The 71,339-nt window shown below is 50.3% G+C and overlaps 4 protein-coding genes across 6 annotated transcripts in view; 3 read left to right on the forward strand and 1 right to left on the reverse strand.

The window, feature by feature from the left end:
* tmem238a (transmembrane protein 238a) overlaps window positions 1-8,692 on the reverse strand; it is a 17,480-nt gene extending 8,788 nt beyond the window's left edge. Inside the window, exons 1-2 of the mRNA XM_079749582.1 lie at window positions 8,542-8,692; window positions 2,789-2,939 (exon numbers count right to left, since the gene is read on the reverse strand). Of these exons, the coding sequence (XP_079605708.1) occupies window positions 2,789-2,936 (148 nt within the window). The 5' untranslated portion in view covers window positions 2,937-2,939; window positions 8,542-8,692. The remainder of the gene's footprint in view (window positions 1-2,788; window positions 2,940-8,541) is intronic.
* Window positions 8,693-9,116: 424 nt separating this feature from the next.
* LOC307084795 (coiled-coil domain-containing protein 106-like) lies at window positions 9,117-15,358 on the forward strand (the record flags this gene model as incomplete). The annotated part of the gene is made up of 6 exons (XM_079749298.1): window positions 9,117-9,156; window positions 11,355-11,543; window positions 12,714-12,863; window positions 13,279-13,476; window positions 13,950-14,110; window positions 15,203-15,358. The coding sequence occupies 6 exons, from the start codon at window positions 9,117-9,119 to the stop codon at window positions 15,356-15,358; spliced, it is 894 nt and encodes a 297-aa protein (XP_079605424.1).
* A 2,998-nt stretch (window positions 15,359-18,356) lies between these two features.
* LOC307085325 (CCR4-NOT transcription complex subunit 3-like) lies at window positions 18,357-51,086 on the forward strand. Of its 3 annotated transcripts, none has more exons than XM_079750093.1 (19): window positions 18,357-18,502; window positions 19,787-19,849; window positions 20,385-20,473; window positions 22,862-22,936; window positions 23,079-23,168; window positions 23,470-23,598; window positions 23,864-23,959; window positions 27,119-27,247; window positions 28,570-28,660; window positions 32,314-32,444; window positions 32,806-32,862; window positions 33,251-34,082; window positions 41,910-42,015; window positions 42,268-42,415; window positions 42,924-43,020; window positions 45,685-45,883; window positions 46,397-46,529; window positions 47,900-48,025; window positions 49,850-51,086. In XM_079750093.1, exons 2-19 carry the CDS (start codon window positions 19,825-19,827, stop codon window positions 49,946-49,948), a joined length of 2,652 nt encoding a protein of 883 aa, XP_079606219.1. In that variant the 5' UTR covers window positions 18,357-18,502; window positions 19,787-19,824; the 3' UTR covers window positions 49,949-51,086. The 3 variants fall into 3 exon arrangements, with proteins under 3 accessions (XP_079606219.1, XP_079606220.1, XP_079606221.1); XM_079750094.1 differs by having other exon boundaries at window positions 32,806-32,853; XM_079750095.1 differs by having other exon boundaries at window positions 20,385-20,452.
* Window positions 51,087-64,469: 13,383 nt separating this feature from the next.
* Window positions 64,470-71,339, forward strand: part of LOC307084796 (uncharacterized protein) — a gene marked incomplete at both ends in the record, with an annotated part of 13,228 nt that continues 6,358 nt past the window's right edge. The window contains 3 exons of the mRNA XM_079749299.1: window positions 64,470-64,599; window positions 68,144-68,282; window positions 71,240-71,339. The exon at window positions 71,240-71,339 is cut by the window's right edge and continues 251 nt beyond it. Coding sequence (XP_079605425.1) covers window positions 64,470-64,599; window positions 68,144-68,282; window positions 71,240-71,339 — 369 coding nt within the window. The remainder of the gene's footprint in view (window positions 64,600-68,143; window positions 68,283-71,239) is intronic.

Genomic DNA, 71,339 nt, shown 5'->3' on the forward strand with positions numbered 1-71,339 from the left:
TTCCTTTCTTTGGAACCCGACATTGGTGGAACAAAAGACATCCTTGTCATCACAGATCACTTTACGAAGTTCGCGGTTGCCATACCAACGCCCAACCAAAAGGCCCGAACTGTGGCGAAGTGTCTGTGGGACAATTTCATTGTACATTACGGGTTCCCGGAAAGACTCCACAGTGATCAGGGACCTGATTTCGAGTCCCACATGATCAAGGAACTTTGCCGAGTAGCTGGCATACATAAGGTGAGGACAACTCCGTACCACCCCCGGGGGAACCCTGTTGAGCGGTTTAATCGCACCTTATTGAACATGCTAGGTACCCTGGGGAATCAAGAGAAGTTTCGGTGGCGTGAGTTTGTAAAACCGCTAGTTCACGCGTACAATTGTACGAGGAACGAGGTGACGGGGTTCACGCCATACAAACTCATGTTCGGCCGCCAGCCTCGCTTACCAGTCGATCTCGCTTTTGGTTTGCCTGTGCAGGGTGGTCAGCACACGTCACACTCTCAGTATGTTCAGACTCTCAAGTCTCGTCTTCAGGAAAGCTACAAAATGGCAACAACAAATGCTGCAAAAACAGCAAGTCGAAACAAAACAAGATATGACAAGCGTGTAACGGCTTCGGACTTGGATGTTGGAGACCGAGTTCTCATCAGAAATGTCCGCTTACGGGGAAAGCACAAAATTTCTGATAAATGGGAAGCAACTGTCCATGTTGTGGTAAGCAGAGCTGGAACACTCCCAGTGTACACAGTGAAGCCTGAGAACCGTGAAGGTCCTTTAAGGACATTACATAGGGACTTACTACTTCCGTGTGGCTACTTACCAACGGAGGACAGCCATCCTGTCCCACAGTCCGGGAAGCGTAGGCCGTCGACTCGTGCAAATCCTTCCCCAGATGAAACAATCCCCTCGGACGAGGAGGAAGATGAGATCATTCCTATTTACTGGTTCAGGGATCCTTCAAGTGTTCAGGTCCCAACTTTTCAGAACACAGCTCAGTTTAATCCAGGAATATCCTCTGAGCAAGATGCACAATGTCAGATACTTCCACTTGATCATCTTGTTGAGAGTACTCCAAGTGTTCAGCGTGTTGATTATTTACCTGAGATTGACAAACAACCTTTTAGGCTTGACTGTACTACAGACGCCTCTCTGGTACTTGACCAGGCTGATAGTCAGCCAAGTGACATTGCACATTCGACTACTGACATAGCCGCAACGGCTGAACCAATGGGTTTTACTGAAAATGACTGTACTAACACGCAATGCGACAAATCTCCAGACGTTCCGTGTGACACTGGTGACAATCAGACAGTAGGTACATGTACATCTGATACACAAGAGCAAGAACAGGTTAGTTCTGGTCGACATTCAACTCGGACTAAGAGCCAACCTAACCGACTCACATACACAGAACTAGGTAGCCCGTTGTTAGCTATGATTCAGTCATTTCTTCGTGGCTTATCAACAGTTGTTGACACTACTTTGAATGAGAACTTTGTAGGCTCCTCTTCCTCAACTTCCCAGGTAGTAACTACGCAACCCTTGCCATGTCCCGGGACGGGCATGAGCTCAGGGGGGGAGAGTGTAGCCCAGGCTTCATAAGCTGTGGAAAAGTTAAAAGAAGAAAGAGTAAAAGTCTGTTATTATTTTGTATGAATGTGTGAGAGAGCGATAGCTGGCATTTATGGGGTTAACTGCGTCGGACAGAGCAGAGAGACGTGCGTCATGACGTCACGGTGAAGCGGCGTTGCAAGTGCGCATAACTGCTTGATAAGTAGTGGGAAAGGAGAGAACGCACCGTTCGGTTGCACGATTGAAAAATATCTAGAAATAGTTGGAAAACACCGTGAGCTGACTCAACAGTCCACAGTTGATGTTGCCCGCTCGGCGGTCAGGTTTTTGTGAACGATTTGAATTGGTGACGCTCGATGTCGAGGGGACATCACCGGTAGTCAACGATAGATAGAAGACCAGCACTGGATAGCCACCAGGCGGCTTCCAGACATCCGCTGGAGATAACCAGATGGCGAGCCGGAACCAAGGAACAGAGTCAACTGACCTACCTCCCAAACCTGCGGTGTGGTAGGAAACACAAAGATCAAAGGGCCCCAACGATATAAACTGAGCTCATATCAAGGAAGAGAAGACCATAAAGACATTTCTTTATATTTCTATTGTATTTTGCGCGCATTTTATTATTTTCCATGTTGTTCCATGTGTTATTATTTTCCATGTTGTTCCATGTTTTATTATCTTCCATGTTGAAAAATTGTTGTTAACAATACAGTTCTGAAACTACGTTTTGTGTGAGTGTGGTCAGTGTTGATGTTCCATCCTGGGCTCCATGAGCGTTAACCTAGTATCCTGGTAACTGGTCCAACTTCGAATTGAAACCCAAACCCAAAATTACCTGTAACCTCATAAGGCAAAGAGGGGTTACATTTGCATCAAGGTGTATTGTGCGTGTACACTACACAGTATGTGTGGTGTTGGAAATTAACTTAGAGTCTTGGAATGTGTATTGGCCAATCAGAATGGAGTGCTCACGGTGGAGCTACTCCGTCAGTACTGTACCTGGTGGTGTTAGGGTGGAGCTACTCCGTCAGTACTGTACCTGGTGGTGTTAGGGTGGAGCTACTCCGTCAGTACTGTACCTGGTGGTGTTAGGGTGGAGCTACTCCGTCAGTACTGTACCTGGTGGTGTTAGGGTGGAGCTACTCCGTCAGTACTGTTCCTGGTGGTGTTAGGGTGGTGTTAGGGTGGAGCTACTCCGTCAGTACTGTACCTGTGTACACCAGCAGGTCTCCGAAGTCCTGGCCGTTGAGCTCCAGTGGGGCGAAGACCCCAAGCAGCAGGGAGGCTCCTCCCAGGAGGTCCATGAGGAGGGCGAAGGCCAGCGCCCCCTTACAGTGGGACAGCCCCTTCAGCTGCATGGCCTGGAGACAGGACAGGGTCTGAGGCCAGGGTCTGAGGCCAGGGTCTGAGGCCAGGGTAGAGGCCAGGGTAGAGGCCAGGGTAGAGGCCAGGGTCTGAGGCCAGGGTCTGAGGCCAGGGTAGAGGCCAGGGTCTGAGGCCAGGGTCTGAGGCCAGGGTCTGAGGCCAGGGTCTGAGGCCAGGGTAGAGGCCAGGGTCTCACCCTGAGCACAGTCTCACTCTAAGTAAATAAAGCAAGCGCGATAGAACGCTACACTGAGTGATAGAACGCTGCGCTGAGTGATAGAACGCTATGCTGAGTGATAGAACGCTGCGCTGAGTTATAGAACGCTATGCTAAGTGATAGAACGCTGCGCTGAGTGATAGAACGCTATGCTAAGTGATAGAACGCTGCGCTGAGCGATAGAACGCTGCGCTGAGCTGCACTGAGCGATAGAACGCTGCGCTGAGCGGTATAACGCTGCGCTGAGCGGTAGAACGCTGCGCTGAGCGGTAGAACGCTACGCTGACCGATAGAACGCTACGCTGAGCGATAGAACGCTGCGCTGAGCAGCACTGAGCGATACAACGCTGCGCTGAGCGGTATAACGCTGCGCTGAGCGGTAGAACGCTACGCTGAGCGATAGAACGCTGAGCTGCACTGAGCGATAGAACGCTGTGCTGAGCGGTATAACGCTGCGCTGAGCGGTAGAACGCTACGCTGAGCGGTAGAACGCTGCGCTGCTCTGCAATAGCACACCGCCACCTCCCTCCCCCCCAACCTCCCCCACCAATCATTCTAAAGCATCGCTGGCAACATTCCTGACATACCAATGGTTGGCAGAGTGCCAAATGATTGACAGGTCGAAAACATCAGGAAGCAAGTCGGCTTACAAGCACGCGTCAAGGACATACAAGAAGAGGCAATGTACGTGCATTTTAATGCCCACAACATGAACCGTTTCAAAAGTGAACATATGCCGAGATGCGATTGAGACAGTCAAAGAGCTGATAAATCCAATCAGGCCTGGCCTGGTTGGACCTTTCCATGAGCATCGTCAGGTGCCTTGCCCCAGCCGCCTGACGATGCGATTGAGCAGTGTGAAGTCAGTCTGGCGAGTTACTTCCGTGATTTCTACTTTTCTAATAAGTGACTGAAATGTAATTAAGCTAGGCCTACTCCCATTTATTCAGGCATGTTTATGGAAAATCTGACTTAGAAAGACTCCGGTTCCTTCACTCAATCTTCACTTAATGCACATCACATAACTCAGCTCTCTCTCTTGCTACGATGAATAACCCTAACTAACCCTAACTGCTCAACATTGTCGTGGGAAATCTGCATGATTAACCTACCTAGTTATAATGGGCATCCCATCTTCCTCCACATGATGCGACATCGCAAGCCTAACACAGTCAGCAAACACTGATCTGCAGTCTCGGGCCATTTTAAGATCTAAGCCTCAGATAACTTTATTTATCCCAGTAGTACACAATTCAGTTTGCAGTTCCCAGTCATGAATGAATAAACACAATAAATAGCAATATAGTATTATACAGTGGGGCAAAAAAGTATTTAGTCAGCCACCAATTGTGCAAGTTCTCCCACTTAAAAAGACGAGAGGCCTGTAATTTTCATCATAGGTAAACCTCAGCTATAAGAGACAAAATGAAAAAAAAAAATCCAGAAAATCACATTGTATGATTTTTTAAGAATTTATTTGCAAATTATGGTGGAAAATAAGTATTTGGTCACCTACAAACCAGCAAGATTTCTGGCTGTCACAGACCTGTAACTTCTTCTTTAAGATGCTCCTCTGTCCTCCACTCGTTACCTGTATTAATGGCACCTGTTTGAACTCCATATCAGTATAAAAGACACCTGTCCACAACCTCAAACAGTCACACTCCAAACTCCACTATGGCCAAGACCAAAGAGCTGTCAAAGGACACCAGAAACACAATTGTAGACCTGCACCAGGCTGGGAAGTCTGAATCTGCAATAGGTAAGCACCTCGGTGTGAAGAAATCAACTGTGGGAGCAATTATTAGGAAATGGAATACATACAAGACCACTGATAATCTCCCTCGATCTGGGGCTCCACGCAAGATCTCACCCTGTGGGCTCAAAATGATCACAAGAACGATGAACAAAAATCCCAGAACCACACGGGGGGACCTAGTGAATGACCTCCAGAGAGCTGGGACCAAAGTAACAAAGGCTACCATCACTAACACACTACGCCGCCAGGGACTCAAATCCTGCAGTGCCAGACGTGTCCCCCTGCTAAAGCCAGTGCATGTCCGGGCCTGTTGGAAGTTTGCTAGAGAGCATTTGGATGATCCAGAACAGGATTGGGAGAATGTCATATGGTCAGATGAAACCAAAATAGAACTTTTTGGTAAAAACTCAACTCGTCGTGTTTGGAGGAGAAAGAATGCTGAGTTGCATCCAAAGAACACCATAGCTACAGTGAAGTATGGGGGTGGAAACATCATGCTTTGGGGCTGTTTTTCTGCCAAGGGACCAGGACGTCTGATCCGTGTGACGGAAAGAATGAATGGGGCCATGTATCGTGAGATTTTGAGTGAAAACCTCCTTCCATCAGCAAGGGCACTGAAGATGAAACGTGGCTGGGTCTTTCAGCATGACAATGACCCCAAACACACCGCCCGGGCAATGAAGGAGTGGCTTCGTAAGAAGCATTTCAAGGTCCTGGAGTGGCCTAGCCAGTCTCCAGATCTCAACCCCATAGAAAATCTTTGGAGGGATATGAAAGTCTGTGTTGCCCAGCGAAGGCCCAAAAACATCACTGCTCTAGAGGAGATCTGCATGGAGGAATGGGCCAAAATACCAGCAGCAGTGTGTGAAAACCTTGTAAAGACTTACAGAAAACGTTTGACCTCTGTCATTGCCAACAAAGGGCATGAAACAAAGTATTGAGATGACGTTTTGTTATTGACCAAATACTTATTTTCCACCATAATTTGCAAATAAATTCTTTAAAAATCAGACAATGTGATTTTCTAGATTTTTTTTTTTCATTTTGTCTCTCATAGCTAAGGTATACCTATGATGAAAATTACAGGCCTCTCTCATCTTTTTTAATGGGAGAACTTGCACAATTGGTGGCTGACTAAATACTTTTTTGCCCCACTGTATATCCACCAAGCCCACACTGCAAAATGTCAAATGTAGGCTTTGCAACACATTAATTGCTGGCTGGCAGTTGGCATTGCAGCAAATCATCCATGCGTCATTTTTTACTTCTGACAGAAGTAGGGTTAGGGTTAGGTAAGAACACAGGTAAGAATATGACGTCTGTAAGCCCAGGTGTCTGTTCTTTACTCCTGGAGAATTAATATATCTACACGTTGAGGCGTTATTTTGACAGACGTTTTGGCCCAATTGGCGTTCCTTACTATACACTATAGATGTCACTATGCACTATAGACGTTATTATACACTATAGACGTCACTATGCACTATAGACGTCATTATGCACTATAGACGTCACTATACACTATAGACGGCATTACGCACTATAGACGTCATTACGCACTATAGACGTCACTATACACTATAGACGTCATTATGCACGATAGACGTCATTGTGCACTATAGACGTCACTATGCACTATAGACGTCACTACATTATAGAGTCACTATAGACGTCACGAGACACTATAGACGCCACTATGCACTATAGACGTCACTACATTATAGAGTCACTATACACTATAGACGTCACGAGACACTATAGACGTCACTATGCACTATAGACGTCACTATCGACGTCACTATACACCAGGGGCGTAGGAATGAGTTTAACATTGGGGGGGACACATACATTTACATTTAGGGCATTTAGCAGACTCTTTTATCCAAAGCGACTTACAATAAGTGCATTTGTTACAATAAGTACATTTGTCATAAGAAGTGAAACAATATATCGCTGTCCGTACAGTAAAGATGTTCATAGAACCAAGTGCAAGTATTACAATCGCTAGGCTAACCCATTCCCCGTGTAAAGCAACGATAGCAGCTACTGTAGATGCTACACAATTAAGTACCTTGAATAAGTGCAATGTACAAGTGCCAGGACGTACAACATTCAATGGTGGCTGTGCATTGGTTTCTATGCAGAGTCGAGGTGAACTCTGAACAGGTGAGTTTTGAGTCTTTTGCGGAAGCTGGAGAGCGACTCTGCGATCCTGACATCGGTAGGGAGCTCGTTCCACCACTGAGGTCCCAAAACAGAGAAAAGTTGTGACTTCGCTGATCGACCTTTGCTTGCTCTTAGCGATGGCGGTACCAGACGTCCAGCTGAGGTAGTTGAGCGGAGGGATCGAGCTGGGGTGTGTGGCTTTACTAATGCTTGGAGGTAGGCAGGGGCAGTTCCATCGACTGCCTTGTATGCCAGTACCATCATCTTGAATCTGATGCGAGCTATTACAGGGAGCCAGTGGAGGTCTCGGAAGAGGGGGGTTACATGTGAGAACTTTGGTAGGTTGAACATATCGGGAACCTGACAGATCCGTTAATGGTTTGAACAGAAATATGTCATAAATTAACTACACTGAAAAAAATCACAAATATATTTTATTCTACTAAAAAAATACATTTGTAAATGTAAAGGAAAACACATTTTGAATGGCAGTAATGAACTGATTAATATCAAATCAATTCTTTAATTGCATGCTCAATCATCCAGTTTTTTAGAATAAGAAGCAGTGACAAGACGCTGTGTTGCGCTTTCAAAATAAAATAAAATATTTTTCTCCCCCGGTATAATTTTTAGGTGGGACAGATGGCCTGTCTCCAATATTGGAGGCCTCCGTCCCCCCGGTTCCTACGCCCTTGCTTTACACTATAGACGTCATGATGTGATCCAGATGCCTAGGAGACCAGCCTTCCGAGTAGGAAGTGGGGAAATCTCCCAGCTTTCTTGCGGCATTTCACGGAGGCACGCCCCTTTTTGTCTTCATCTCTCGGAATTCTGAAAGTAGACCGAGTGCAGTGAGGTTCATCGGATGACGCAATAAACAAAGATGGCCTCGCCCATGTCACTATACACTATAAACGTCACAGATGTCACTATACACTATAGACGTCACTATACACTATTACCTGCGCCCTAAACTCGCAGCCCTACGTTCTGGTAGCCAGATAGACGACCCCCCAATGCGTCGAGCTGGACGGAACCACAGAGAGCAGTCTGGTATTGAGGTACTGGGCATTAGATCCACACAATTATGAGAGAAACACAACGAAACAAGGAAGGGCCGCGGAGAACCAAGGACAATGGGAGGAATCGCGTTTACGATACCGGGTGACTTTTTGCTTTTAAAAAGTTTGAATGCGTGCTTCGTTTGTCCGAGGTAACTTTACTCCTCGATCCTGGAACCGACACCCCCACACACACACTATATACGCACAAACCACGTCCCACACAAACACACCCACGAAATCATCGCTGATAGAGCATACTTAAATATAGTTCGCCACAGCCAGGACCGAGACTCTGCAGGTCAGAACAGCAGACCCCAGATCTGCGTTAGAACAAAATAGGCCTGGGATCCAACTTCTTATTACCAAGTTATACGACCTGAGGTTGGACTTACTGTTCGGTTTGGTTACGGTGCCTGAGGCTAGCTCCGATCAGAGGGGATCCGGTCTGCTGTGCTCCACGCCCGGTGACAACGACGACGTCCTTCCGTAGGGTACCTGGCTACATACACACACGTACATATACATACATACACACACATTACACACACACCTGAGCCCCGCCCAAGTTTCGTATTACCAGTAGTCCTTTTTGACTGGGACCCCACATATTCCCAGTACACGCATCTTTTATTCACTTATACATACAACCGAGGGCATGAATAGGAAGTTGACGGCAAAAATATAATTATTCATGAATAAATAAAAACATGACATTAGGGCGTGTGCGCAGGCGCAGAACGCTCCTCGCCAGCCACTTATAATCAGGTAATTAGTGCGAGTTTCGCCTTGTGACTGAACTCTGCAAACCTTCAGCCGATATTACTGCACTATAACTCAACACGGTGAACCGACTTCTGTATTTATAGAAAGGAGGAAAAGCTTGGAGAAAGTAATTGATCGTCCCTATTCGTCACTATTAACAAGTTAATCGCTTGTTTCTCAGAGTTTAAGCGAAATTGGCGCAGAGATGAATCCGAGCCCTAGCACGAACGAAACGGAGAGCACAGGTAAAATAAAGTGCTGATTCACACATTAATATTAATGTTAATAGTATAAAGTCTATAGCAGGGTCAGTTCCATGGCTTTAGTTAGTGGTAAGACTACAGCCTTTAAAGGTAAGGGATTAAAACACGTTTTGAACACTAGCCCTTACTAGTTACAGCACGATATGTTTCAATATCCTTTACACCAGTTATTTAATTTCCTATAGAATAAAAAAATCTACGCCAATGTAAATATACCATATTAATCTGACAAAGTTCCTCTTTATATACTGTCTCTGTAGTGTCTAACCCCTACCTGCTCCTTAATGACCTGTCTCTGTACTGTCTAACCCCTACCTGCTCCTTAATGACCTGTCTCTGTACTTTCTAACCCCTACCTGCTCCTTAATGACCTGTCTCTGTACTGTCTAACTCCTACCTGCTCCTTAATCACCTGTCTTACTGTCTAACCCTTACTTGCTCCATAACGACCCGTCTCTGTACTGTCTAACCCCTACCTGCTCCTTAATGACCTGTCTCTGTACTGTCTAACCCCTACCTGCTCCTTAATGACCTGTCTCTTATTTACCTGTCTCTGTACTGTCTAACCCCTGCCTGCTCCTTAATGACCTGTCTCTGTACTGTCTAACCCCTACCTGCTCCTTAATGACCTGTCTCTGTACTGTCTAACTCCTACCTGCTCCTTAATCACCTGTCTTACTGTCTAACCCCTACCTGCTCCATAACGACCTGTCTCTGTACTGTCTAACCCCTACCTGCTCCTTAATGACCTGTCTCTGTACTGTCTAACCCCTACCTGCTCCTTAATGACCTGTCTCTGTACTGTCTAACCCCTACCTGCTCCTTAATGACCTGTCTCTGTACTGTCTAACCCCTACCTGCTCCTTAATGACCTGTCTCTGTACTGTCTAACCCCTACCTGCTCCTTAATGACCTGTCTCTTTACTGTCTAACCCCTACCTGCTCCTTAATGACCTGTCTCTGTACTGTCTAACCCCTACCTGCTCCTTAAGGACCTCTCTTTATACCACCAGAGGTAATACTTGTGTTGAGTTGAACAGTAGATGTGTTTGTGGTCAGTAGTACAACTCCTCCATATTGGATCTCACTTTACCCTCCTCAGGTGGAGGAGGTGGAGGAGGAGCAGGAGGCGGAGGAGGAGGCGGAGGAGGGAGTCTGTACCTTGACGCCTATGAGGTTCCCTTCAGCTTGGAGGAGAACATGCAGCGGGCTCCATACCACGTCCCGACACACCTCATAGACGGTGAGCTGACAGCACAACCGACTAACTACTAACTAAACTAAACTAAACAGTAACTAAAGCTTAAGTTACTCTGAGCGAATCAGGAGCTGACAGTACAGCCTACTAAACTTAACTAAACTAAACTAAACTAAACCAAAGCTTTAGTTACTCTAAGCGCATCAGGAGCTGACAGTACAGCCTACTAAACTTAACTAAACTAAACTAAACTAAACCAAAGCTTTAGTTACTCTGAGCGCATCAGGAGCTGACAGTACAGCCTACTAAACTTAACTAAACTAAACTAAACCAAACCAAAGCTTTAGTTACTCTGAGCGCATCAGGAGACAGTACAGCTTACAGCTTTAGTTACTTTAGTTACTTTAGTTACTATAGCTTTACGGTATCTCATAAAGCTTTAGTTACACATTATTATTGTATGTGTTATATAACATGTATTATGTTATGTGACTAAGTCAGGTTAGGTTATAGTGGTGAGTTTAGAAGTCAGAATAACCATAGTGAAGCAGGGCTGAAGTCTAACCAGTGGTGTGAAGACAGGTTAGGGTTAGTTAACCCTAACCTCTAGAACCAGGGGGGTTAGGGTTAGGGTTAGTCCTCCACAGCCTCTATGGAGCCAGCTATGAGCGCAGTCCACACTGATAACACTGGACCCTGCGCCTCTTATGGAGCCAGACTCTTCAGCATAGAACACTGAACAGGGACGCTCTTTCTTAGAACGTGGTAGTAGAGGAACGTGGTAGTAGAGGAATACATTACATTTTACATGATGTTCATAGAACCAACTAACCATCACTAGGGTAACCCATTCCCCGTGCACTACAGAGACAGCTAGGGTAAAACAGTTATAACCTGGAATTATGAATTTGAAACATCCTTTAGAATTTAGTGATTTGTCACCGTTGATGTTTCCTGTCCCCTCCCCCGCCCCCGGCTCCAGAGGGCGTGGTCTCGGAGGCTCCGCCCCCGTACAGCTCCTTCATGCTGATCTCGAACCTGCGCACCCACCTGTACGTGTCCCTGGAGAAGAACGCCTGGCAGCAGAGACGCATCGAGGAGCTGGAGGAGGAGAGGAACTTCCTGCGCTGCCAGCTGGACCGCTTCATCGTCAGCATGCGCTCCTACGAAGGTCTGCTGGTTATAGCTGCACTATGCTACCGCCGCTAGGCTACCACCCCTAGGCTACCGCCGCTAGGCTACCAGCGCTAGGCTACCAGCGCTAGGCTACCGCCGCTAGGCAACCGCCGCTAGGTTACCAGCGCTAGGCTACCAGTGCTAGGCTAACAGCGCTAGGCTACCACTGCTAGGCTACCAGCGCTAGGCTACCGCTGCTAGGCTACCAGCGCTAGGCTACCGCCGCTAGGTTACTAGCGCTAGGCTACCAGCGCTAGGCTACCAGCGCTAGGCTACCGCCGCTAGGTTACCAGCGCTAGGCTACCGCCACTATGCTACCAGCGCTAGGCTACCGCCGCTAGGCTACCAGTGCTAGGCTACCGCCGCTAGGCTACCAGTGCTAGGCTACCAGCGCTAGGCTACCGCCGCTAGGCTACCAGCGCTAGGCTACCGCCGCTAGGCTACCAGCGCTAGGCTACCAGCGCTAGGCTACCGCCACTAGGCTACCGCCGCTAGGCTACCGCTGCTAGGTGGTAGCCTCGGCTGTGGTGAGGTGGGAGAAGGAGGAGACGGATGGGGAGGAGGAGGAGACGGAGGAGGAGGGGGAGGAGGTGGAGACGGAGGAGGTGGAGGAGGGCAGAGGGGCGTCGCTATATTTAGTTGTACAGAGGACGCATGGCCGCTCCTGTCACCTCAACTCAACTTTATAAGTTCAGTCCTGGATCACAGAAACACAAAGCACCCAGTGAGCCTGAGGGGGCAGAGAGGAGGAGGAGAGAAGAGGAGGGGGGAGGAGGGGGAGGAGGAGGAGGAGGAGGAGGAGGAGGAGGAGGAGAGATCTGTTCAGGACAGGGTGACCGGACAGACGCAGGACGGTCACCCGGGGCCCATACTAGAACGGACCTCCTCTCTCCCCCCTACTCTGACCTCTCTCCCCCCCTCTCCTCTCTCCCCCCCTCTCCTCTCTCCCCCCTACTCCCTCCTCTCTCCCCCCTACTCTCTCCTCTCTCCCCCCTATTCCCTCCTCCCTCCTCTCTCCCCCCTACTCTCTCCTCTCTCCCCCCTACTCCCTCCTCCCTCCTCTCTCCCCCCTACTCTCTTCTCTCTCCCCTCTCTCCCCCCTACTCTGACCTCTCTCCCCCCTACTCCCTCCTCTCTCCCCCTTTTTCCCCCCTCCCCCCTCCAGCAGACTGGTCAGGTGACCTCCAGCGGGGGGTGAAGGCCCAGCCCCCCTCCTCCCCCACCCCCCCCTCCCCCATGACAACCCGCTCCGGCATGGCCCTCCGGCGTCTCCAGAGCCAGGGGCCCAGGCCCCGGCGCCCCCCCGCCGTGCCCGGTGAGACCCCCGAGCACCTCAACACCACTGGTCGAAATCAGGGTGCCCCCACGTTAATATCAGGGTGCCCCCACGTTAATATCAGGGTGCCCCCACGTTAATATCAGGGTGCCCCCACGTTAATATCAGGGTGCCCCTTTCCCCTGAGCCATGAAGCCCGACCATGTTAGTCCCTCTGCCTTTAGCCTGGAAAGACCAGCAGGAAGTCCCGCCTCCAGCTAACAGGGAACACAAGGATCTTTACATCCTAGACCAGCAGGAAGTCCCGCCTCCAGCTAAAAGGGAACACAAGGATCTTTACATCATAGACCAGCAGGAATTCCCGCCTCCAGCTAACAGGAAACACAAGGACCTTTACATTGTTGACCAGCAGGAAGTCCCGCCTCCAGCTCACTTCCTCCTCTTGTGTCCTCAGTGAAGCAGGAGTTCCACCTGGAGGAGGAGAAGTTCTACACGGATGAGGAGTACGTGGAGGAGGCGGAGGTTGAAAGCGAGGAGGAGGAGGAGGAGGAGGAGAAGAGGAAGGGGGGCCGTGGGGGGCGGGCCTGTGGGGAGCCCAGGATGAAGATGAGGCGGGTCTTCAGGATCACCCACGGCCGGGAGCGACAGAGAGGTGCGACCTGCTAGAACCTTCTGGGTCTGGAGAACGTGATGGAACCTCTCTCTGTGTCTCTCCCTCCTCTCGGTCTCCTCCCCCCCGTCTCCCCCCTCCGTCTCTTCCGCCGTCTCTCCTCCCCCCCCCCCCAACCCTCTCCCTCCGTCTCCCTCCCTCCCTCCCCCCCTCCCACTTCCCCCCTCCGTCTCCCTCCATCCCTCCCCCGTCTTCCCCCCTCCTTCTCCCTCCCTCCCTCCCCCCCGTCTTCCCCCCTCCGTCTCCCTCCATCCCTCCCCCGTCTTCCCCCCTCCTTCTCCCTCCCTCCCTCCCCCCCGTCTTCCCCCCTCCGTCTCCCTCCATCCCTCCCCCGTCTTCCCCCCTCCCTCTCCCTCCCCCCCCCCTCGTCTCACTCTTTCCCCTGTCTTCCCCCCTCCCTCTCCCTCCCCCCTGTCTCCCTCCCTCCTTCCCTCCCCCTTCCCAATCCACCCTAGTGAAGGATGCTGACGGGGTTCTGATGCGCTACAAGAAGATCCTGACTACGTACCAGAAGGTGCGCAGCATGTCGCGGGCGTTCCAGATCCACGGGGTCGACCGGAACACCATGGCCTCCACCTCGCCGGTCGCAGAGCTGCTGCTGGTCGCCCCCCAGAAGGTGAGGGCTCACCTAGCATAAGCTTCATCTAAGTTAGGGCTCATCTAAGTTAGGGCTCACCTAGCATAAGCTTCATCTAAGTTAGGGCTCATCTAAGTTAGGGCTCATCGAAATTAAGGTTCACCTAGCTTAAGCTTCATCTAAGTTAGGGCTCACCTAGCATAAGCTTCATCTAAGTTAGGGCTCACCTAGCTTAAGCTTCATCTAAGTTAGGGCTCACCTAGCATAAGCTTCATCTAAGTTAGGGCTCACCTAGCTTAAGCTTCATCTAAGTTAGGGCTCACCTAGCTTAGGCCTCATCTAAATTAGGGTTCATCTAAATTAGGGCTCATCTAACTTAAGCTTCATTTAACTTGAGCTTCATCTTAGTTAGGGCTCATCTAAGTTAGGGCTCACCTAGCTTAAGCTTAATTTAAGTTAGGGCTCACCTAACTTAAGCTTCATCTAAGTTAGGGCTCACCTAAATTAGGGCTCATCTAGCTTAGGGTTCATCTGGCTTAAGGTTTCTTGCTAACTTAGGGCTCATTGCTAAATTGCTAAGCCTAACATTACGTTGCAAAAACATTTGAAAAAAATCGCCAGGTCTTTAAGCTTAATCTTTTGCATTTAAATGATCTATAAAATGCAATACGGCACAAAATATTTCTGAAAACGTTTAAATAACTTCACTTGAGTAAAGCAATGTGTATTGTTTTCCATCCAACATTTTGTAATACACCGAGCAGCATGTTTACGCAGAGGATTGTGGGTATTTTTGCTTGATGAGGATCCAGCGATGCATCCTTGAAAATTCTCGGAGTTCTCAAAAACAAAGGCTGCGAAAAGGGTGTGAATTTCCGAGCGTTCTTGACGTTGGAACAGTGCTTGTCTGCGTTTTCTGACTTAGCTTCCTTAAAGTTCCCATGACATGCCACCAGGTGTGAGTGTGATTAGCCTTACAAGCCGTTTTGAAAATCTGCCCCTTATGACATCACAAGTGGGCGTGTCCACCTAGATGTGTGATGTATTTTTGTCTCTATAAAGGTTAATGTACAGGAAGTAGATATCAGTGGAGGTTGATCCAGGTGGTGTAAACTTTGGTCCCTCTGTCAGCTGGCGGAGGTGGGGGAGTTCGAGGCGTCGAAGGAGAAGCTCCTGGACTACGCCCGGCGCTGCTACAAAACCATGGACGAGGCCACTCACGCCAAGGTGCAGAGCATGAAGAAGACCCACGAGCTGCTGCCCATCTCCTACCGCTTCCGGAACTAGCCTCCTCCCGCTGCAGGAACTAGTCTCTACCGCTGCAGGAACTAGTCTCTACCGCTGCAGGAACTGGCCTCCTCCTGCTTCAGGAACTAGCCTCTTCCGACTTCAGGAACTAGTCTCTACCGCTTCAGGAACTGGCCTCCTCCCGCTTCAGGAACTAGCCTCCTTCTGCTTCAGGAACTAGCCTCCTCCCGCTTCAGGAACTAGTCTCTACCGCTGCAGGAACTGGCCTCCTCCCGCTTCAGGAACTAGCCTCCTCCTGCTTCAGGAACTAGCCTCCTCCCGCTTCAGGAACTAGCCTTCCGCCCGCTTCAGGAACTAGCCTCCTCCTGCTTCAGGAACTAGCCTCCTCCAGCTTCAAGAACTAGCCGCCTCCTGCTTCAGGAACTAGTTTACTCCCGCTTTAGGAGCTAGACTCTACCGCTTCAGGAGCTAGTCTCTACCACTGCAGAGACTAGTCTGCTGCCAGCTAGCGCTGCAGAAGCTAAGTGCCGCCCACTCAGGAGTAATTTTGTTGTTGGTTTAACTGATTTTTGTTCAGGAAGAAGAGGTTTCGGAAACACATCTGCGTGGTTCAACATCTTAAGAACAGGACTAGAAGGTTTTTGACGACTATATTGGTTATTACATTATTATTCTTTTTTTATTTTGGTTCAGGAGTTAACTTACTAGGTTAAAGATTGTAATAACGCTGATAAAATGTGACTAATTTCCTTCCTTCATATATATATTATTTTATTTATATTATTATTTATATTATTATTTATTTCCATCCTAGGAACGTGGTCAGAGTTCCCTGAGAGCCAATAGTCTTGCTTGTTGTTTGCCTGCCATCTAGTTTGTTTACATCCAGCGAGCGAATGGATGCTGTTTATGTTGTCCCTCCCGTTTAAAACAACCAATGAATGATGAAGATTCAGATGTTTTTTTTCTGTTTGTTTTGTAAAGAGATGCAAAGTACTGGAATATAATGTATCTCAAATGACCGTTTAAGAGGATGACATTTGTGTTTGCTGAAGCTCTTGTTTGGGATCTTTCCCAACCTGTGTATCCTACGTTCTGGGGTTAAGGGATCCTGGATATTTGCTCTCACATCGTAATAACACTGATAAACTGTGATTTACTAATTTCCTTAATCAATTAATGTAATAAGTTTCAGCTTTTTCGTGTTAGAGGATAATGGATTAACACAATAAACCCTTTTCTCCCCTTCTGACATTCCCTAACGTGTTTTCTTTGTGTACCTGAACGCGCCCAGTGCTACTTCAGAACGGGGAGCGGCGGCCTCTGCCTTGCTCAGTGTTCAGCGGCAGCAGAGTCTGCAGGGTCCTTCTGTCTGTCTGTCGGCCTCCTAGAGCCAATGTCAACGACATCCAAACGCCTGCTGGTCGCTTCGGAGAAACGCATCTGCTCAATAGTTATGGTCACATTAATGTAGACTCTAATCAATATTTATGGTCACATGAATGTAGACTCTGCTCAATAGTTATGGTCACATGAATGAAGATTCTGCTCAATAGTTATGGTCACATGAATGTAGACTGCTCAATAGTTATGGTCACATGAATGTAGACTGTTCAATAGTTATGGTCACATGACTGTAGACTGCTCAATAGTTATGGTCACATGAATGTAGACTGCTCAATAGTTATGGTCACATGAATGTAGACTGCTCAATAGTTATGGTCACATGAATGTAGATTCTGCTCAATAGACAAACAGCACAACCAACTGAGCTTTCGGATTTTAATTTCTCAAACGGAAACGAGGCATGACCTCGATGCTCTTGGGACAAACTGAAGATCTATTCGTGTTCACAAGGTCCGGATATATATAATGGGCAAAATATAACTATAATATGGGGACTAATGTGTTAAAATGACACAAAATATAACAATATTTTCATGAAATTATTTTTGCCAACAAGCCTCTCTGTAAGTAGCTTTGGATAAAAGCGTCTGCTAAATGCCCTAAATGTAAATGTATTTATTTAATTATATATAGTGAGTTTATAGCTCCCGTCATTTTAGTGTGAATTTGCTCGTCCAGAAATGCAGTCAATAAGTTCCATTAAAAGAAAGAAAAATGGACCTCACTCATTTCTAAACCCTGGCTACGGCCCTGCGTGTGTCATTCATCGAATCGTTCGACCTGCCTGCTACGAACCAACTAATTGTCGAAGGCCCTCTAGTGGAGAAGAGGAGAACCTACACCCTGATGTGTTTATTCTAATGCACACCGGATATGAACATAGGATTAGGCTGCTGCCCATTTCTCTCATTATAGGAGCTCAGCTGTAGGCCGGTATCTCATGTATCTCCTGTATCTACTGTATCTCCTATAACCTTGATGGATATGTATTCAATATACACGGAGTGGAAAAGGGCCAGTCGTCTAAAAGTCATATTCTCTGGGACTTTTAAGATTCCTACGGGAAATACAATTAGTAGAACCTACAATTTACAGGATGTAATGTGTATCAGTCTAATATAATCAGCTGCACCTGAGTAGGCGCATGTAGGCTACGACACGTGCATTGTTATTAACTTATTATACATTTCATTAGGATATATTCTAATCAGGATAACTTCATAAGCGACAGCTCCGTCGTATACATGAACATATATGTCTTTTACTAATAGCCTTCACGGATGAAGTGAGTTTTGGTGAAGCTGTGTGAGTATTGATCCGTCAGTAGTTTAGTATTGATCCTTTGGGGATACAATCAGGAGGAGGAATCTAAAACAAAGCGATCAGCGACCAGCATCTGTCCACAAACATCTCACCTTTCACCTTTCCCCCGCCGGCCAATCACAGCGCATCTACCCTGGTAGTAGCGGAACTCACTGCCCCAAGCGGGGCTCTGATTGGCCCGTTGTTACAAGAACTCGCCCTATTGGCCCGACGGTGAAGAGGGGGTCGGCGAAGGGAGCCAACAGCGTGGCTCGGGAGGCGGGGCTTCTGTCATCAGGGAGGAGGAGGAGGAGGAGGTCCTGGCACTGGCAGCCATCTTGGATGTGCGGGCTGATTGTTTAGTGAAAAGAATCGGGAGTAAAGCAGATAAAGACGGAAAACAGCCGCAGCTACCGGAGGAACGACACCAGAGGACAAACACACGGACCAACACACGGACCCGGGCTGACCCAGGTAAACGGTCCGCGGGGCTTCTTCCCAACGGGCTGTCGACACCCCGAGCCGGCGGGGACCTAGGGGGTCCCGGCGGGCGGCTGGGCTCGGGGTCCCGGCGGGAGGGTCTGCATGGAACCGCTCCGACCGTGCGGCGAGGCGGTCCTTCCGGTCGGACCCGGGTGGACCGGGGAGGCGGTGCAGACCGCGGGGTTGGCGCCTGTTCTGCACACTAAGGGCTCCTCTGTTGATCAACACTTGGCGGGGGGGGGGGGAGGGGTCTTTCTCTTACTAACGGTGTGTTTATCAACCTGGCTTCTTCGACCGGTGCGGCGGGTCTGTGGGGTGGTCCCGCGACCCAGCACAACCCTGCGGGGGTCTCCGACGGGATCTCACCCGGGACCCTGACCCGTGTGGCCCGCCGCGGGGTCACTCTTTTGCGCAAAGTCAAGCGTGTCTGACCCGCCGATGGTTGCGTCGCTGACCACTTTGTTGCAGCGTTGTGTTGGTTCCAAAGTTGTGTCCTCATCATAACAGCGGCGGGGGGGAGCAGCGTGGTAGTAGTAAACACCTAATCCTCGAAGTTAGCCGTGTGTTGGTGGAGGTTAGGCTAACCCTACCTCAGAAACCTAGAGCAGCCTGACCCTCTCTCATGAAGGCATCGCGCCTGGAAGGTTTAACAGGCCGGCCTCGGAGCCGGTCCCGTCCCAGCGGAGGTTATAGCGGGCACCGGACGGTGACTGAGATGTTAGAGACTCTTGGTCGCCTCGTTATTGACGGAAACATGTTTAAGGATAATAATAATAATAATGCGTCTGAACGGGGCCATGTGCCAAAATACCTTTGGTATTTATGTTGGATGAAGTTTAGAAATGCGTAACATCACAAGATCTTGACTCCAAATCCATTTGGACCCCCCCTGAAGGTCTACAGCCTGCCCCCCCCAGCCTGCTGAAGGGGTGAATGGAGTGGTTAACAGAGTGATTAATGAGAGGGTGAACCAGGCCTAGAGCAGCGAGGAGTGGTCCGGGGGGGGGCTTCAACCTCATGACAGGTCCTGTCACTCACTCCGTGTTCCCCCAGCGGGGGGGCGGCCCTCCGGTACAGGCTGTCCCAGACTCCCTCCGTTTGTGACATCACAAGTGGGAGTGTGCAGCCAGGTTGAGGTCAAAGTGCGTTATCACAACGGACTGGAGGGCCACGAAGAGTAGGAAACAACGGAGAGGTCACACGTCATCTTGCCCTCATGGCTACTTCCTCTCCCCCCCCCCCAGCCTCACTAACCCAGGTCTCTGTGTGTTTCAGTGAATGAAGGCATGAGGACATCATCCTAGTCATCAGTCATGGCCGATAAACGAAAACTCCAAGGTGAGATGTTGGTGTCCTCTCTCCTCTCCTCCTCTCCTCCTCCTCTCCTCCTCCTCTTCTCCTTTCTGTTTGGGTCAGTGTGTTGTTGTATTTCACAGTGTCTCTCTCCCTCTCTGCTCTGTGTGTGTGTGTGTGTGTGTGTGTGTGTGTGTGTGTGTGTGTGTGTGTGTGTGTGTGTGTGTGTGTGTGTGTGTGTGTGTGTGTGTGTGTGTGTGGTGGGGGTCAGTGTGTTGATGTTTTTAACCGTGTCTCTCCCTCTCTGCTGTGTGTGTGTTTGTGTGTGTGTGGTGGGGGTCAGTGTGTTGATGTTTTTAACCGTGTCTCTCCCTCTCTGCTGTGTGTGTGTGTGTGGTGGGGGTCAGTGTGTTGATGTTTTTAACCGTGTCTCTCCCTCTCTGCTGTGTGTGTGTGTGTGGTGGGGGTCAGTGTGTTGATGTTTTTAACCGTGTCTCTCCCTCTCTGCTGTGTGTGTGTGTGTGGTGGGGGTCAGTGTGTTGATGTTTTTAACCGTGTCTTTCCCTCTCTCGCCCGACAGGTGAAATAGATCGATGTTTGAAAAAGGTAGCAGAGGGGGTGGAGCAGTTTGAAGACATCTGGCTGAAGGTACGCGGAGGTCGAGTCGAGGTAAACCTCATCCCGTTGCTCAGGGCAACCCCCGTGTGGATGAGAGAACTGCTCTGGTCTCCGCCAGCACTCTGTCATGTTGTGTTGACACCTGTCAGTCAGCGTGTGTTTGATCTAGCGCCGGCTCACCTCCTGTTCCCTCACGGCCCTCCGAGGTCCTCTTAACGCGCGCGTGTGTGTGTGTGTGTGTGGCACTTTGATGATGATGTAAGGGTGGAGGTGTGCACGGTGCCGATGTGTTCGTGTGCACGTGCTGAATTATCAACAAACAGCATTAATGCCAGACAGATTTCTGTGCATTAATTTTAGCGCAAACATTCTTTTCATTGTGCCGTCCCAACGCCTCCAGACGAGTTCCTCCCTGCAGTCAGTGTAGCTCCCCTATGAGTCTCATAGGGGCCCCTATGAGTCTCGGTAGGGGCCCCTATGAGTCTCGGTAGGGGCCCCTATGAGTCTCGGTAGGGGCCCCTATGAGTCTCAGTAGGGGCCCCTATGAGTCTCAGTAGGGGCCCCTATGTGTCTCGGCAGGGGCCCCTATGAGTCTCAGTAGGGGCCCCTATGTGTCTCGGTAGGGGCCCCTATGAGTCTCAGTAGGGGCCCCTATGAGTCTGTGTATTAATGGCTAACTCTTCAGGGGGGTTCAGTAGGGGCCCCTATGAGTCTGTGTATTAATGGCTAACTCTTCAGGGGGGTTCAGTAGGGGCCCCTATGAGTCTGTGTATTAATGGCTAACTCTTCAGGGGGGTTCAGTAGGGGCCCCTATGAGTCTGTGTATTAATGGCTAACTCTTCAGGGGGGTTCAGTAGGGGCCCCTATGAGTCTGTGTATTAATGGCTAACTCTTCAGGGGGGTTCAGTAGGGGCCCCTATGAGTCTGTGTATTAATGGCTAACTGTTCAGGGGGGTTCAGTAGGGGCCCCTATGAGTATGAATTGGGGGCCCAATCAGTCCTTAATAGCACTTCCTGCTCTGAGTGGGAGGGGCCAGTCTGTGCGCTGTGACCTATGGTCCAGATGTTGTTGAGGGTCCCAGTGTAAGCCTTCCTCCCAGTCTGTTGTGGTGCTCTCCCAGTGTAAGCCTTCCTCCCAGTCTGCTGTGGTGCTCTCCCAGTGTAAGCCTTCCTCCCAGTCTGCTGTGGTGCTCTCCCAGTGTAAGCCTTCCTCCCAGTCTGCTGTGGTGCTCTCCCAGTGTAAGCCTTCCTCCCAGTCTGCTGTGGTGCTCTCCCAGTGTAAGCCTTCCTCCCAGTCTGCTGTGGTGCTCTCCCAGTGTAAGCCTTCCTCCCAGTCTGCTGTGGTGCTCTCCCAGTGTAAGCCTTCCTCCCAGTCTGCTGTGGTGCTCTCCCAGTGTAAGCCTTCCTCCCAGTCTGCTGTGGTGCTCTCCCAGTGTAAGCCTTCCTCCCAGTCTGCTGTGGTGCTCTCCCAGTGTAAGCCTTCCTCCCAGTCTGCTGTGGTGCTCTCCCAGTGTAAGCCTTCCTCCCAGTCTGCTGTGGTGCTCTCCCAGTGTAAGCCTTCCTCCCAGTCTGCTGTGGTGCTCTCCCAGTGTAAGCCTTCCTCCCAGTCTGCTGTGGTGCTCTCCCAGTGTAAGCCTTCCTCCCAGTCTGCTGTGGTGCTCTCCCAGTGTAAGCCTTCTTCCCAGTCTGCTGTGGTGCTCTCCCAGTGTAAGCCTTCCTCCCAGTCTGCTGTGGTGCTCTCCCAGTGTAAGCCTTCCTCCCAGTCTGCTGTGGTGCTCTCCCAGTGTAAGCCTTCCTCCCAGTTTGCTGTGGTGCTCTCCCAGTGTAAGCCTTCCTCCCAGTCTGCTGTGGTGCTCTCCCAGTGTAAGCCTTCCTCCCAGTCTGCTGTGGTGCTCTCCCAGTGTAAGCCTTCCTCCCAGTCTGCTGTGGTGCTCTCCCAGTGTAAGCCTTCCTCCCAGTCTGCTGTGGTGCTCTCCCAGTGTAAGCCTTCCTCCCAGTCTGCTGTGGTGCTCTCCCAGTGTAAGCCTTCCTCCCAGTCTGCTGTGGTGCTCTCCCAGTGTAAGCCTTCCTCCCAGTCTGCTGTGGTGCTCTCCCAGTGTAAGCCTTCCTCCCAGTTTGCTGTGGTGCTCTCCCAGTGTAAGCCTTCCTCCCAGTCTGCTGTGGTGCTCTCCCAGTGTAAGCCTTCCTCCCAGTCTGCTGTGGTGCTCTCCCAGTGTAAGCCTTCCTCCCAGTCTGCTGTGGTGCTCTCCCAGTGTAAGCCTTCCTCCCAGTCTGCTGTGGTGCTCTCCCAGTGTAAGCCTTCCTCCCAGTCTGCTGTGGTGCTCTCCCAGTGTAAGCCTTCCTCCCAGTCTGCTGTGGTGCTCTCCCAGTGTAAGCCTTCCTCCCAGTCTGCTGTGGTGCTCTGTGCTGGTGCTCTGCTGACACACACTCTCCCAACAGCTGCACAACGCCGCAAACGCCAACCAGAAGGAGAAATATGAAGCGGACCTCAAGAAGGAGATCAAGAAACTACAGGTGTGTGCGTGTGCATTAATTGCACCTATTAAATATCATTGTGGTCAGCAATAGCAGATCAGCAGACAAGCTGTGCTCTCAACCATGACAGAACAACGCAGGTTTTCAGTTCAGGGTTGAACTCGTTCTCTCTGGTTCTCAGCGGCTGCGAGACCAGATCAAGACGTGGGTCGCATCCAACGAGATCAAAGACAAACGCCAGCTCGTTGAGAACCGCAAGCTGATAGAAACGGTGAGTAGAGGACAGACAGACAGGCCTGACTAGAGGACAGACAGACAGAGAGACGGCGGACGGACATGAGGTTATATATATATGATATATATGTTAATTATTGATATTTATTAATAGTATTGTAGTAATTATTGTCTATAATTTTGTTTGTTAAAGACTGTTGACTGCTGCCAACAAATGAGTTGAACACTCAAACCTTCTCTGTGTCTGTCTCTCGATATATGTCCCTCTGTCTCTCTGTGCCTGTCTGTCTCTCTCTTCCTGTGGGTTCATCTGTCTGTCTGTCTGTCTGTCCGAGCAGCAAATGGAGCGCTTCAAGGTGGTGGAGCGTGAGACCAAGACGAAGGCCTACTCCAAGGAAGGCCTGGGGCTCGCCCAGAAGGTGGACCCCGCCCAGAAGGAGAAGGAGGAGGTCGGCACCTGGCTGACGGTGAGCCTGGTCCTATTTCAGGGGCGTGGTCAGGGGAGTGATCAGGGGCGTGGTCAGGGGAGTGATCGGTGGCGTGGTCAGGGGAGTGATCAGGGGCGTGGTCAGGGGAGTGATCAGTGGCGTGGTCAGGGGAGTGATCGGTGGCGTGGTCAAGGGAGTGATCGGTGGCGTGGTCAGAGGAGTGGTCAGGAACCGGTGACCACTCCCACGCCGGCCGGGTACCAAGGATGAACCCTGAAGGTCTTGTGTCTCTCCTCCTCCTCAGAACACCATCGACACGCTGAACATGCAGGTGGACCAGTACGAGAGCGAGGTGGAGTCGCTCTCCGTCCAGACACGCAAGAAGAAGGGCGAGAAGGAGGTGAGGAAACGCATGAGAGAGGAGGAACTACGTTCAGCAGACGCTTTATCCAGAGCCACCTACAATATGAACATAAGTCAGGAGAAAGAGAAACATCAATATATCTCTGTGGGAACAGAATGGATGTTCATAGAACCAAGTGCCAAGCACTAACCATCACTAGGTTAACCCATTCTCTGCATACAACAGAGACAGCTAGGATAAGATGCTACACAATGCTAAGTACTGTTTTTAAGTGCCAGGATGTACAACATACAATAAGTTTGTACATTAAAGGTCACATGGCATGAAAATTTCACTTTATGAGGTTTTCTAACAATAATATGAGTATCCCTAGCCTGTCTATGGTTCCCCAGTGGCTAGAAATGGCGTCAGGTGTAAAAGGAGAACTAGGTATCCTGCTCCGCCTTTGAAAAGTCAAAGTTCAGTGCAGATTTGGAATGTGGCCCCATGTGTCGTCATATGGGGCCAGGCGACCTCCTCTTTCTCTTCTTTGCCCGCCCAGAGAATTTGGCCCCCCAATGAGCTACGACCGTGTGTGTGTGTGAATACACACTGTAACGCATGTGTTGTACTAGGGGTGTAGGGTATGAACGGTATAATAAGTACACTGGTCTGAATTTGCGCTACGGTATGGATTTTGACGTTACCATGAGACCGGTGTGACGGTAGACAGTGTTGTGTGTAACGCGTAACAAAGTCAGGCACGTTAATACAGTTACGTTACAACTTTTTCATGTAAAATGTTAAGTTACCCGCAACTACTGAAAATATGGTAACGAAGCATAGTCCCTTTTTCAATTGGGCGCAACGTTACTTTTCCCAGGGACAGATTTGACAGCGATACAGCCCTCTCAGGCAGGCAGGCGTCCAGCTCTCATTCCACACCGTACGAGACAGACGCTGCTAGCGTGAAGCTGTCTCTGCATCTCTCCTCCGACATCGCTTCCGAGGCATTTTCCAAAGCCAGTAGTTACGACCAAAAAAGCCAGCGGTGGAACGAGATAACAAACGCCCTCACTGTTTACCTGTGTAAGGACATGGTTCCCTTTCATAATGTCTATAGAAAGGGCTTTAAAGAGATGGCCAAACACTCGATCCCAGGTACACGTTACCTGCCCGCACACACTTCAGCCAAATTGAGATAACTATACGGCAAGGTCCGCAAGTAAGTGGAGAAAGAAATCCATGCTATTGAAAATTAGTGTTTTTCAGAGATGGAAGTAACTTGAGAAAAGATTTTGATTCTTGTTTTCATGCAGTTTTGCTGCCTAACCAGTATTTTACCCCTACAGAAGCATTTAAATCGAAATTAGAAGATACAATTGACATACCGTGATATAATACTGTTACCGTCTATGCCTCAAATCATACCATGATCTACATTTTTGTCCATACTGTTCAGCCCTATGTTGTACACTTCTTTGTTATTTGGATAACCGTTCTGCTGTTGGTGTTATGGCGTGTAACACGCAACACAATAATGCAAGCTTGTGTCAAGCTCCCATTTGGTGAAATGACTAGACTGGGTTGGGTTCTCTGTCTCTGGTACTTCCACAACGAGAATCGTGGTGCGGGTTAACTCGGCCATGGTGGAGAAGGAATTGGGGGAAAGGAACTTTGGGTTTGACTCTGAAGTCCAGATTGAACCGTGACATGGAGGAGAAAGGGATTGTTGAACCCCCACTACGAGTCTAGTTGTGAAAGTAACGGGAGTCCGCGAACTGCAACAATCCTTTCTCCTCCGTGTTGCAGTTCAGTCTGTGAATTCAGATTGATGTGGAAGAACCAGAGAAGTTGGAGAACCCAACGCAGTCGTTTGATATTCTTGATATGGTATAGGCGCACACAGCTTTTGGCCATGATAATAATTACTATTATATATAGATATCTATATATAATATGATATTATTTATATACAGAGCTCCAGGACTCCCGCCGTGGTACCCGGAGTGTTCTAGAATATGTATAGAACACGGCCAAAACCTGTGTGCGCCTCCGGATGATATTATGAATCCGAGGCGTTGCGATACATCCACTGTAAACAGAGCTCATGGTACCGTGGCCGCTAGCTGCTCAGGGCCACACCCCCACCCTCCTCCTTGACCCGCCTCTAAAAACGTCACGTTGGTGGAGAGCTCGTTGTGGGACTGGCTAGTGGTGGCTGTAATTCTGCAACAAGGCTGAATTTCTTGAATTACTGAATTACTGTATTAGGGGCCCACTAACACTAAAATAATCCATAAAGTAGCGTGCCATGGGACCTTTAAGTGCCAGAAGTAAGTGAGTGAATGAATGAATGAATGAATGAATGAATGAATGAAAACATACTCAAGCAGTCTGGCTGACGACTGAGTTAAGAGAGACTTCTAAACTCCTTTTCCTCTCTCTCTGTCTCTCCCTCTCCTCATAAACACATCCCCGCCTCCATCACCATCACCACCACCTTCATGGACCTTAGCCGGTAGCATATGGTTTATACCTCTGATCCACGTTACCTCCTGCTAATGCACGCTGATACGTGCTAACACATGCTATGCTAACCTAGCATATGGTTTATACCTCTGATCCACGTTACCTCCTGCTAATGCACGCTGATACGTGCTAACACATGCTATGCTAACCTAGCATATGGTTTATACCTCTGATCCACGTTACCTCCTGCTAATGCACGCTGATACGTGCTAACACATGCTATGCTAACCTAGCATATGGTTTATACCTCTGATCCACGTTACCTCCTGCTAATGCACGCTGATACGTGCTAACACATGCTATGCTAACCTAGCATATGGTTTATACCTCTGATCCACGTTACCTCCTGCTAATGCACGCTGATACGTGCTAACACATGCTATGCTAACCTAGCATATGGTTTATACCTCTGATCCACGTTACCTCCTGCTAATGCACGCTGATACGTGCTAACACATGCTATGCTAACCTAGCATATGGTTTATACCTCTGATCCACGTTACCTCCTGCTAATGCACGCTGATACGTGCTAACACATGCTATGCTAACCTAGCATATGGTTTATACCTCTGATCCACGTTACCTCCTGCTAATGCACGCTGATACGTGCTAACACATGCTATGCTAACCTAGCATATGGTTGTACACCTGAAGCATGTGACCCCTGCTCTCCGCCCCTTGCAGCAGCAGGAGCGCATCGAGGAGCTGAAGCAGTTTGTGGAGAAGCACCGCTACCACATCCGCATGCTGGAGACCATCCTGCGCATGTTGGACAACCACTCCATCCAGGTGGACTCCATCCGGAAGATCAAGGTGACTACCAGCACCACCCCCAGCTAGACCCCCGGGGGCCCCTACCAGCACTAGACCCCCGGGGGCCCTACCAGCACCACGCCCAGCTACACCCCCGGGGGCCTACCAGAACTAGACCCCCGGGGGCCCTACCAGCACCACCCCCAGCTAGACCCCCGGGGGCCTACCAGCACTAGACCCCCGGGGCCCCTACCAGCACTACCCCCACCAGGGGTCAGACCCCCGGGGCCCCTACCAGCACTACCCCCAACTAGACCCCCGGGGGCCTACCAGCACTAGACCCCCCGGGGGCCCTACCAGCACCACCCCCAGCTAGACCCCCGGGGGCCCCTACCAGCACTAGACCCCCGGGGGCCCTACCAGCACCACCCCCAGCTAGACCCCCGGGGGCCCCTACCAGCACTAGACCCCCGGGGCCCCTACCAGCACTACCCCCACCAGGGGTCAGACCCCCGGGGCCCCTACCAGCACTACCCCCAACTAGACCCCCGGGGGCCTACCAGCACTAGACCCCCGGGGCCCCTACCAGCACTACCCCCAGCTAGACCCCCAGGGGCCCTACCAGCACTACCCCCAACTAGACCCCCGGGGGCCCCTACCAGCACTACCCCCAGCTAGACCCCCGGGGGCCCCTACCAGCACTACCCCCAGCTAGACCCCCCGGGGCCCCTACCAGCACTACCCCCAGCTAGACCCCCGGGGGCCTACCAGCACTACCCCCAGCTAGACCCCCGGGGGCCCCTACCAGCACTACCCCCAGCTAGACCCCCGGGGGCCCCTACCAGCACTACCCCCAGCTAGACCCCCGGGGGCCCCTACCAGCACTACCCCCAACTAGACCCCCGGGGCCCCTACCAGCACTACCCCCAGCTAGACCCCCGGGGCCCCTACCAGCACTACCCCCAGCTAGACCCCCGGGGGCCCCTACCAGCACTACCCCCAACTAGACCCCCGGGGGCCCTACCAGCACTACCCCCACCAGGGGTCAGACCCCCGGGGGCCCTACCAGCACTACCCCCACCAGGGGTCAGACCCCCGGGGGCCCTACCAGCACTACCCCGGGGCCCCAGTCAGTCCCGGGGCCAGGGGGGCCTTTGAGGTCCTGACCCCCTACATGTCCCAGTCCTCTTAGACCAGGGGGGGTGGCTAACCCTAACCCTTACTAAGAACCAGGGCCACGTTCCCCCTGGTTCTTTGTTCCACTCCTCCCCCTCTGAGAGAGTAGGAAGGGTCATGTTCTCCCTGTCCTGTAGCTCTAATATGAGGCTTCTGTAGTTCTACGATGAATGTTCTAACGTCATGTTCTGAATGTCGTTCTGCAGGATGACGTGGAGTACTACCTGGACTCCTCCCAGGACCCGGACTTTGAGGAAAACGAGTTCCTGTACGACGACCTGGACCTGGACGAAATCCGTGAGTACTGAACCACAGACGTAGAACCACAGACGGTGAACCAGAGACATAGAGCCCAGAGACGTAGAACCACAGACGGTGAACCACAGACGTTGAACCACAGACGGTGAACCAGAGACATAGAGCCCAGAGACGTAGAACCACAGACGGTGAACCACAGACGGTGAACCACAGACGGTGAACCACAGACGGTGAACCACAGACGGTGAACCAGAGACGTAGAACCACAGACGGTGAACCAGAGACGTAGAACCGCAGACGGTGAACCAGAGACGGTGAACCGCAGACGGTGAACCACAGACGTAGAGCCCAGAGACGTAGAACCACAGACGGTGAACCACAGACGGTGAACCACAGACGGTGAACCACAGACGGTGAACCACAGACGGTGAACCACAGACGGTGAACCACAGACGGTGAACCACAGAGGGTGAACCACAGACGGTGAACCACAGACGGTGAACCAGAGACATAGAGCCCAGAGACGTAGAACCACAGACGGTGAACCACAGACGGTGAACCACAGACGGTGAACCACAGACGGTGAACCACAGACGGTGAACCGCAGACGGTGAACCGGAGACGTCAAGCCCAGAGACGTAGAACCACAGACAGTGAACCACAGACGGTGAACCACAGACGGTGAACCACAGACGGTGAACCAGAGACGTAGAACCACAGACGGTGAACCACAGATGGTGAACCACAGACGGTGAACCACAGACGGTGAACCAGAGACATAGAGCCCAGAGACGTAGAACCACAGACGGTGAACCACAGACGGTGAACCAGAGACGTAGAACCACAGACGGTGAACCAGAGACGTAGAACCACAGACGGTGAACCACAGACGGTGAACCACAGACGGTGAACCACAGACGGTGAACCACAGACGTAGAACCACAGACGTAGAGCCAGAGACGTAGAGCCCAGAGACGTAGAGCCCAGAGACGTAGAGCCCAGAGACGTAGAACCACAGACGGTGAACCAGAGACGGTGAACCACAGACGGTGAACCAGAGACATAGAGCCCAGAGACGTAGAACCACAGACAGTGAACCATAGACGGTGAACCACAGACGGTGAACCACAGACGGTGAACCACAGACGGTGAACCACAGACGGTGAACCACAGACGGTGAACCACAGACGGTGAACCAGAGACGTAGAACCACAGACGGTGAACCAGAGACGTAGAACCACAGACGGTGAACCAGAGACGTAGAACCAGAGACGGTGAACCAGAGACGGTGAACCACAGACGTTGAACCAGAGACATAGAGCCCAGAGACGTAGAACCACAGACAGTGAACCACAGACGGTAAACCACAGACGGTGAACCAGAGACATAGAGCCCAGAGACGTAGAACCACAGACGGTGAACCACAGACGGTGAACCACAGACGTAGAACCACAGACGTAGAACCACAGACGGTGAACCAGAGACGTAGAACCACAGACGGTGAACCAGAGACGGTGAACCACAGACGGTGAACCAGAGACATAGAGCCCAGAGACGTAGAACCACAGACAGTGAACCATAGACGGTAAACCACAGACGGTGAACCACAGACGGTGAACCAGAGACGTAGAACCACAGACGGTGAACCACAGATGGTGAACCACAGACGGTGAACCACAGATGGTGAACCAGAGACATAGAGCCCAGAGACGTAGAACCACAGACGGTGAACCACAGACGGTGAACCACAGACGGTGAACCACAGACGGTGAACCACAGACGTAGAACCACAGACGGTGAACCAGAGACGTAGAACCACAGACGGTGAACCAGAGACGGTGAACCACAGACGGTGAACCAGAGACATAGAGCCCAGAGACGTAGAACCATAGACGGTGAACCACAGACGGTGAACCAGAGACGTAGAACCACAGACGGTGAACCACAGATGGTGAACCACAGACGTTGAACCACAGACGGTGAACCAGAGACGGTGAACCACAGACGTAGAACCACAGACGTAGAACCACAGACGTAGAACCACAGACGGTGAACCACAGACGGTGAACCACAGACGGTGAACCACAGACGTAGAACCACAGACGTAGACCCACAGACGTAGAACCAGAGACGGTGAACCAGAGACGGTGAACCAGAGACGGTGGACCAGAGACGGTGAACCAGAGAAGGTGAACCAGAGACGGTGAACCACAGACGGTGAACCAGAGACGTAGAGCCCAGAGACGGTGAACCACAGACGGTGAACCTTCAGACGGTGAACCTTCAGACGGTGAACCAGAGACGGTGAACCACAGACGGTGAACCACTGACGGTGAACCACTGACGGTGAACCAGAGACGTAGAGCCAGTGACGGAGAACCACAGATGGTGAACCACAGATGGTGAACCACAGACGGTGAACCACAGACGTAGAACCACAGACGGTGAACCACAGACATAGAGCCCAGAGACGTAGAACCACAGACGGTGAACCACAGACGGTGAACCACAGACGGTGAACCAGAGACGGTGAACCACAGACGTAGAACCACAGACGTAGAACCACAGACGTAGAACCACAGACGGTGAACCAGAGACGGTGAACCACAGACGGTGAACCACAGACGTAGAGCCCAGAGACGTAGAACCACAGACGGTGAACCACAGACGGTGAACCACAGACGTAGAACCACAGACGTAGAACCACAGACGGTGAACCACAGACGGTGAACCACAGACGTAGAACCACAGACGTAGAGCCACAGACGTAGAGCCAGAGACGCAGAGCCAGAGACGTAGAGCCAGAGATGTAGAGCCACAGACAGTGAACCACAGACGGTGAACCACAGACGTAGAACCAGAGACGGTGAACCAGAGACGGTGAACCAGAGACGGTGAACCAGAGACGGTGAACCACAGACGTAGAGCCCAGAGACGTAGAACCACAGACGGTGAACCACAGACGGTGAACCACAGACGGTGAACCACAGACGGTGAACCAGAGACGGTGAACCAGAGACGTAGAGCCCAGAGACGTAGAACCAGAGACGGTGAACCACAGACGGTGAACCACAGACGGTGAACCAGAGACGGCGAAACACAGACGGTGAACCACAGACGTAGAGCCAGAGACGTAGAGCCAGAGACGTAGAGCCAGAGACGTAGAGCCAGAGACGTAGAGCCCAGAGACGTAGAACCACAGACGTAGAACCACAGACGTAGAACCACAGACGTAGAGCCACAGACGGTGAACCACAGACGTAGAGCCAGAGACGTAGAGCCAGAGACTTAGAGCCAGAGACGTAGAGCCAGAGACGTAGAACCAGAGACGTAGAACCAGAGACGTAGAGCCCAGAGACGTAGAGCCTAGAGACGTAGAACCACAGACGTAGAACCACAGACGTAGAACCACAGACGTAGAGCCACAGACGTAGAGCCAGAGGAATTGTGAAATTGGTATCGGTATCGGAAAGTCTCTCCTCACAGACGTGACCCCAGCGGGATGTTGACCGAATGTAGAACCAGCAACCTGAGAATCAGGAAGTCACAAAACACCTTGCAGCCCGATGGGCCCAGGGGCCATGAGACCCCGAGGGGGTCAACATGTACACAGCCCCCCGGTGAAGGGAACCCCGAGGGTCGGGTATTGCTGATGGAGACCAGGGACTGAAAGCTCTTCTCCCCCCCTCCAGCCACCGCCCTGCTGGCCACCTCCCCCCCCGGCACTACCCTGGAGGACGAGATCCTGCAGCACTCGAGCAGCACGCCAACCTCCACCACCTCCTCCTCTCCCACCCCGCCCTCCCCCGCCACCTGCACCACGGTGAGCAGAGCCTCCGCCTAGCCATCTGCTAACACACGCTAAACATCTGGTCCATGTTACCATCTGCTACTGCACGCTGATACGAGCTAACACACGCTAAACATCTGGTCCATGTTACCATCTGCTACTGCACGCTGATACGAGCTAACACACGCTAAACATCTGGTCCATGTTACCATCTGCTACTGCACGCTGATACTTGCTAACACATGCTATGCTAGACTAGCCCACAGAGCTAAAACATGCTAAAACACAGTATTCTTATTGTTGGATAGCATCAGTGAGGAGTAAAGTAGATACTCCGTCACACCTGTACCTCCTAACCTGTGTTCCTCCTCTGCTCCTTCATCTCCTCCTGCAGGAGAACTCTGAGGACGACAAGAAGAGAGGCCGCTCCACAGACAGCGAGGTCAGTCAGGTGAGGAGGAGCTGTGGGGCGCTGGGTCTGCTAGGAGGAGGAGGAGCTGTGGGAGGCTGGGTCTCCTAGGAGGAGGAGGAGGAGCTGTGGGAGGCTGGGGCTCCTAGGAGGAGGAGGAGCTGTGGGAGGCTGGGTCTCCTAGGAGGAGGAGGAGCTGTGGGGCGCTTGGTACACTGCTGTACAGTACACTGCTGTACAGTAATGTACTGTGTTGGTACTGGTGGGGGAGATGAGGCCCAGCTGAAAGGTTCTGGGTTCAATCCCATGTCCAGTCTTATGACCTTTGACCTGCACATGTAGTGACATCACCAACTAGGGTTTAGGTGAACCCATCTGGTGGGCCGGTCTGACCCCACTCTGACCTCTAACTCTCTTCCTCTCCTTCCAGTCTCCTGTGAAGAACGGCAACCCCTCGTCCTCCTTCTCGTCCTCCTCCTCGTCCTCCTCGTCCTCGTCCTCCGCCTCGGGCCCCGCCTCCTCCTCGCTGGGCTCCCTGGCGAGCGGCGGGGGGGGGGGCAACACCCTGCTGGGAAGCATGGGCGGCCTGCTGTCCAGCAGCCTGGCCGGTAGCTATAGCAACGCCACGCAGCAGCCGCCCCACCCGTCCACCCAGCACCACCTGCCCAAGAACCCCTCCTCCGCCTCCACGTCCTCCGGCCTCCATCACCCCGGCTCCTCCGCCGCCTCCGCCTCTCCCCCCAACGCCATCACCCAGCCCCAGGCCTTGCCGGCCTCCATGCCCACCAACAGCCTGGGGCTCAGTTTGGGCATGGGCCTGGGGAAGGGCTCCGTGCCGGGCCGCGGCGGCGCCAGCAGCCCCGTGTCGTCGGGCGGCATGGCGGGCCTCATCTCGGGCTCCACGCCGGCGCCCTACGCCCAGGCCGCCGCCGCCTCGGGCCCCGTGGGCGGGGGCCTGCTGGGCGGGGTCTCCTCGGCCCCGGGGGCGGCGGGGGGCGGCTGCAGCATCACGGTGGGGGGCCCCACCTCCACCACGGGGGGGCTGCTGGGCACCTCGCCAGGTGGGGGCGGCGGGCTGCTGGGCCTGGGGTCCGGCCCGCTGGGGGGGCAGGCCGGCTCCTCCATGGGGAGCCTGGCCCCCGGGGGCGGCGTGGGGGTCATCGGCAGCGGAGGGGGCGGAGCTGTGGGCAGCGCAGTGGGCGGAGTCACAGGCAGCTCTCTGCTCTCCAACCGACCGCCCAGCCGGCAGAAACAGAACGGAGGTACTTTACAATACTTTACATTACACCTACTCTAGAGTACTTTACAATACTTTACCCTACACGTACTCTAGAGTACTTTACATTGCACCTACTCTAGAGTACTTTACAATACTTTACATTACAACTACTCTAGAGTACTTTACAATACTTTACATTACACCTACTCTAGAGTACTTTACAATACTTTACCCTACACGTACTCGAGAGTATTTTACATTATACCTACTCTAGAGTACTGTACAATACTTTACCCTACACGTACTCGAGACTACTTTACATTACACCTACTCTAGTACTTTAAACAACATGTACTTTACAATACGTTACACAACATATACTTTACAATATTTTACAATACTTTACACTGCACGTACTTTAGAGTACTTTACACAACATGTTTTTTTTTTTTTTTATAACTTTGTTTATTGGAGCACATCACATCAAACAATATAAATCTTGTAAGTTACATGTGTGACCATCAATGTTTTTTTTTTTTTTTAAAACAAACACACATTAAGAAAAAAATAAAAATAAAATGAAAAACAAGACCGTATTAACAATGGTACTAATAATAAATGAAAACAAAACAGAAAACCCACCCTATATCCCACCCCAAGCTGGTTCACCTTTCCCCATCAATGTATCCAATAACTTGCACCTGTGCATTGACACTGTTGCAACAGTACAGCAGAAAAAAAATAATAATAATAATAATGAATATACAAATATATATATACATATACAGTAGTCTAAGAGGTAGGGGTCATGGCCACATTATCAAAATATGAGAGGAGAGGCTGCCATGTAGTGTAGAATTTCCCACTCGACCCTCTAAGCGAAAATTTGATCTTTTCTAGCTTAAGGAATGACATTAAATCAGTCTCCCAGGACTTATCTGACGGGGGTTTTGGTGACTTCCAGTGAAGAAGGATACATCTGCGGGCAATCAGAGAGGCAAATGCTAAAACATTTAGCTTCCGTTTGCTAAACTCAGAGTAGTTAAGAGGGACACCGAAGATAGCAATGAGCGGACAGGGAGTGATATCTATATCTAGAACCTTAGATATAATCTTGAAAAAGTTCTTCCAGAATCCCGTTAGCTTAGAACACAGCCAGAATGTATGGGCTAGGTCAGATGGGACAAAGGCACATCTATTACAGGCATCGCTGGTGCCAGGGAAAAACTTTGCTAATTTGTCCTTACTGAAATGTATTCTGTGTAGTACTTTGTACTGTATTAAGTTAAGACGGCCGCAGGATGAGGAGTAGTTCACTTGTAACTTTGCCCTGACCCACCAGGGGTCTTCAAATTGGATCCCTAGCTCATTTTCCCATTCCTGTCTAATTTTGACGAGCGGAGAGGGGTTTGATTGAAGGATACACGTGTATAACTTGGATAACCTCCCCTTCAGGCTTTCAGGCCTATCAAGAACTGTTGGTTAGTCCGCAGGCAGAAATGGGAACGTGCTGCAATGGTCTTTAACAAAACTGCGTAGCTGAAGATAGCGGAAGAAGTTGCTTTGGGTCAATCCATGCTTATCTGACAGACTCTTAAAGTCAACAAATGTTCCATCTACAAACAGATCTCGGAATGATGCGTTACCTTTCCTCTTCCAAAGTGTAAATGCAGAATCAAGTTTGGAAGGTAAGAAAGTATGATTATAGCAAAGTGGACCAAGGAGGACGAAATTATTTAGTTTGAAGTGTTTGCGGAACTGTGTCCATATTTTCAAGGTTGACAGGATTACAGGGTTTGAAGTAAAATTTGTGGCTGAGAATGGCAAAGGGGAGCACGTCAGAGCCACAAGTGAGGCGGTGCGGCAGGAGAGGGATTCCATTCTGCACCAGTCTAACTCACTCTCATACCACCAGCTGAGTATTTTTTGTATATTTGCTGCCCAGTAGTAAAACATGAAATTAGGCAGGCCCAGGCCACCCTCTTGTCTTGCTGCTTGCAGAGCACTTCTATTAATCCTGGCAGCCTTGCCTGCCCACAAGAATGGGAGGATAATTTGGTCAAGCTCCCTGAAAAAAGACTTTGTCAGGAAGAGAGGCAGACACTGGAAAAGGAACAAAAACCTGGGTAAGACATTCATTTTTATAGTTTGTACTCTACCCGCTAATGACACCGGCAACGTGGACCATCTCTGTAGGTCGGCTTTTATCTTAGTCAATAGTTTGCAAATGTTATTCTTATGCAACCCTTGGAATGAATTAGTAATGTTAATCCCTAGATATTGAAGATTTTCCGTTGCAATAGTGAAGGGTATTTGTCCCTGTGTCAGTGTTGTGGCTTTAGAGTTTAGTGGGAAACACACCGTTTTTTGGAGATTGACTTTGTAGCCTGAAAATTTACCGAATTCCTCTAGCATCTGTATTACTTTATTAGCACAAGTGGCGGGGTCTGTTATATATATTAGTAAATCGTCCGCATACAGGGAAACACGATGTTCAATATTCCCCCGTCTGATACCCCGCATATATGCTGTTGTTCTCAGCAGAATGGCTAATGGTTCGATAGCAAGGGCGAACAGCAGAGGTGACAGTGGACACCCTTGGCGGGTTCCGCGGGACAGGGGGAAGTACGTCGAGTACTGCATATTTGTGTTAACACGGGCAAGGGGCGATGAATAAAGCAGGCGTATCCATGTTATGAACGTCCTCCCAAACACAAATTTTTCCAGCACCTTAAACAAGTACCCCCATTCCACCCTGTCAAAGGCTTTCTCCGCATCCAATGAGAGCACCATTTCAGGCTTCCCCTCACTGGACGGGGCAGAGACAATGTTTAATAGACGTCTTATGTTTGATGACAGCTGACGTCCTCTGATGAAGCCAGTTTGATCCTCAGAGATTATTGAGGGGAGAGATGTTTCCAATCTTCTCGCAAATGTTTTTGCTAGTATTTTAGCATCAACATTTAGGAGTGATATAGGCCGATAGGAACTGCACTCTGCAGGATTCTTATCCTTTTTAAGGATAACTGAAATAGAAGCCTCCGTCAAGGTTTTTGGCAGTGTTCCTGTATACAGGGAATGATTATACATATCTAGTAATAGAGGGGCTAAGAGAGTGGAGAATTTTTTTAAAAATTCGGGCGGCAGCCCATCAGGCCCCGGTGTTTTCCCATTGTTCATTTCCTTAATACTTTCACATATTTCCCTTAAGGTTATTGGTCGATCTAGTGACAACTGCGTTACAATATCAACAGTTGGTATGTCTATGTTATCCAAATATTCATCCATGTTTGAGTCTATAGGAGGGGGTTCAGAAGTATAAAGTTTAGAATAGTATGCTTTAAAGGCTGCATTGATCTGCACGGGACACGTTGTAAGACCAACCGGCTGACCAATAATTTGAGTGATGTGTCGTGATGTCGCTTGGTGTTTGAGCTGGAGGGCGAGCAGTCGGCTTGCTTTGCCGCCATATTCATACAACATCCCTTTAGATCTCATTATACTTCTTTCTGCATTCCCTGTAGAGGTGAGATCAAACTCTGTTTGGAGATTAACCCTTTGTTGATGCAGCTCTGGAGTAGGCTTTATTGCATATTGCCTATCAACTTCAGATATTTTACCGGTTATGTCTGTTTGTGTCTTTCTGCGTTGCTTATTAGAGTAAGAAGAGTATGAGATGATTTGTCCTCTGATGGTGGCCTTTAGGGTTTCCCAAAGCAATGAGGAGTTAACTTCTTCTGAGTTATTAAAACACACAAAGTCTTCAATAGCCTGCGTTATAGTACAACAGAACACATCATTGGACAGTTGCGACGTATTGAGCCTCCATTGCGGGGTCCCCACTGATGGAGAATCAAATCTGAAGTCTATTAACACAGGGGAGTGGTCTGATATGACTATTGCCGAATATTCGGCAATAGGCTTCGGCAGTGGCGATTTTAGCCTGACATTTCTGGTGGGGCAAATTTATATGACGTCATATTACGTCACAAAAATAGAGGTAGCTGATTATTATAACAGTAGGCCTACGTATATAGACCAGTCAGGTATACTATGGGCTGCATTTTGAGTGCCAGCAGGGAGCAGACATCCTATTTCAAATACATTTTACATGCTTTAGCGCTCAGTACGACACAAAGATGTTGCCTATAATAATAATAATAATAATAATATTGCATTATATTTTAAACGCACTATTCGTTCCAAAGAATCTCAGAGCGCCAACATGGTACGCACTATAATATAGCATTAAAGTAAAACAATTAGACAGACACATAGCTTCAATAACTTCCATAATTTATTAAACAAAAAAGACGATCTCCTCCAGCTCAAAAAAAAAAAAAAAAAAAAGGTTTTGACTCACCAATGCCGATCACTTAAAAAGGAAGTTGGCTCGACGGTTCTTTGCTTGAGCAAACCTATCGATTACTTTGTCGTTAAAATCCAGCAGTCCATTAATGAAGGTGTTTTCAATAGAAAGCATGGAGAGGGCGTTCAGTCTCTTCTGTCCCATCGTGTTCCTAGTGAAAGTCTTTATCCTTTTCAGCGTTGAAAAGTTCCTCTCAGACTCCGCAGACGTCATGGGGGTTGTGATGATGATGCTGAGTAGAGTGCAGGTTTCAGACAAGGCCTCTTGCAGGTTGTTGTCGTCGTGAATGGCCTTGAACAGCAACAGTGCAGATTTCCCTGTGTGCAGCTCAGTGTGTCCGTAAAAAAGAGTCAGCTCAGTTTGCAGCTTCCCCTCGTTCATCAGAGCTGTGGGCCAGAGCTTGATAGCACAGGCGAGTTGGGCCTCCGGGAATGACTTAACAAACTTTGGGAACAGTGTGCAGTCCACCAGTTGTGCGGCAATAAGATGGTCACTCTGTGAGAACCGGTCCTCCACTTGCGCAATCATCGTATCACAGGCCTCCTTCATCACGGCAGGCGTATTTGTTTTCCTGCGCTTTGATGTGCCCGGCTCCTCACTGGCTTGGTTACCAATCTCATCTGCTTTCTCTCTGATTTCTTTCACGTGCACTTTGAAACTCTCCACTGCACGATTCACCCCAGATGCGTCAATCTCTCTTTTCTGTAGTATGCCATACAAAACATCCACTTCTGGCATAACTCTGTCAAAGAACTCCAGCAGCTGGAGAAACGTACGGTCCCGCAGGTGAATGGAGAGGCCGAATGCCTCGCTGACGGACACCTTGTCCCATCCTGGTTTAGTGCGAATGTTATCAAGACCTTCCAGTATATCTTCGCGAGTTTCCCATACCACATTCACGGTCCTGCTTTTAAAATTCCATCGGGTGCCGGGTGGCCGCGGGATCCGTCTGTCCGATGTCTCTGCCAGAGCAGCCGTTCTTTGCGGTGAGGTGGAGAAGAACGTGGCAAATCCAGACAGATCAGCAAAGAACACCTTCAGCTCACTGATCCTGGATGCACATACTTGCTGCAGAGTTAGGTTCAGCTGGTGTGCGTAGCAATGTACAAATATTGCGTTTTTGTAGCTTTCCTTAATAAGTACTTGCACGCCGCCTACACTGCCACGCATAACCGCTGCCCCGTCATAGGTTTGGGCTATGAGCTTGTCAGTCAGTCCCAGTGGGTCGAGGACATGTTTCATAGCAGTAGAAAGGCCAATGGCAGTTTTGTCCTTCACTTCAATGAACTCAAGAAACCGCTCTGTGACGCTGCTGTCCACCATGTATCTCAGGACTATGACCATTTGCGATTTGCATGAGGCATCAGTGGTCTCATCCGCCTGGACAGCTACAAACTGGGTGTCCCGCAATTGCTTGGCCACCTCACACCTGTAGACCTCAAACATGCAATCCAGGAGTTCGTTCTGAATGGTGCTTGATGTCCCCTTGAACGTAGGCTCCGAATCGTAGTGACGTCTCAGCCTGGTGTCGCCCTCGCACATCGTTTCAAAAATGCACCTAAAAATGCCTGGGTTTACAGAGTCGGCTGACTCATCGTGACCACGCAGACCCAGTTCACACTTCCCACACAGCTTTAGGCACGATATCAGTCTCCCCAGTACATATCGGTTTTCCTCCGCCTGCTTGTTGTGCTCTAAAATGCTCCGCTGATAAGCACTGTCCAGCTGTGCCATGATGTTGACCCGTCCCAATAGTCCCAATTTCATGGCGCAATTGATATGAGCTTTGCTACTTTCATGCTTTACCGTTCTTTCCGCCAGATGCTTCAGGTCTTTAAAGCCATCAGTGGTCCAAACTGAGTCTGCGTTAGTGGTATTTCCAAAAAGAAGGCATGGAAAGCAAAACAGTGCTCTTTTGTTGTGCTCGCAGTTAGCCATGTCTTTGTTTCAAACCACTCCATCTTGAAATTTCGGTTCGTTTTCTCACCAGGCTGGTTCAGAATGAAGTCGTCTGGTCTGTGTGGTCCCAAACGATTTATTTCTAATTTTTCTTCCTGCGGCAATGTGCTGAATTGCACCCTCAGCAAATAATCTACGTTATTCATTGTTATTCGTTAATTAAAAAACTCTTTCAAAATTGTGTAAAATCTACCGATAGCGAACTCTTCTGTAAGTCTCCTGTAACTCCTGATCTCACTCTCACTGTATGTTTTTTTTGCTTAGTCTCGGGGTAGAGTTCTCGCGGGTTTCGCATTATCCCAGTCTACATTACGTAGAATACGTAGATTACGCAGTTAACGTCTAGGGGCAAATTTGAAATTGCCCCTAGCCTCAATGTTAACTTTGGCCGGTGTGGTTCGCGCTGATTGGTGTTTCTATGGTAACGGTGGGGTAGCGTGGGTCTTTGCCCCTCCGGAAACAGGAAACGGAAATATAGACATAACGTTCATTCAAGCAAGCACACAGGCAGTAGAACACACAAATCAAATTACTCCAAAACAAGGCAATAATGCTTGTGAGTCAAGTTTATTCACACAAATATGTACGCTACTTTGCATATAAAAATATATATATAGTTTGTCACGAAGTAGGAATGAATTGAGCCTTCTGCTCAACAGCGCCATCTCGTGGGTCTGGTGGGGCACTGCCCCACCTGCCCCTAATGTAGAAACGCCACTGGGCTTCGGAGCAGGTGCACGGTGCGCTCTATCCAGCTCAGGAGGTGTGGGGAAAACATAATTTCCAACAACTGACCGGAGAAGCTTGGAAATAAACTCAGACGGTGAACCTCCCTCCAGACCCTCCGGTAGGCCAACGATCCTTATATTCTGTCGTCTGGAACGATTCTCAAGGTCCTCCGCTTTGGATGTTAATGCAGCATTGGCCTTCTCCAGGTGATCAAGCCTCGTTGTAAGCTCGGCTATCTCGTCACTTTGGGTGGAGAGTGTATTTTCAATGGTCGTTATCATTTGGTTGTGAGAGTCCAATGCCGCGTTGATAGTTTCGAGAGACGTCCGTATAGCTGTAAGGGAGGTATCCAAAGATGTCGTGAGGAACGTTTTGAGTTCAGCCGCCAAACTTTCTTTGTGTTTGTCAAGTTCCTGCACCAGGCAAGCAACGGTTAGCGACTCCGCCATCTTAGCCGTCGGTGTTGCTTGGGTTGGAGCAGAATCTCTCACCTGTCGTTGTTGTCTCGACATTGTAAAGCCAATTGAATCGATCTGAGATGTAGGCCAACTTTTCTTAAATAATTAATACAGTTACATAGGGTAAACTTCACTTTGGTGCACGAAAATCATGAAATACACGGAGCCGTCCCAAAGCGTGACCGACCCCGCACATTGCAAAACCGGACCTCACGCAACATGTTTTTAAGAATAATTTACACTATATGTACTTTATAATACTTACCCCATTTGACCCTAGTTTACATTACCCTACTTTAGATTTATGACCACAATGTCTATGATCACCATGGTAACGGTTCTCTCTGTCGCCTAGGTTACGGTGCCGTGGTGTCAGACAGCACGCAGGACTCTGTCCTCACCAGTGCCAGCCAATCACAGAGCAGCCAGCCTTCCTGTTTGACCTCCACAGCCAATCAGCTGTAAGTGTTTGGTTCAGTGTATTCGCATCAATCAGCATTAAGTCTACGGTTATCGCCTCGCACGGAAATAAGCCATGGTCAGAAGAATCCTCTCACCTCTCTCCTCCTGCTCCTCCTCCCCCTCCTCCTCCTGCTCCTCCTCCCCCTCCTCCTGCTCCTCCTCCTCCTCCTCCTCCTCCTCCTGCTCTTCCTCCTGCTCCTCCTCTTCCTCCTCTTCCTCCTCCTCCTCCTGCTCCTCCTCCTGCTCCTCAGTAAGGACAGCGGCCCCAGCCTCTTGGGCTCCCTCACGCTGGCCTCCTGCTCTGCGTCTCCTCTCTGCTACACGGAGGCGCACTCGTCTGGCAGCAGCCCCCTCCTCAACGGGCCCCTGTCCTACCCCCAGGCCTCTGACATCATCAAGGTGAGACACCTCCTCCCCCAGGCCTCTGACATCATCAAGGAGAGACACCTGAGACCAGACCCTGAGACCCAGGAACCACCCTTCATTATATCGCCAAACATTTTCCTTCTCCTCCACTTCAATACACCCTGATGATCAAATAACTATTTAATATTAAATTGTTGGGGGCCGTCGTCCCAGGACCCACCGGGGGGGTCCAGTATAAAAGGATATACGGTATACAGCCTCGTCTAGTCCAGGGTTCACAGACTCGGGTCTGGACCCACCGTCTGTCAACCCTGGAATAACCCTGAACGAAGCTGTATACCATATTTCATTTTATTCTGTTTTATAACGTTAAATATATCTAGTTTGGGGAAGACTGCGGCAGTACAAGAGGTGAATAGAGCTGTTGCCTACTTGTGTATTGTGGGTTTAAACCTCTAGATCGTAGTTGCCCTTTAAAGAGACTGTACTACAGGGCACACTGGTCTGAACTACGTTACCCATCATGCACTGTGTTCTGCAGCCCCAGGAGTCGATGAGCAGTCTGAAGACTATGGCCCAGCAGGCCGCACTCAGCTCTGGGATCGAGACCGACATGTCCGCCCTCCACCTCAACACTGGTAATATATATACACCAATAAATATATACATCACTAAATATATACCTCAATAACACTGGTGATATATATACACCAATAACGCTGGTAATATATATAAATAACTAAATATATACATCAATAACACTGGTAATATATATACATGACTAAATGTATACACCAATAACACTGGTAATATATATACATGACTAAATATATACACCAATAACACTGGTGATATATATATATACACCAATAAATATATATATGACTAAATATATACACCAATAACTGGTGATATATATACATCACTAAATATATACATGACTAAATATATACCTCAATAACACTTGTAATATATATACACCAATAACACTGGTAATATATATACATGACTAAATATATACACCAATATCACTGGTGATATATATACATCACTAAATATATACATCACTAAATATATACACCAATAACACTGGTAATATATATACATCAATAACACTGGTAATATATATATACACCAATAAATATATACATCAATAACACTGGTGATATATATATACATCAATAACACTGGTAATATATATACACCAATAAATATATACATGACTAAATATATACATGACTAAATATATATATATACATCAATAACACTGGTAATATATACATCGATAAATATATAACTGGTAATATATATATACATCAATACATATATATATCACTGGTAATATATATATACATCAATAAATATATAACAATGGTCATATATATAAATCAATACATATATATCACTGGTAATATATAAACATCAATAAATATATATCTCATAAATAATGTGAACTGAGGACTGACACGCGTGATGACCTCACACAACGTGATACACATGATGTACATATCATATACACATGATGTATATATGATATGTACATGGTGTATATATGATATGTACATGGTGTATATATGATATGTACATGGTGTATATATGATATGTACATGGTGTATATATGATATATGTGTGATATTAACATGTATATATGATATGTACATGGTGTGTATATATGATATGTACATGGTGTGTATATATGATATGTACATGGTGTGTATATATGATATGTACATGGTGTGTATATATGATATGTACATGGTGTGTATATATGATATGTACATGGTGTGTATATGATATATGCGTAATCTACACATGATGTATATATGATGTATCTAAAGTAGGGATGCACCGATGGTGAAATTCTGGGCCGATACCAATGTTTAAAATAACAATTTGGCCGATAGCCGATACTGATGTTTTTTTGTTGTTATTTATTCCCCCTTTTGTGCCAGGGAAACAAACCCTAACCCTCCATGCACATACGCAGACACGCACCTCGTATACACGCACACACAATGACACCGGGAGAGGCTTTTATGATTTGTATGAAATCAATCTGTTTATTTCAACAACTGTGCCATTAACATTCCACATCAAAAATATTTCAACGTGGGCTTAGGCAGATAGGCCTACATGCGCCGAAACAGATCGCTGTTTATTTTACTGAACACAGCCTTCATGACGGTGAACTAGACACGTCTTTAGCATATGGAAACTATGGCCAAAGAAATAACTCCACACGGTGTGTCTTTTTACAATTTATTTGTTACCAGCATTCGTATGGTTGATCAGCTGAGAATAGTCCGCCAAAGACGTTGACGTCGCTTAGCAACCGAGGACGCTGGGGTTGACCAGAATACTTGCGGAGTGATATCACAGAAAAAAAAAAATCCACTTTCCTTGACAGCGGTTATTAAATGCTTAGCAATGGTGAATTATCAAAAAATTATTCATCACCGGAAGTTGTGAAGGCCCATGCAAGTGAACGGAGTGTTCAACAGCATTGAGAAGAGCCGTGTAATAAATAACGATTCAACGTTCATTGTTCGATTTTCTACGTGACTCAGACTATTCGACTATTCGACGATCGTTGCCCATCCCTACTATACAACTGCCTACTCAATGAGAAGCGTTCAGTACTTACATTGCCCAACAAAACAACAAACTGCATATTGCTGATCTTTCTCCAGACAGTGAAATACTCCCACACGGCCGACATTTTTCTTTTATTTTTATTTGTAAACAAACCACACGTGCACGCAGCACCCGCCTGCTTACGTCATCATGCCAGAGGCGTGTCCAGCCAGCGGCTGTTATGGGTGGCATTAGTAGCCTAACACCTGTTGCATGTTCTCCGAAACTGAAGTCAGACCGCAAATAACCAACACAACATTTAGCCAGCGCAAAATTTATGACAACAGATAAACATCGGCCACTGCCTTCGGTGAATGTCATCTTATTTCCTGATGTATCGACGAATATCGGCCAGTACCGATGTTCGCCTAATCTATCCCTAATCTAAACACGATGTATGCGTGATCTACACATGATGTATATATGAAGTATCTAAACACGATGTATGCGTGATGTACACATGATGTATATATGAAGTATCTAAACACGATGTATGCGTGATGTACACATGATGTATATATGAAGTATCTAAACACGATGTATGCGTGATGTACACATGATGTATATATGAAGTATCTAAACACGATGTATGCGTGATGTACACATGATGTATATATGAAGTATCTAAACACGATGTATGCGTGACGTATGAGCCCTCCTCTCCTCAGACATGTTCCCTAGCGTGGTGCCCCCGTCAGGGCCCCCCTCCGCGCCCCAGACCTCCCTGTCGGAGGTCAGCATCCCCCCCTCGCTGGGCGTGTGCCCCCTGGGGCCTGTGCCGCTGTCCAAGGAGCAGCTGTACCAGCAGGCCATGGAGGAGGCGGCCTGGACCCACATGCCCCACCCCTCCGACTCCGAGAGGATCAGGTGTGTGTGTGTGTGTGTGTGTGTGTGTGTGTGTGTGTGTGTGTGTGTGTGTGTTGCAGGCAGTAGCTGATGAGGAACCGCTGATACTAGCTAGCTAACCTCTGGGTTGCTGTGTGTTAGCATTATGCTAACCTTTGGGTTGTTGTGTGTTAGCATTATGCTAACCTCCGGGTTGCTGTGTGTTAGCATTATGCTAACCTCCGGGTTGCTGTGTGTTAGCATTATGCTAACCTCCGGGTTGCTGTGTGTTAGCATTATGCTAACCTCCGGGTTGCTGTGTGTTAGCATTATGCTAACCTCCGGGTTGCTGTGTGTTAGCATTATGCCAACCTCCGGGTTGCTGTGTGTTAGCATTATGCTAACCTCCGGGTTGCTGTGTGTTAGCATTATGCTAACCTCCGGGTTGCTGTGTGTTAGCATTATGCTAACCTCCGGGTTGCTGTGTGTTAGCATTATGCTAACCTCCGGGTTGCTGTGTGTTAGCATTATGCTAACCTCCGGGGTGTGTTGCAGGCAGTACCTGATGAGGAACCCGTGCCCCACGCTGCCCTTCCACCACCAGGTTCCGCCGCCGCACTCAGACTCGGTGGAGTTCTACCAGCGGCTCTCCACCGAGACGCTCTTCTTCATCTTCTACTACCTGGAGGTAGGCCCCCCCCGTAGAACTAGTGTCTGACTGCTGAGGTGCTGCCTCCCACCCTCTGCAGAGCGCTGGTCATTCACATCACCTCCTGCTCCTCTCTGCTCACCGTTAGATTCATCTGTCCTCCTCCTCCCCCCTCCTCCTCCCCCCTCATCTCCTCCTCCTCCTCCCCCCTCATCTCCTCCTCCTCCCCCCCCTCATCTCCTCCTCCTCCCCCCCTCATCTCCTCCTCCCCCTCATCTCCTCCCCCCCTCATCTCCTCCCCCCCTCATCTCCTCCTCCTCCTCCCCCCTCATCTCCTCCTCCTTCTCCTCCCCCCTCATCTCCTCCTCCTTTCCCCCTACTCCCCCCTCATCTCCTCCTCCTCCTCCCCCCTAATCTCCTCCTCCTCCTCCTCCCCCCCTCATCTCCTCCCCCCCCCTCATCTCCTCCTCCTCCCCCCCTCATCTCCTCCTCCCCCCCTCATCTCCTCCCCCCCCTCATCTCCTCCTCCTCCCCCCCTCATCTCCTCCTCCCCCCGCCCTCATCTCCTCCGACCCCCTCATCTCCTCCTCCTCTCCCCTCATCTCCTCCTCCTCTCCCCTCATCTCCTCCTCCCCCCGCCCTCATCTCCTCCTCCCCCCTCATCTCCTCCTCCTCCCCCCTCATCTCCTCCTCCTCCTCCCCCCTCATCTCCTCCTCCTTCTCCTCCCCCCTCATCTCCTCCTACTCCCCCCTCATCTCCTCCTCCTCCTCCCCCCTCATCTCCTCCTCCTCCTCCCCCCTCATCTCCTCCTCCTCCTCCTCCTCCTCCCCCCCTCATCTCCTCCTCCTCCCCCCCTCATCTCCTCCTCCCCCCGCCCTCATCTCCTCCTCCCCCCTCATCTCCTCCTCCTCCCCCCCTCATCTCCTCCTCCTCCCCCCCTCATCTCCTCCTCCCCCCGCCCTCATCTCCTCCTCCCCCCTCATCTCCTCCTCCTCCCCCCCTCATCTCCTCCTCCCCCCGCCCTCATCTCCTCCTCCTCCCCCCCTCATCTCCTCCTCCTCCTCCTCCCCCCTCATCTCCTCCTCCTCCCCCCCTCATCTCCTCCTCCTCCCCCCCTCATCTCCTCCTCCTCCTCCTCACCCCTCATCTCCTCCCCCCTCACCCCTCATCTCCTCCTCCCCCTCATCTCCTCCTCCTCCCCCCTCCTCCTCTCACCTCCTTCTCCCTTATCTCCTCCCCTCTCATCTCCTCTCCTCCCCCCTTATCGCCTCCTCCTTTCACCTCCTCCCCCCTTATCTCCTCCCCTCCCCCTCATCTCATCTCCTCCCCTCCCCCCTTATATCCTCCTTATCTCCTCTCCTCCCCCCTCATCTCCTCCTCTCACCTTGTCTCCTCCTCTCTCCCCCAGGGAACGAAGGCTCAGTATTTGGCAGCGAAGGCCTTGAAGAAGCAGTCGTGGAGGTTCCACACCAAGTACATGATGTGGTTCCAGCGCCACGAGGAACCAAAGACCATCACGGACGAGTTTGAACAGGTACGGCCCGCTCAAGGTTCCTTCAACATGGTTCCTCTCAGGGTTCCTTCAGCTAGGTTCCTTCAACATGGTTCCTCTCAGGGTTCCTTCTACATGGTTCCTCTCAAGGTTCCTTCAACATGGTTCCTCTCAGGGTTCCTTCAACATGATTCCTCTCAAGATTCCTTCAGCTAGGCTCCTTCAACATGGTTCCTTCAGCTAGGCTCCTTCAACATGGTTCCTTAAGCTAGGTTCCTTCAACATGGTTCCTTCAGCTAGGTTCCTTCAACATGGTTCCCCTCAAGGTTCCTTCAGCATGGTTCCTCTCAAGGTTCCTTCAGCTAGGTTCCTTCAACATGGTTCCTCTCAAGGTTCCTTCAACATGGTTCATCTCAAGGTTCCTTCAACATGGTTCCTCTCAAGGTTCCTTCAGCCAAGTTCCTTTAGCCATGTTCCTTCCACAACGTTCCTAGGTCTGGTTTGAAAGCCGTCCCCATTACAGTAGAACCACCGGGCCCGAGGGCAGTAGAACCACTAGGGCAGTAGGGCATTAGAACCACTAGGGCACTAGGGCAGTAGAACCACTAGGGCAGTAGGGCATTAGAACCACTAGGCCAGTAGAACCACTAGGGCACTAGGGCAGTAGAACCACTATGGCACTAGGGCAGTAAGGCATTAGAACCACTAGGGCAGTAGAACCATCGGGCCCTAGGGTATTAGAACCACTAGGGCAGTAGAACCACCAGGCCCTAGGGCAGTAGAACACCTAGGGCAGTAGAACCACCGGGCCCTAGGGCAGTAGAACCACTAGGGCAGTAGAACCACTAGGGCAGTGGAACCCTCAGGGCAGTAGAACCACCAGGCCCTAGGGCAGTAGAACCCCTAGGGCAGTGGAACTCCTAGGGCAGTGGAACCCCTAGGGTAGTGGAACCACTAGGGCAGTAGAACCACTGGGGCAGTAGAACCACTAGGGCAGTGGAACCCCTAGGGCAGTGGAACCACTGGGGCAGTAGAACCACTAGGGCAGTAGAACCCCTAGGGCAGTGGAACCACTGGGGCAGTAGAACCCCTAGGGCAGTAGAACCCCTGAGGCAGTAGAACCCCTGGGGCAGTAGAACCCCTGAGGCAGTAGAACCACTGGGGCAGTAGAACCCCTAGGGCAGTAGAACCCCTAGGGCAGTAGAACCCCTAGGGCAATAGAGCCACTAGGGCAGTAGAACCCCTGAGGCAGTAGAACCCCTAGGCCAGTAGAACCCCTAGGCCAGTAGAACCACTAGGGCAGTAGAACCCCTAGGGCAGTAGAACCTCCGGTTCTGTCTTTAGTGTTATTTTTGTATCTTAGGCCCGGGTTTGTTCCTCCCGTCCCCAGAGACTCTGCTCTCTCTCCAGGGGCCCTACATCTACTAACTGTGCTGCTCTCTCTCCAGGGGCCCTACATCTACTAACTGTGCTGCTCTCTCCCCAGGGGCCCTACATCTACTAACTGTGCTGCTCTCTCTCCAGGGGCCCTACATCTACTAACTGTGCTGCTCTCTCTCCAGGGGCCCTACATCTACTAACTGTGCTGCTCTCTCTCCAGGGGCCCTACATCTACTAACTGTGCTGCTCTCTCCCCAGGGGCCCTACATCTACTAACTGTGCTGCTCTCTCTCCAGGGGCCCTACATCTACTAACTGTGCTGCTCTCTCTCCAGGGGCCCTACATCTACTAACTGTGCTGCTCTCTCTCCAGGGGACCTACATCTACTAACTGTGCTGCTCTCTCTCCAGGGGCCCTACATCTACTAACTGTGCTGCTCTCTCTCCAGGGGCCCTACATCTACTAACTGTGCTTCTCTCTCTCCAGGGGACCTACATCTACTTCGACTACGAAAAGTGGGGCCAGCGGAAGAAGGAGGGCTTCACCTTCGAGTACCGCTACCTAGAGGACCGGGACCTCCAGTGAGACCTGGTCCTGGCCCCGGTCCTGGTCCTGGTCCTGGTCCTGGTCCTGGTCCTGGTCCTGGTCCTGGTCCAGGTCTTGGTCCTGGTCCTGGCCCCGGCCCCGGCCCCGGTCCTGGTCCCAGGGAACAGAAGAACACCAGAGGGACTTCCGCTGACATTCCTGATGGAGCCCCTCCCCCCGCAGGGCGGGTTCTGAGACGTGGAAGGAAGTGCCCCCCCCTCCCCCCCTCTGTTTAATGTTGTTTTTTATCCCACACCCTCTGGAAAAACTACGACACACCCTCCTCCTGCTCCTCCGTTGGACTTTGATTTGCTAGTCTGGCTCGTTCTGGACCTATGACCCCCCGCCCCTTCAGAACCAAAGATGATTGGTCACCGTGCAAAGTACGCCCCGCCCCCACTTGACTGGCGGCAGGGCGGTCCAACAGTCAGTGCGTCCATAGCTCCTCCTTCTCCCCTTAACACCAGGGGCCACGGCTAGGCTCCTTCAGCTAGGCTCCTTCAGCTAGGCTCCTTCAGCTAGGCTCCTTCAGCTAGGCTCCTTCAGCTAGGTTCCTTCAGCCAGTCCCCCCCCATCACAGGGCCCCTCCCCAGGTGCTACCCTCCAAAGCAAAGACGCAGTGTCCAATCAGAGCACTGCGTCTGGCTCCCTGGAGTCAACCAGCCAATAGGGGGGGTCTTATCGTCCTTGCACTGAACTGCTGTTCCATCAAAGGGCTCAGTGGGGGGGGGGGGGCGTCCCAAGGCCTCCACAGGCCTCCACCCCCGATGGCCCTAGCAATGGTCATCCAAGCCCACCTGAGGAACCGCCCCATGAGGCCTCATGTCTGATCCTGAGCTGCCCCCCCCCCCCCCCCAACACCTAGCCCCTCAGGGTGGGGGCCACTAACACCTAGCCCCCTCAGGGTGGGGGCCGCTAACACCTAGCCCCTCAGGGTGGGGGCCGCTAACACCTAGCCCCTCAGGGTGGGGGCCGCTAACACCTCCCCATCGGTAGGAGCGATACATCATGAGTCCACCTCGCTGAGATCAGTGTTGGGCTCCAGGAGCCAATGAGAGCCCCACGGCTCCCTGTAGGCGAACGCATCGCAAACCGAAAGGGCCAATCATCCCCAAACCTTCTGTGACTGGACCCGAGATAAGCCCCCCCCCCCCCCCCCCCCCCCCCCCCCCCCCCCCGTTCTCTACAGTTCATACCGACGTCACAACTGTCACATCCGTTGCCAAGTCAACCTGTTGTAAATAACCTAACACACCCTCGCACACATATACACACGCACACTCAAAGATCACTGCCCAGTAACTAAACTAAAACCACACTTCTGAATCCACTCCCTTTGACTGCATTAATCTAAATATGGCAAACAGAATCATGATGAGGTTTTGCCAACATACCTTCTGCTCTGTAGGCTCCTCCCTTTCTGTCTCCCCCTCTCCCCCTCTGTGTTACTCCAGGTCGATGTTTCCTTCGTTCTCAGGAAGTGGTTAACATAATAAATGAGGAAATGTACCAGCAGCTGCTGTCACTACAGCACAGAACCACAGCCCCCCCCTCCCCCAGCATCACTTTCCCGCCTAAATTAGCTTCTGTTTTTCCTAGCCCAGCTAGCTAACGTTCCAACGGCCTTTTCATTTCATCTGTCTTTTGTAAAATGATTATTATCCTCCATTGTTCGGAGCAAAACCTGTAAGAGAGACGTCTTCTACTTTGTACTCGTCGTACTGTTCGTATAATGCGACGTTTCTACAGCGTCGGATTTTAGACACGATGGTCCCGTGGGGTCTCTCTTCAGGTTTGTAAGCCGGTTGTTTTACAGAAAAATAGAGCGATTCACTCGACCAACGTTCCGGCTTTTAATGTTTCATTTAGCACATTTTGGCGAGCAAAATCAAAGAGGTCCAAACGGTTCGAGAGCCACCAGGTGAACTCCGGCTCGGCCTCAGCAGATTGCTAAGAGACTCTAGTTTTTCAACCTCTCCTTTTTGTTTTTCTTTTTTTGTTTGTTGTCGTCATGACAGCATGGAAAAATGACACTTGTGAAGTGTCCGTGGAGGAAAAAACAAAGTAAATAATGACATAAAATGAATAAAGGATTGTAAAATATTATTAAAAGAATTACTTTTCAGAAGAGCTGGCTTCCTGTCTTGTTTCATTGTGTGCGCTAGGGGACCCTTGTGTTAGGGCGTGACACGTGGGGACTCTGGGGTCCAGGGCCCATTGTTAGCCTAAGTGGTTCGGGAAGTTCGTCGTTCGAGCATCAGACAGTTTTCACACCGTTTCCCAAATGCATTGTTGTGTAACGAATGTCGAAGAAACACTCGTAGCTAACGAGGGCTCCAGTGGTACTCGTAGAGGGCTAAGAGCATCGCAACTTTAGCCTCAGTAGAGTCACCAGCTGGACATCCAGTGGTATTGGATGTGTTTTATTAAAACAGCAATTTCACAATACCCCAAAAACAGTGGTTACTGACGATATATTACTCGTAGACTACTGTTAGGTTTAAACAGCAAAGACAGACCTGTTCGAAGTCAACAACGACAACATTTATTGCAGCAATTAAAAATTCACAAAAGGTTTGCGTAGCCGAAATTTACAGATAAAACTTCACGTCACAAGTTATATAATAAAATAACATGATTCCATTGCTCTTGTGTCGGAGGTGGCTTTCGAGCTGCACTTGCTGTCTCCCTCTTATTTTAATTCAACCATCGTGGTTAAAATGTCCTCATAGTTATCATAGACAGACGTATGAATCATGCTGAGACCAGCAGGTGTCAGCATGGCGTTTTTTGTTGCGATTGTTTGCCATAAAGCACTGTAGCCGCTTCGGTGAGGCTGTGATGAAGCTCACTATTTCTTGGACCGTGTCTAGACGGTTCCGAACATCCCTGACCTTGGCGTGCACAATCGCCAAGTTGAGAGTGTGTTTCATTGAACGTACACTGCTGCAGGAAACTTTGAGGATGCGTGCCTGAACGCTGCACGCTTTCCCGCTTACATTACCAGCACAATCATACCCCTGCCTAACAATACGGGCAGGATGTAGACCAAGGTCTACTAATCGGGTCAGCAATAGCCGTGTCAATGCCTAGCTTCTGCGTTTAAATGATAATGAATGAATGGAATGTTGCAATTTTAATGTTTACATAATATTCTAGATTAGAGTAGAGAGTGTGCGCCAATCAATGGAACCTCATGCGGAATTGCTGCGCTAAGCGTGTTTCAGAAGTCAGCACATTAAGATAAATGTAGTTGTCACACAACCAATTATTTCAGGGGGGGAAAAGCCGTGAATTAATATACCCACAGTGCGTTCAGGATTAGGACTGATATAGAATGTGTCGGCTTAGGCCTAATCAATTGTGTTTTAATATTTTTAGAATTCATATTATTGTAGTCTATTCTTTTCGTAGGATATTCTGCTGTTGGCCTTGATTGGGAGAATAATTTTTGCTGCCACAAAATATACAGTTTCATCCAATAACATTCCTGCGTCTCCCCCTCTTACTGAGCACATTTCAGCGCCGTGCCAGTGGACAGTTAAGCCTACGAACGTTGTTAGAGCAGTGCACGCGCGTTCATGTTCAGAGGAGTTTTGGGAAAGCCACCTTTCCGAAAGTTTGAAAGGTTAGGTATGAGCGTGGATCCATCGTTATCGGGAAACTGGGCCCAGAACCTCTGGTGCAGGAGGCGTAGAGACAGCGTATCGGGGTGGAACTCTCTCTCTTCTCCTCAAACTGAGCGCCTTTCGGCCTCTAAGGGAAGCTTTGGGGAACCAAGCGGAAAAAGGGCTGCGTCAGGGAGCCACTCCGGCAGTGCTCCAGCACCGGAGCACTGCCGTCAGGGCCCCCGGCCGTCCCTGTGGACCCCCCACCCGCCTCAATATTACATGGAGCCGCGCCCCGCGCCACTGACGGCTTTTAGCTGTTTTGATTGTGCTGCGCTTTGTGCGTTGGGACAAAGCTCTTAGGGGGGGGGGGCTCACTCACATCGGTCCTCGGGACCTGATGTCACGCAGGTGTTCAGCGCGGAGGTCGGCCGTGTTCAGGGCTTTTAGCGCTCCCCGAGGTAAGCACGCTAAGCTTATTGGTTTATTAATGCTCTAACACGCAGAGACACTAATGGTTGAGGGTGTTCATATTTGTGGGGATGTTAATATGTAATATAAGGGTTTAGGAACAGGGAAGAGACTCCCAATAGCTAACCACTCTGTTTCCTTCCCATGAAGCAGGTACCTCTCCCCAGGACACGCTAGGGTTGGCCTCCAGCCCTCCCCCTGCCCCAAGAGCTAGGGTTGCCCCCCCCCCCCCCCAGAGCTAGGGTTAGCCCCCCCACTGCATTTAGGGTTGCCCCCCCCTAGAGCTAGGGTTCCTTAGATATAGAGTTGGCCCATTATCACTTCAGCCATCAAACTCTCAGGAAAAAGAAGACAATCTGGGATCTGTGGCCCGCCTGTCCTACCTGTCTGTCTGTCCTACCTGTCTGCTGTCCTACCCATCTGTCTGTCCCACCTGTCTGCCTGTCCTTCCTGTCTGTCTCTCTGTCTGTCCTACCTGTCTACTACCAGCATCAGCCACTAGGGGACCTGAGGTCCTGGTCCCGGGAGGAGGAGGGCTCTAGGGGGGCTTACCCAATGAGACCTCTTCCCCAACTAGAGCCTTTACCCAATGAGACCTCTTCCCCAACTAGAGCCCTTACCCAATGAGACCTCTTCCACAACTAGAGCCCTTACCCAATGAGACCTCTTCCCCAACTAGAGCCGTTACCCAGTGAGACCTCTTCCCCAATGAGACCCCTTCCCCAACTAGAGCCCTTACCCAATGAGACCTCTTCCCCAACTAGAGCCCTTACCCAATGAGACCTCTTCCCCAACTAGAGCCCTTACCCAGTGAGACCTCTTCCCCAATGAGACCCCTTCCCCAACTAGAGCCCTTACCCAATGAGACCTCTTCCCCAACTAGAGCCCTTACCCAATGAGACCTCTTCCCCAACTAGAGCCCTTACCCAATGAGACCTCTTCCCCAACTAGAGCCCTTACCCAATGAGACCTCTTCCCCAACTAGAGCCCTTACCCAATGAGACCTCTTCCCCAACTAGAGCCCTTACCAATGAGACCTCTTCCCCAACTAGAGCCCTTACCCAATGAGACCTCTTCCCCAACTAGAGCCCTTACCCAATGAGATCTCTTCCCCAATGAGATCTCTTCCCCAATGAGACCTCTTCCCCAATGAGATCTCTTCCCCAATGAGACCCCTTCTCCAGTGAGATCCTTCACTGGGACCGAGCTTGGCAAGCTTCTAGACCAGCCCTCCTAGTCCGACCGATCTCTACCGCTGCTTTAAAATCCACTATATCAGTGTACCGTAGCCATACTGCTGCTTTAATATCCCCTATATCAGTGTACCGTAGCTCTACTGCTGCTTTAATATCTACTATATCAGTGTACCTTAGCTCTACTGCTGCTTTAATATCCTCTATATCAGTGTACCGTAGCTCTACTGCTGCTTTCATATCCCCTATATCAGTGTACCGTAGCTCCGCCCTCCTGCTGCTGTAGAGCGCCGACAGTGTCCGGAGCGGTCCGTACCGGTTTGTAACTCATTATGACTTAACAACAACGACGTGCACCGCGGTTCACGATACCCCGTGGGGAAGTTAGTTTGTTGTTGGATATTCAACAGATAATCGCATGTTTAATTTGGGGTCATCAGCGGTTCCTGCCATGCTTTCAGTCAGTCTTGGCGGACCACCAAACCACCGCTGGCTCCTGACTGCTTGCTTTTCACATAGGGACCGCTAATAAGATACTCCATTCATTTCCTAAGATAATACCATATTTTCCACTTACAACTTTATCCCTCCTGCTGCTTTAATATCTCCTATATCAGTGTACCATAGCCCTACTGCTGCTTTAATATCCTCTATATCAGTGTACCTTAGCTCTACTGCTGCTTTAATATCTTCCCTATATCAGTGTACCGTAGCTCCGCCCTACTGCTGCTTTAATATCCACTATATCAGTGTACCTTAGGTCTACTGCTGCTTTAATATCCCCTATATCAGTGTACCTTAGCTCTACTGCTGCTTTAATATCCCCTATATCAGTGTACCGTAGCTCCGCCCTACTGCTGCTTTAATATTTATTATATCAGTGTCCCATAGCCCTACTGCTGCTTTAATATCACCTATATCAGTGTACCTTAATACCACTGCTGCTTTAATATTGTATAATTCAGTGAACCGTAGCCCTACTGCTGCTTTAATATCCCCTATATCAGTGTACCATAGCCCTACTGCTGCTTTAATATCTGCTATATCAGTGTACCTTAGCTCGACTGCTGCTTTGAAATCTGCTATATCAGTGTACCTTACCTCTACTGCTGCTTTAATATCATCTATATCAGTGTACCGTAGCTCCGCCCTACTGCTGCTTTAATATCTCCTATATCAGTGTACCTTAGCTCTACTGCTGCTTTAATATCTCCTATATCAGTGTACCTTAGCTCTACTGCTGCTTTAATATCAACTATATCAGTGTACCGTAGCCCTACTGCTGCTTTAATATCTCCCTATCTCAGTGTACCTTAGCTCTACTGCTGCTTTAATAACCTCTATATCAGTGTACCGTAGTTCTACTGCTGCTTTAATATCTCCTATATCAGTGTACCATAGCTCTACTGCTGCTTTAATATCTCCTATATCAGTGTACCGTAGCTCTACTGCTGCTTTAGTATCTCCTATATCAGTGTACCTTAGCTCAACTGCTGCTTTAATATCCGCTATATCAGTGTACCGTAGCTCTACTGCTTCTTTCATATCCCCTATATCAGTGTACCGTAGCTCCGCCCTCCTGCTGCTGTAGAGCGCTGACAGTGTCCGGAGCGGTCCGTACCGGTTTGTAACTCATTATGACTTAACAACGACGACGTGCACCGCGGTTCACGATACCCCGTGGGGAAGTTAGTTTGTTGTTGGATATTCAACAGATAATCGCATGTTTAATTTGGGGTCATCAGCGGTTCCTGCCGTGCTTTCAGTCAGTCTTGGCGGACCACCAAACCACCGCTGGCTCCTGACTGCTTGCTTTTCACATAGGGACCGCTAATAAGATACTCCATTCATTTCCTAAGATAATACCATATTTTCCACTTACAACTTTATTTTATTTTTTAAAGAATCCTAGGCTATTCATAAGGAAGATAGCTTTTTGCTCAATAGCTTTCATGCTATGGGAGCCAAACACCCTAAAGCAATGCTGAACTGATCAGTTGGTACCCATTAGACACACCCATTGATAATAGATTGTTTGCATTTACATTTACATTTACATTTAGGGCATTTAGCAGACGCTTTTATCCAAAGCGACTTACAATAAGTGCATTTGTTACAATAAGTACATTTGTCATAAGAAGTGAAACAATATATCGCTGTCGGTACAGTAAAGATGTTCATAGAACCAAGTGCAAGTATTACAATCGCTAGGCTAACCCATTCCCCGTGTAAAGCAACGATAGCAGCTACTGTGGATGCTACACAATTTGGTGAGTACACAGGTACACAGTTTGCACCTACAATTATGTCTAATAAAATAGAAAATATTGTAACGATACGAAGCTTAATGCAAATAGGTGAAGTGTTCCTTTAAGGAATAAAGTGCAGCTGGGTAGAAAGTTGCCTTGGCCCCCCATCCACACCCCGGCCGTCCGTTTGTCCATGCCGCTCCTCAACTATATACAGCAGGGGGTGGCCAAACTAAGGTACGGGGGCCAAATGCGGCCTGTTGCTCCCGCCATGACATTAAATTGCTTGTTCATATTAACAATTGAACAGATTTGCATGATTGATTTCTATAGCATCATTGAAAGTCTTGGTTTTTCATAGCTGTTCTTATACTTTTAACTGGTTGCAAAAGCGCCACTCTTCATTTAGTATTTGCCCTTGACGGTGTATATTTTACTGTATGTGGCCCATAAGCAGACAAGTTTGGCCACCCCCGAGCATGCAGAAGAACTATATACATCATGCAAAAGAACAGGGTCGTAGCCAGGATTTTTCAAATTAACGAGGTCAACACAAAAGTTGGTGCATATGGACAAAGGGGATCTGGGGTTAAAATTTTGAATTTGGTAGATGTGAATTCCTTTATCCTGTTGCATTTTGGGGGTGGCCAATACCTAAATTCAATTAGATTCACAGCCTACATCGTGACTTGCAGGGCCTGGAGAAGCTTACACTGCATACATTCCTACTCTATGGCCATTCCACCAACAATGGTTAACCATGGTGTTTTAGCTTTTTCAACAATGGTGCCTTCGCAGCTTTGCTGCTTGGCCCACCATAGTAATATGATGAGCCACCAGATTCAGGTTGACTAAAGTCCTGAGTCCCAGTAGGTGGCGTCCATGGGCTCGAATGATGGCGACCTTAATGTACACGAAGAAAAAGTTGGCACATGGAAGAGGAGTTGAATTGAGCAGTACATGAAAGTTGATAATGGGGCGGTTCCAACGTGAACAGAAAGATTAATGTACTGACCTCTGGCAACAGGCAGGAGGAAGAGATAGGATTGTCAACTCTTTCATTTCTCACAGGTTTGGAGGGATTGTGACACCAGAGCAGGTCCTCTGTGGCGCTAGCTGTGTTTAACAGAGAGAAGGCGTCTTCAGAAGGGTTGGGGGTGACGGCATAACAGACAACGAATCCGCACTCAGGTGCTGCAAACAGGTAAGCTACCACCAAACATTAATTTGAACATCCAGGAATATAGACTTTGTGTGTGTCTAATTAGTGCCACCTAGTAGAACAGTTCTGCATTGGTTTGGTGTGTTTTGGTCCCAGAACATAGAAGCTATTGAGCAAAAAGAAATGTTCGATAGGAAATTAATAGGGTTCTTTAAAAAAAAAAAATTGTAGTTACAAAGAATTATTATCAAGCGGTGCTTTGACGTTCCGCATTGATCTGGAAATGGATCTCAGATATGTTTTATTTATCATATGGTTGCTTTATTGGACCTATTTCTCACAGCCTTGAGAAAACGAGGATGTAATTTGCATCAAATCGGTGTGAGGTTGTTTCAACAGGCGCTGCAGGAGACACACACACACACACACACACACACACACACACACACACACACACACACACACACAAGGGCTCCTGTTAATCAAGAAGACTGCGGCTTGGGGGGGGGGGGGGGGGGGGGTCGTGGAAAGGCCAATCAAGAATCGTCTGTTAATTCCCCGGCGAAATCCTAATTAACGCGGAGGATTGTGGGCCATGGGGGTTGTCATGGGAAGTGATGACACTGCATTATCCCCCCCCCCTCAACGGGCCCTTGACGCCCCTAAAGGCTCCACGCCCTGTTGGCCATGAGCGATTGAGCCGTCAGTGCAGCAGGTTAGATCGCGCGCGCGTAATAACCTCCGCCCTCAACAGCTCGCGCGGTTTGTGTCACTAAATCAGAGCCACGCGCATTACGCCGCCACGCCGCTTCCCCCTTTGTCTTCCCGTTCTCGGCGCGCACGCGAGCGCATGGCCACGCGCACTGCCGGGGATCGGACGCCACTCGGGCTGAACGTCTCCTCAGCGGTTTGACTGGAGCGGGAACGCGTCTCGGGCGGTAGAACGCCCGCGCGTTGCCCAATTGGCTCGCCGTTTGGCGAATGCAAACGAAGGCACGTGCCATATCGTCCAATCAATGACACGCGCGCGGGGCGCAGCGGACCTTGTTGAAAGCCATCGGTGGGGAGGAGGAGGGGTTTATGAGAGGGCTTGGGGGTTGGGGGGGGGGGGGGTCTATGAGAACATCGTCGCGCTCCGTGGAGGTTCTGGCATCAGACAAGGAGCGACTGCCGCTTCACCGGCAGCGCTTCACGCGGACCCGCGCACGCGATCTTTTTAACGCGCGCGCGCCCCCCATGCAGCTTTTGTACGTCGGTCTGGTTTTCCACACCAGAGGAGCCTGACGCGGTCTCGGTCTTCCCCGGTGGATTCCACCGGATTTCTTCCATACCTGGGATTACAATGAGCCATGTAGACGACACGCGCACCAGCCCCAGAACGACTGCCGACCCCCCGGAGAGAGAGAGAGAGCGAGAGCGCGAGAGGGAGAGAGAGACCTACAGGTACCGTCATGAACCCTACGGGACGGAGCGCGCTTCCTTCCTCCTCCAACTTCAAAGGCATTCGGCGGATTTTCGCCCGCAAAACACAACCCAGAGCATCGATAAACCCGCGCGCACGTCGTCGTCCGAAACGCCGCGAGGTCGTCGGTGCGTTGCTCGGTTGGCGGGGAACTGGTCGGCATTGTCTCGCGCTACGTGGCGTTTTATTCTGTATGTCGAGGAGGGCGCGCGCGTGTCTGTGCTTGTGTGGGTGTGTGTGTGTGTGTGTGTGTGTGTGTGTGTGTGTGTGTGTGGACTGCCATGTTTTGCGCGTATGTGTGTGTGCGTGTGTGTGTGTGGCGACTGGCGTGTGTGTGTGTGTGTGTGCGTGTGTGTGTGTGTGTGTGTGTGTGTGTGTGTGTGTGTGTGAGAGATGCCTGTTGAAGCCGTTACACCGCGTGTCTTGCTCCACGGGCTGAATCCAACTTCATATTTAATGGAGAATGTTCTCGATCATCCTGGTTCAACACGGGCACCCAGGTGAAGGCCCTCCGTGTGTGTGCGTGTGTGTGTGTGTGTGTGTGCTGCAGTAACGTGTAGTCTCTGGTTCTGCTCCCAGGGCCTTCCACCGTTCTCTCTCTCTCTCTCTCTCTCTCTCTCTCTCTCTCTCTCTCTCTCTCTCTCTCTCTCTCTCTCTCTCTCTCTCTCTCTCTCTCTCTCTCTCTCTCTCTCTCTCTCTCTCTCTCTCTCTCTCTCTCTCTCTCTCTCTCTCTCTCTCTGAATGCACCACTGCCTATTAACGGATACCATCTGTGTGTGCGTGGTCCTTCAGACCACAGTTCTGCTCCGAGCGCGACCACCGTGTCATCATGAATGCTAATGTAGCATCATTAGCATTCATGATCGAGCTAATGCGTGTGAGCCCCCCGACCGGTTTTGCTGCCTCGCGGACAGGTGCGCAGTTACCTAAGTGCGCGTGTGTGTGTGAGATTAGATAATTGTCCCCTCACACTTGTTGAGCAAACTAACGTTAATGTCTGTTAAAGTTCAGCCGACGAGGGTAAACAAATAAAGAGTTCACAGACCAGAGGAGAATCATCTCAGACACATGGCATTAGAGTCCACAGAGAGGGCGGGACTTTCAGACACATGGCATTAGAGTCCACAGAGAGGGCGGGACATTCAGACACATGGCATTAGAGTCCACAGAGGGGGCGGGACTTTCAGACATATGGCATTAGAGTCCACAGAGAGGGCGGGACTTTCAAACACATGGCATTAGAGTCCACAGAGAGGGCGGGACTTTCAGTCACATGGGATAAGAGTCCACAGAGAGGGCGGGACTTTCAGTCACATGGCATTAGAGTCCACAGAGAGGGCGGGACTTCAGTCACATGGGATAAGAGTCCACAGAGAGGGCGGGACTTTCAGTCACATGGGATAAGAGTCCACAGAGAGGGCGGGACTTTCAGTCACATGGGATAAGAGTCCACAGAGAGGGCGGGACTTTCAGTCACATGGGTTTCCCTCTGGTCCCCCTGGTCCTTAGAGTCCTTCTGTTCCCTCTGGTCCCCCTGGTCCCCTCTATGGGGACATGAGGCTGGGCCTCTCTGCCTCTATGGGGGACATGAGGCTGGGCCTCTATGGGGGACATGAGGCTGGGCCTCTGCCTCTATGGGGACATGAGGCTGGGCCTCTCTGCCTCTATGGGGGACATGAGGCTGGGCCTCTGCCTCTATTGGGGACCTGAGGCTGGGCCTCTCTGCCTCTATGGGGGACATGAGGCTGGGCCTCTCTGCCTCTATGGGGGACATGAGGCTGGGCTTCTATGGGGACATGAGGCTGGGCCTCTCTGCCTCTATGGGGACATGAGGCTGGGCCTCTCTGCCTCTATGGGGGACATGAGGCTGGGCCTCTCTGCCTCTATGGGGGACATGAGGCTGGGCCTCTCTGCCTCTATGGGGGACATGAGGCTGGGCCTCTCTGCCTCTATGGGGGACATGAGGCTGGGCCTCTCTGCCTCTATGGGGGACATGAGGCTGGGCCTCTGCCTCTATGGGGGACATGAGGCTGGGCCTCTATGGGGACATGAGGCTGGGCCTCTATGGGGACATGAGGCTGGGCCTCTATGGGGGACATGAGGCTGGGCCTCTCTGCCTCTATGGGGACATGAGGCTGGGCCTCTGCCTCTATGGGGGACATGAGGCTGGGCCTCTATGGGGACATGAGGCTGGGCCTCTGCCTCTATGGGGGACATGAGGCTGGGCCTCTGCCTCTATGGGGGACATGAGGCTGGGCCTCTATGGGGACATGAGGCTGGGCCTCTGCCTCTATGGGGGACACACAGAGCACTTTGACCCCATTTGTCCTCATTAGAATGACCAGATTAACTGAAACTATTGATATTTACATGTCAATCTATAATGTATGATACATCATTCATGATGTTTAATGTATGATATATAATGTATGACTATATATATAAGCCTTTATACATAATTACATATATTTTCTTTTTATTATTTATATTTATTTATAGAATAAAAATATATGAATTTATGCATACTTGTATACATTTGTGTACTTACATTTTCAGATATTAAGATAGTTATTATTGTATGCATAAATAATAAATGATTTATATGTATTCATTTCACTTATTTAGATATGGTATGCAAAACACGCGACCAGAGTTATATATGTGATATAAAATGTGATTGTTATTCACTAATTTATTGATTCAGACAACCTATGGAGTCTGAACATATAGCAGCATGCTTTGGGCTCCCGTCAGCTATGACAACAGTCAAGACTCAGTCAATAGGAGTGATCAATTCAACTTAAACCCAAAGCAACCCCAACCCAGACCGCTAAACGCACGCTGTGTGTTTAGCGGTGTAGGGTATTGGAACCCCAGCACATTGCTAAACGGTTGCTAGCGCAATACTAGCCTGTTGCTAGCTGTAGGTGCTAGCGCCGTGCCTAGTTATTTCTAGTTGCGTCAGAAACATCACTCTGGGTACTGACACTCCCTCAGTGAAATCAGTAATGGCCCGTTCAGAATGTCGGGAATTATGGGGAAAACCTTTTTGCGATGTTGGAAGGTTCCTGTGAACAACACCTCATGACGCTTTGATGATTCGACTTCCTTTCGGCAACTGGGGCCAGATTTTGCTATCAGAGTTGCTAGTTGGGGACATATTGTTTACTAGTGACACCCATGAACATGGGGCACCACAAGACAAACGTTTTGATCCGTGCAAAAGTTTAACTCAAAATAAAAGAATCAACCATCATATCACATATTTTTCGCCATGTCTACACTTTACTATTGATGTTGTAACCGTCTGTTGGCAACGACTTTGCTCAGTTTTAAAAGTTGTGTACTGGTGAACCAGCTCTAGACAAGGGCTAGTGTTGCCTTCCATACAGTGACAATACAATGTCTTCTCATAAATAAGAGCAAAGGGACACTAGGTGATGGGTTCTGTTTTGTAGCCTATGTACATCTCTATATTGTACATCTCTATATTGTACATCTCTTACTTGTATGCTCTAACTTTTAACTGGTACGTCTTTAACTTGTAACTAGTATGTCTCTAACTTTAACTGGTATGTCTCTAACTTGTAACTTGTATGTCTCTAACTGTTAACTGGTACGTCTCTAACTGTTAACTGGTACGTCTCTAACTGTTAACTGGTATGTCTCTAACTGTTAACTGGTATGTCTCTAACTTTAACTGGTACGTCTCTAACTGTTAACTGGTATGTCTCTAACTGTTAACTGGTATGTCTCTAACTGCTAACTGGTATGTCTCTAACTGTTAACTGGTACGTCTCTAACTGTTAACTGGTATGTCTCTAACTGTTAACTGGTATGTCCCTAACTGTTAACTGGTATGTCTCTAACTTTAACTGGTAGGTCTCTAACTGTTAACTGGTATGTCTAACTGTTAACTGGTATGTCTCTAACTTTAACTGGTATGTCTCTAACTGTTAACTGGTATGTCCCTAACTGTTAACTGGTATGTCTCTAACTTTAACTGGTACGTCTCTAACTTTAACTGGTATGGATCTAACTGTTAACTGGTATGTCTCTAAATTTAACTGGTATGTCTCTAACTGTTACGTCTCTGAGGTTGAATCAGCGGCAGAGGCCCAGCCTCATGTCCCCATAGAGGCCCAGCCTCAGGTCCCCAATAGAGGCAAAGAGGCCCAGCCTCATGTCCCCCATAGAGGCAGAGGCCCAGCCTCATGTCCCCCATAGAGGCAGAGAGGCCCAGCCTCATGTCCCCATAGAGGCAGAGAGGCCCAGCCTCATGTCCCCCATAGAGGCAGAGAGGCCCAGCCTCATGTCCCCCATAGAGGCAGAGGCCCAGCCTCATGTCCCCCATAGAGGCAGAGAGGCCCAGCCTCATGTCCCCCATAGAGGCAGAGAGGCCCAGCCTCATGTCGCCCATAGAGGCCCAGCCTCATGTCCCCATAGAGGCAGAGAGGCCCAGCCTCATGTCCCCCATAGAGGCCCAGCCTCATGTCCCCCATAGAGGCAGAGAGGAGCTCAGAGAAGAGGTCAGAGAGGAGAGGAGGTAAGAGAGGAGAGGAGCTCAGAGAGGAGAGGAGGTAAGAGAGGAGGTCTGAGAGGAGGTCTAAGAGGAGAGGAGGTCAGAGAGGAGAGGAGCTCGGATAGGAGGTCTAAGAGGAGAGGAGAGGAGAGGAGGTCTGAGAGGAGAGGAGAGGAGGTCTGAGGAGAGGAGGTCTGAGAGGAGCTCGGATAGGAGGTCTAAGAGGAGAGGAGAGGAGAGGAGGTCTGAGAGGAGAGGAGGTCTGAGAGGAGAGGAGGGGAGGTCTGAGAGGAGAGGAGAGGAGGTCTGAGAGGAGAGGAGGTCTGAGAGGAGCAGAGACTGAACATGGCCGAGGAGGACCCATCTGTGGCCTCTCCCACTCTGCTTCTTTCTCCATCTCTCTCTCACACCCACTTCCTCTCTCTAACCTTGCACACGCACACACGCACGCACTCACGCATGCACGCACACAGACACACACTGACTGACACACACTGACACACACACACACACCTACACACACACACACACCTACACACACACACACACACACAAGCACCCACCACACACAGACACACACACTGACACAGACACACTAAACACACTCTCTTTCCATATGGTGACTCTCTCACTTTATCAAGGTCAGGATTTCAGGCAGCTGTGGCCCGCTGTGTGTGTGTGTGTGTGTGTGTGTGTGTGTGTGTGTGTGTGTGTGTGTGTGTGTGTGTGTATATGGGTCATCTCCGTGTTGGAGCTATAGTATCCATAGTGACTCACTGGCTACAGAACATGCTCCTCTACGTCCACAGGCTGCAGCCCTCTGTAGCTCCACCTCCTGCGTCGCTGGCCACGTGGGGGAGGAGGGTTCTGTTAGACTCATCTGCAACCTCACCGCCCTCTGACCTTTACCTCCGTCTGACCTCTGACCTGCCCCTCCCCTCCTGTGTTCCAGTATTTCTAAGGGCTGTCGTCGGTAGAAGAAGCTTCTAGAAGGAGCCCTTCTCCTCCAATCAAACCAAAGCATCAGCGTCCCTACGGCGACCATCGTCCCTGGCAACGCCTCCCCTCCTCCGGTGCGAGGTCAATCAATATATCAGCGGGACCCCCTCCTCGTCCTCCTCCTCCTCGTCCTCCTCGTCCTCCTCCTCCTCCTCCTCCTCCTCCTCCTCCTCCTCCTCCTCCTCCCCCTCCTCCTCGTCCTCCCGCTTACTGCCGGGATTCAAACCGCCGACATGAGGCCTTCCCTCGGAGCCGGTCCGCGGTCTGCCAGCTGAGGCCAAGGACCCCCCAGGCCCCCGGGAGGCCACACCCTCTGGGGCCACACCCTCTGAGGCCACGCCCTCTGGGGCCACGCCCTGTCACCCCTCAGAGCAGCAGAGCCTAAAGCCATATGAGACCTGCCATAAAACCCCTTGAGCCAAGCATCTCAGGGCACATTCAGGGACGGAGACACACTCCACCTTCAGCCTCCACCCTCAGCCTCCAACCTTCAGCCTCCACTCAGCCTCCACCCTCAGCCTCCAACCTTCAGCCTCCAACCTTATCTTCTAACATTCAGCCTCCACCCTCAGCCTCCACTCAGCCTCCAACCTTCAGCCTCCACCCTTAGCTTCCAACCTTCAGCCTCCACTCAGCCTCCACCCTCAGCCTCCAACCTTCAGCCTCCACCCTTATCTTCCAAACTTCAGCCTCCACCCTCAGCCTCCACTCAGCCTCCAACCTTCAGCCTCCACCCTTATCTTCCAACCTTCAGCTTCCACCTTCAGCCTCCACCCTTAGCCTCCACTCAGCCTCCACCCTCAGCCTCCACTCAGCCTCCACCTTCAGAGGCTTTTGGTGAGAAGTGGATTTTGTACACCGATCGTTTTCCACTCGTAACTCCTCCTCAAGAGAGCGCTGACCTCGTAAGGCCCCTCCCACAGTGAGGTTAGGCCCCTCCCACAGCGAGGTTCAGAGGTTTCGGTGTGTGTCCTTCCCATCGACGGATGAGTCGGGATATTTCCATGCGTGTCGTGCGGTCCGAGCCCCGCCCCTCCAGAGCCGGAGCCCGCCCCGCCTTCGTCCTATTCCGCTGGGCAGCGCTGAGCTCAGAGCAGAGACCCTGCGACCACGGCCCGCGCACATAGACCTCCTTCCGCCTCCTCCTCCTCCTCCTCCTCCCCTTCCTCTTGTCCTCACCCTGACCCCTCACCCTGCAGGAGGTGCACCAGAGCAGAAGTCTCACTACATGGTACCTAGCTAGAGCTGACAGCTAGCACCGACTGCTAGCACTGACTGCTAGAACTGAATGCTAGCACTGACTTCTAGCATTGACAGCTAGCACTGACTGCTAGCACTGACTGCTAGCACTGACAGCTAGCACTGACAGCTAGCACTGACTGCTAGCACTGGCTGCTAGCACTGACAGCTAGCACTGACTGCTAGTGCTGACTGCTAGCGCTGCTGACGGTGAACCCCTCCTGAGCAGCTCTCCTAGTCCGGAGGCCGTCGGGTCAGAGGCAGCAGACCGGTCCCGTCTCCACTGGGGACAGCAGGGGGTCTCACCTGGAAGTCTCACCTGGAGGTCTCACCTGGGTCTCACCTGGAGGTCAGACCGTGTTTACAGAGAGATTGAGGGGAGAACGGCGGAGGACCGTCCCCCAGACATAAGTGCCAAACCAGAAACCATTTCAAAGGAACACAAAGGAAAGTGAGTAAAGTTTACATCCCGCGCTACATGTTTACAACGCTGACCTCCCGTCTCCTGTCGAGCGTCGGGTCGTGCGGTCGTCAAACCTTTGGTCCCTCGACTCCGTTTAAGTCTGCACTTTGTTTACACATCGGACAAGTCGATGAACTTCCAAACTTGTTGACTATTTCGTAGAGACAGCAGTTTGTTGGACAGATTTCCGCTGGCTGCAGTTTGGGCTGAGAGCCTGTTTTTATAAATGATAGCCATTAGCTAGCTAGCCCCAATTGGCCTGTGTTTATAAACGATAGCCATTAGCTTGCTAGCCCCAATTGGCCTGTGTTTATAAACGATAGCCATTAGCTAGCTAGCCCCCATCGGCCTGTATTTATAAACGATAGCCATTAGCTAGCTAGCCCCCATCGGCCTGTATTTATGAACGATAGCCATTAGCTAGCTAGCCCCCATCGGCCTCAGCGTTTACAGGAAGCTGCTCAACGAGGGGGGGGGCATGTTTACATAAAGCCACTAGTCCAACAACACCTCCTCAACCTTTAGGGCCAGGAAGTCACCGGTTGCCATGGCTACGGCACCGAGACGGTAACACTCGTGGCGTTTCACCACTTCACCCGCTTCTGTCTGAGGACCTCAGAGAAGACACCGCTCCTCAAATTAAATAACGCAGGAGAAGGAGCAGGAGAGAATGACCTCCGCCCACCACCAGGGGGCGACGCCCCTCCCCCTCCTCCTGCTGCTCCTCGCCGTCTCCGTGGCAATCGGCGACCACGGAGACGCGGGGCGGCGTGACGCTACGCTCCTGCTGACCGGACTTACGTCGCCACGGCGACCGTCTCCAACAGCGCCCCCCGGGGAGGCGGGGGATGCTGAGTCGGCCCCTAAGCCCCTCCCCCCTAAGCCCCTCCCCCGGATCACGTTGCCGCACAACGAGACCACGGCCGACGCCCACGAGCACCCGCTGGGAGACGGCGAGGACTGCAGGTACGTGTGTGTGTGTGTCATTGTGTGTCTTTGTGTGTGTGTGTGTGTGTGTGTCTTTGTGTGTGTGTGTGTCTGTTGGTCAGATAGATGAGGTTGTGTAACAGATCTGTACTGTGGGGGTTTGGTTGAACTTTGCTGTGCGTTGCTAGAGTTGCTGCTTGTTTCTATGGTAAGTGGCTGTTGTTATGGATACTTGCTATGGTTACCGAATGATGCCACAGTTACCGTATGTTGCTAGGGTTTCCGTGAGGTTACTATAGTAACGGCCGACAGCTTTGGATGCATCCCTACAGACGCTGTCTCTCTACGGACGCTGTTTGTCTCTCTACGGACGCTGTTTGTCTCTCTACAGACGCTGTCTCTCTACGGACGCTGCTTGTCTCTCTACAGACTCTGTCTCTCTACGGACGCTGCTTGTCTCTCTATAGACGCTGTCTCTCTACGGACGCTGCTTGTGTCTCTACAGATGCTGTCTCTCTACGAACGCTTGTCTCTCTACAAACGCTGTCTCTCTACAGACGCTTTCTCTCTACAGACGCTGTTTGTCTCTCTACAGACGCTGTCTCTCTACAGACGCTTTCTCTCTACAGACACTGCTTGTCTATCTACAGACGTTGCTTGTCTCTCAACAGACGCTGCCCGTGTCTCTACAGACGCTGCTTGTCTCTCTACAGACGCTGTCTCTCTACAGATGCTTGTCTCTCAACAGACGCTGCTTCTCTCTTTACAGACGCTTGTCTCTCTACAGACGCTGTCTCTCTACAGACGCTTGTCTCTCTACAGACGCTGCTTCTCTCTCTACAGACTCTGTCTTTCTACAGACGCTTGTTTCTCTACAGACGCTGCCCGTGTCTCTACAGACACTGCTTGTCTCTCTACAGACGCTGTCTCTCTACAGACGTTGTCTCTCTACAGACGCTGCTTGTCTCTCAACAGATGCTGTCTCTCTATAGGTGCTGCTTGGCTCTCTACAGACACTGTCTCTCTACAGACGCTGCTTCTCTCTCTACAGACTCTGTCTTTCTACAGACGCTGTCTCTCTACAGACGCTGCTTGTCTCTCTACAGATGCTGCTTTTAGCTGCTCTCTAGCACCGATAGCTCCTGATGTGACGGGCAGAAGTTGATTGGGTCCAAAGGTGAAAATGTTTGGAGCAGAAAGGCGGTCAGGAGGAGTCAACACTGACCGCTCGTCACTGTGTCATTATGGGATGTTTGCGAGGCAGGAGATGAGGCCGCCTCTGTTCAGGAGCTGATGGAGGATAAAGAAAGAGGTCCTCTCCTCCCCATTCATGACCCACTGTCAAACCCCTTTGACTCGTCTCCCAGGGGTTGAGAGATCCGGCTCCCCCCTTCCCCCGCTGGTTGGAGGGGGTTCATGAAGCACAGCCTCTGTTCCCCCAGCAGCTGGGATGCTTCAAGCCCTTTCAAAACCCGTCCACTGGTGACATCACAAAGGGGAGTCACATCCCACTTGTGATGTCACCAGAGGAGAGATCTCCTCCCCGCCCACCAGCGGTGAACCCGGGTTCCTCAGAGCCGCCCCGGTCCTAGTCTTACGTGTGTGGAGATGTCCCCAGACCATTGTTTCCTTCCCGTTAACGATTTCTGAACTCTGCCAATACCGAGTTTATACCGATTCAGCGTCTACTGTCACTACTAACTTGTACTTATTGAAGAGCTCTCTTACGATGACAGCGATGTAAAGCCGGTTTAATTTCTGTAGACTATTTATTCTACAGAAATATATATTTTTTATTTTTTATATTTTTTCAGAACTAGATCATTTACATTCATAATCTTTAATAATAATAATACATTCATAATCTATAATTATAATAATACATTCATAATCTATAATTATAATGATACATTCATAATCTATAATTATAATAATACATTCATAATCTATAATTATAATGATACATTCATAATCTATAATTATGATGATACATCTGTATTCTTGTAGTTAAGCGTGAGCATCACTGTTTTTCCGACTTGGAAGCTCGACTGCACGTAGGTCGGAGAGGACACGTTTCCCGTTCCGACTTCCCTCCTCCGACTGCTAACAAAGAGCCAAACACAGTAGTGTTAGGGTTAGGGTTAGGGTTAACCCTAACATTAACACTAACCCCCTACGGTGTTAGGGTTAGGGTTAGGGTTAATCCTAACCCCCTACGGTGTTAGGGTTAGGGTTAGGGTTAGGGTTAACCCTAACCCTAACCCTTACACCGTAGGGGGTTAGTGTTAGTGTTAGGGTTAACCCTAACCCTAACCCTAGGGTTAGGGCTAACCCTAACCCTAGGGTTAACCCTAGGGTTAGGGTTAACCCTAACACCGTAGTGTTAGGGTTAGGGTTAACCCTAGGGTTAGGGTTAACCCTAACACCGTAGTGTTCGTTGCTCTCTGTGAGGTAAATGAGTCATGTGATCGGATCGGACCACAGACTCACCGATACCCCATCCTGCATTTGATTTCCGATACTGGTACCTTCATGGGAACCACTCTAACCTGTGGGGGGGGCTGTGTTATGGGAACCACTCTAACCTGTGGGGGGGGCTGTGTTATGGGAACCACTCTAACCTGTGGGGGGGGCTGTGTTATGGGAACCACTCTAACCTGTGGGGGGGGCTGTGTTATGGGAACCACTCTAACCTGTGGGGGGGGCTGTGTTATGGGAACCACTCTAACCTGTGGGGGGGGGCTGTGTTATGGGAACCACTCTAACCTGTGGGGGGGCTGTGTTATGGGAACCACCCTAACCTGTGGGGGGGCTGTGTTATGGGAACCACTCTAACCTGTGGGGGGGCTGTGTTATGGGAACCACCCTAACCTGTGGGGGGGCTGTGTTATGGGAACCACTCTAACCTGTGGGGGGGCTGTGTTATGGGAACCACTCTAACCTGTGGGGGGGGCTGTGTTATGGGAACCACCCTAACCTGTGGGGGGGCTGTGCAGGGGCCACTTGGACCTGGGGGGCCGGGCCGTCACCGCTGCCCGCTGTCCGGGGGCCTCTTGCTGCGGGACCTGCCACGCCCGCTACTGCTGCGGGGCGCGG

The sequence above is a fragment of the Pollachius pollachius genome (assembly GCF_949987615.1).
Source record: "Pollachius pollachius genome assembly, chromosome: 13".
Taxonomy (NCBI): Eukaryota; Metazoa; Chordata; class Actinopteri; order Gadiformes; family Gadidae; genus Pollachius; species Pollachius pollachius.

Excerpts from the sequence above, each read along its gene's own strand:
- LOC307085325 (XM_079750093.1), top strand. The coding sequence starts at position 19,825 with ATGGCCGATAAACGAAAACTCCAAG. Across the intron at positions 22,937-23,078 it reads AGGAGATCAAGAAACTACAG|CGGCTGCGAGACCAGATCAA; the intron begins GTGTGTGCGTGT and ends TCTGGTTCTCAG. Across the intron at positions 27,248-28,569 it reads ACTCCATCCGGAAGATCAAG|GATGACGTGGAGTACTACCT; the intron begins GTGACTACCAGC and ends GTCGTTCTGCAG.